The following is a 72,089-nucleotide window of genomic DNA, read 5'->3' as shown; positions in this document are numbered from 1 at the left end:
TTGAGGCTGGACTAGGTCTGCGTCCCTAAGCAGCAAGGCTCAGAGGAGAAACCTCAGGGCGGTGGACCTGCGTCCATCCCACGCTTCTATCCTTCCTTGAGTTTCTCTCACGCTCTATCAACTGCTGAGTGGATTTGGGTTCCAGGCGAGTGAGCGGTGCCATTTCTGTGCAGATACAAAGCAGGCAGCTCCTGTTTTCTGTCACATCAGTGATGGCTGGGCTGGCTTGACACAAGATTAGCAGTGACTTAACCCACTGAGGGAGGGGCAGCTGTACCACCCTCCAACTCCTGGCCAGAAGCTTCGCACAGTCTGGCTGCTATGGTAGGAAGCTCAATTTGAGATCTTTTTGTCCCTGGCAAAAGTAACATCAGCATCCTTTCCTCTCATCCACGAACTTTATATTTAATCATAATAGCTCTAGTGGATCTGATGGTTGTTGAGTACTTGAGATGCTCTGAGCAATTCTCCCGGATGAACCCATTTATGCTCACAGCAACTCTGTGGGGTGGCTCCTGCTGGTACGCCCACTTTCCAGATGAGAAAACAGAGTTAAGACACCTGCCACAACACTGGAGCTAGTAAATGACAAAGCTGGAATTTGCACACAAGCATTTGAGCTCTGGAGCCCACAGCCCAGTCAGTCCCTTCATTGCACTTCCTCCCCAGGCTATAGCTCCTCCCTCCTGGCTCCAGAGCAGCCTCCAATGTTGCCCCTGAGACACCCTCCACACAGCAGCCAGAGGACAATTCCGAAATGCCAGTCTGCCCTGCTTCCGGGTTCTCCACTGCCTGTGCCCCTTCCCACCTTAGCCAGGGCTTTCCTGCTGCCATTGACCAGGCACTCACTGTTTGCTAGGCCTTGTGCTTAGTCCCATATGTGTCTCTGAGTTTTGATGAAATTCAGCTTCGGCTGCCTCCTCCAGGAAGTTTGCCTGGATTAGGCCCCCCCTTTGAGCTCTCACAGCTATCTGTGTGGCTCTACCATACAACTGCCTCTTCCTGAGTCCCCTGTCAGGGCAAACTTTGGAAGTGAAGCGTCCGGAGGTTAGAGTGTGCTGTGTTTGAAGATGACAAGGAGGCCGGGTGGGTGTGGGAGCATCAGGGAGGAGACGGGGAGAAAGCAGAGATGTGGGCACAGGCCAGACGGTGACAACCCTCCTAGGCCAAGGTAGTGTTTGCATTTCATTCTAATGTGATGGGAAAACAAGGGACGTTTGAGTGATGGATGGATGAATGAATGAATGAATGATGTCCCCAGTGGTGAACACAGGGCTAGAATGAGAACAAGAGCTCCACACAAGTGTGTGAGTGAGTAAACAGGCAACCCTGGACCCCTCAGAAACCTGGCTTGAATTTTTCTGACTCACATCTTCGTGTTCCCAGAGAAAGCTCACAGATCTGCAGGCTGTCTAAACCAACACCTGCTAAAGAAATTCAGCAAATGTGAATGAAACCAGGGAGAGGAGTGAGGGGAGGAAAGAGAATAGGGCAGACGGGAGTGGGGACATAGGAGGGAGAGGGGAACTGAGACCAAGAGAGCCCAATAAGGGGGCGGAGGGAGAGGGAGTGGGAGGAAGTGAAAACAGTCCAAAGAGAGAGCAGGGAAGGATGGGGTGGGTAACTAAAATGGAGCGACAGAGAAGAGGGAAAGCATTGGGGCTGGGGGCAGAGAAAAGGAAACGAAGGGGAGTATGAAGGCTGTATTTCAACCATACTCGGGCTGCAGGAGATGGAAAAGAAAAGGCAACAAGGAGTGATAATATACAGCCTGGAACAGAACAGAAACTCAAAAAAAGTGGTTGAATGAATTAACTGCCATGTGTGGAGAGCTTGCTGGGTGCCGGCGGTCTGAGAGCCCGTACTCATGGTCCCATCAGTCCAACATCAGCCCCACTTCTCAAAAGCCTACTCAGGTGAGGGGTATAGCTCAGCGGTAGGGTGCCTGCTCAGCGTGTGTGAAGTCCTGGGTTCAGTCCCCAGGACTTCCACTTAAAAAATAAGTAATTAAATAAGCCTGATTACCTCCCCCCAAATTAAATAAATGTTATTTTACAAAAATAAACTAAATGTTCTAAAAAAAAAAAAAAAGAAACAAAAAGCCTACCCAGTGCCAGGCTGCGCCTTCCCACTTTACACGTTATTCTAATCCTCACAACAACCCAGAGGTGAGTTTTTATACCCACTGTACACAGGACAAGACTGAGGCCTGGAGAGGAGAATTTGCATGCCCAAACTCATTTGGTTTGTAAGCAGATGCATAAGGCTTCCCAAGGGATCTCTCTGGTCTCTAATGGAGACGCATCAGCCCTGAGCTGTCCTAAGACATCCTATTTCCTTCCTTGTACGGGATAAACAAATGATTGAGTAACGTCAGATGTCAGACGAGTCCCGGGGGAGGGACTTTGCTTTGCTGTAGGGATTTGCCCGGAAGCTGTACATTACGGGTAGCCCTGCCTGGTCATCTCCCCTGACTTTGCTGTTCATCTCTATGTAGGACGGGGAAGTGAGCTGCTTGGTGAGCTCCAGGGGCCGTGAGTCAGGCCCAGACCCCCCTGGGAGGGAGAGGGTGGTGGGGTGCGGGTTGGAGTCACCTACGGTGAAGGAGGGGCCTCTTTCACAAACTCAGCTTGGCCAGCCAGGGAGCCTCCTAAGGTCTCCCTTCCCCCTAAAGTAAAACCACTTTTGTAAGTTCAGGAAGCATTTCTTCAGCCACTACCTCGAGGCATGCTGGGCCAGCCCAGTGATGACAGCCTGGGCGGGTGGGGAGGAAGGGGGAGTCTCCGCCTTGGGAAAGGGGATTTTGGACTCACCAGCCTCCACAGTCACGCGACCCAGCCCTTATACCGAACCTCTTTCTATGTGTACATCCTGGCGAACCCTGATTCATACGACAGCCTCCCATTCATTTACATTTGTCTTGGCTGTTTTCACACAACAAAAGCACAGCTGAGTCCAGAAGCCAAAGATATTTACTAGCTGGTCCTTGACAGGAAAAGTTTGCTGACCCTGCTTTCATTAATTTTATAACCATTTTACAATTCTCATTATTCTAGCAGTTCTGAAGCTGATTTTCTTGGGGAAATCAGAGGGGACTTGCTCCTCTGTCCACGCCTCAGTCTTCTTACCTGTCAGTGGGTTTGTGTCACTTCCCCACTGTGTCTCCATAAGGACCCCTAAGACGCTATCATTTAAAGGCCAGCACACAGCAGACCCTTTCTTCACCAAGAGCCCAGAGTTCCTTGAAAGGGAAGGGATCTCCCGCCCTCTTATCTCCTCTTGATATTTCTGTATTGTATTCAGTGGGCTCTGAGGAGCAGCAAGCATTTTTATTTAAAAAGCCAGCATGGAATAATAATGGCTTGATTTAACATCGCAATTATCTCTCTGAGCACTTTATCCGCATATGATTATCCCTATTTGATAGAAGAGGAAATGGGAAAAGGTAGAAATGAAGTCACTTGTTTAAGGTCACATCATGAGTCAGGAGGGAAAGGGAGACAGAACTGGGGCCTCCCACACCCGGGCCCTGACTCGCGTGGAGGCCATGGTGTCGTTGGATAACCTTCTAGCAGTCACTGCGCTGCTGTGGCCCTGTGCCAGGCCTGGGGTGGCCCGTGGACCCTCCTGGGCAGGTGCTACCATTACAGGCTCAGTTTCCAGGTGGGAAGAGTGAGGACTGCGTGACAGCGCCCCCGGGGCCCCAGGCACACGCATGCCAGAGGAGTGGCAGCGACTGGGTCCCTTGCACCCCCTGTTTAGGGCACAGCGACCAGCTTGTATCTCAATTACTGCATCCTCACCTCTAGAGGGTCCAGTAGCCTGGGCTCTATTAGCCCATTTACTGGATGGCGAGACAGAGACTTGGAGAAGCAAAACGACTGGGCCAAGAGGCCAGGCCCCAGCAGAGCAGGCTCAGGGTCGGTTTGAGACTCCACTCCGCAAGCCATCGTGAGCTGTAGGCACAGATGAAACGTCCACAGGGCTCCCCTCATTCCAGCTCATGTTCCTGAAGATAAGACTGTTCTAGGAATTTTACTCCACTCAAAAATATATGAAGTTCACCTTTGTGGGTCTCCAGTGGGCTGGCCAATGGAGACCTCCAAAACCGGAAAAGAGTTTAAGACTTTTCATGCCATTAACAAAGAATGGATTATCAGTTTGGGAGGATGGGGGCTCCAGTTCTGAATGGAAAGTGAGGGCACTGGTTAGTCCACCAAGAAGTCAAAACATAGCAGAGCATGAGGCCCACGCTGAGGGCTGGCCGCCTCTCAGGCTATTTGCTGTGCAGAGACCAGTGAAAGACGGCCCTGTGATCCACATTCATGGCGGGACCATTAAGCACATTTTTAAAAGGCTGTTTTTCAAGAGCAAGATTCCTTTGGAACTCCCACCCTTCATTATTGGATGCAGTTAAGAGATGGGGAGAAAAGCAACGAAAGGGGGACCAGAGAGATGGAGGTGCAGAGATACAGAGAGAGAGAGAGAAAAGAACGAGAGGGAGACAGAGAAGGGCTTAGAAGAGCAGAGGGTGAAATGACAGACATGCGGGAAAAGAAAATACAGGTGAGACGCCGAGATGGGTGGGGAGAGGGCGCAGGAGAAGGTATAACGAAAAGGAGGAAGAGGGGGAGGAGCGGGAACAAGACAAAGATGGAGAGAAGGCAGGGAGGAAGTGGATTTTGATTCAGGAGGTTGACCTACTATGTGAATCACAAACACCAGTTCCCTCCTCCCACAACCCTTTGATCTGCCCTTTGTTCCTAGTGGCCAGTGGGCCCGAGGCCCAATCACATAACTGCTCCGTAAGCCCTTGTCAGGTTAAAGTGAACTGTCCAATGATAGGTCAAGGGGCCAAATGCCGATGCCCGCAACGAGCACGCCTGTTGCCCGCGGTGACCACTCTAGCCAGGCGGATGCTGGAAGGATTCAGGGAGAGGCCTCCTGAGCCAGGGGATGTGCCTCGTGGCCCTGGGCTGTTACCTTCCTGCCAGGAGCATCTGTCTGGGCGCAGGCTGGAGGGATTAATGAGCTCCAGCTTCCTAGGACCCGGGGACACCTCTCCATCTCCAGGGCCTGATCCTGGGTGCCTCCAGCAATGTTTATTGCCTGCCACAAAGGTCAGTTCTGACTCACTGAAATCGTTTTAGCTCTTTGTCAGGCCCAGTGAGATTAACCAACATTTACGGGCTGGGACGCGCAAAAACGGTGAAAGATACCAGCTAGCTGACTGCACTTTCTCAGACATGCGTTGAAATCAAACCACCGGCTATTGATCCCACTTAGAAGATGGAAGACATCTAATAAATACAACAATTGTGCAAGAATGACCCAAGGAGGCGGGCAGTGGGCGGGGGAGTTGGAGAGGATCGATCAATAAGACACGTGGAGATCCCGAGGCACCAGCTGAAGAAATAGTCTTCTGTTGGTGTGGAGAGAAGGGGTGGGGCAGGGAGGGAGTGCCAGCCCCACAGATAGAAATATTAGACATGAGACCATATTTCCTGGACATGGCACAGAGTGCCATGGGAAGATCAAGAATGCTATCCTAGGTTCGGGGAAGGAGAAGGCTCCAACTCTGCCACTTTGGACAGTGAAAATGTGAGCAGTCACACTAGCATTTATTGAGTACTTACTGAATGCCAGGCATGTTACTGTATCCCATGGGAATCTCCCAATAACCTCAGGAGGTGAAGATTGTTATCCCTATTGCTCAGAGAGGGAGAGTTACTGTCCCCAAATCACACAGGAAATGAGTGATGGGATCTGGGACTTGAACCCAGCACTGACTTGGGTGATGTGAGACACACATTTAAACAATATATGGGTAATTCCTGACTCCTAAAGACTCTAATCCCTCTCCACGTGCTTTAAGGGGATTGCAAGTTTCTCAAACAGCCCCAGAGCTGATCCTTTTGCCAGCTCTGGTAAAACATGCTGGGTTCCATTACACAGCCTCAGGAGCCACTGCAACACACCCCTCCCAGCTGCAGCAGCGCCATGGGATTCACCTGGCACCCATCACACCTCTAGCTCATCTGGGGCAAAGCAGTGGGCTTGAGATCCCTTCAGCATCCTCCCCCAGGCAGCACAGCTCACCCGGCTTGGGCTGCTTGCAACAGCTCCCCCACGCAGATCTCAAAGCCTGGAGATAAATGACCTGCAAAAATAGAACAAAAGGCAAGGTGGGGTAGGATGGGGGGAGAAGGTGAGGGGAAAAGAGATGGAAAGAGCAGCAGTGGGAGGGGGAGCAGGGGGGAAATGAAGTGAAGAGGATTGACATTCCGAAATGTTTTGCAGTGGATCTTAACTGGAAAGCCTGTCAAATTAGAAAGATGAGCCTGTGTATTTTCCCAACCCTTGAAAGAAAGATGGTAATGAAGACTTTTGATCTGTGGGAGGGGAATTGAAATCAGATCCAATAATCTGAAGAGCTTGTTTCCCTTGGGAAGCTTGGAGGCTTAAGTAAGGAATGTTTGTAAAGCTTGGAGAGATCTAGATAAAAGATACCCAGGAAAAAGTATGAGGTCTCAGAGTTAACTATTCAACCTTGGAGTCACCAGCAGGCATTTTTCCCTGAAGCTCACTAGCTTTTTTCTTTCTTTTTTCTTTCTTTCTTTTTTTTCACTAGAGTCAAATTTTGAGATTCTAGAATACTTTGTTTGAATGTGGATATCTTTTACCAGTGAGCAAAATGTCTTTCTCATCTGAGTTTCATCCCTGCCTAACTTAACTCCTCCCGCTGCAATTTACATGAAAGCAACAAGTCCTCTCAAAGTAAAATTGACAGGAAAAATCCTGCTAAGCCTGCCTCTCCTGGCATGTTGTCACTCTCTCTTCGTTCCCTCCCAGCAAAACAACCCCAAACTTCATTTCTGTGTGAAATTACTTTAAAGGAAGCCACTAAAGCCAGCACCCTGTCAGCAATTAAACACGATCCAAAAAGAATGAAAGGCTAAACTTGGCTGTACATTGATGTACACGATCCAAGGTAAATGCCAGAGCCCTGATGTCTCATGAATGCCCCCAATGTCTTGTTCTGTAAGTCCAGCGAGAATCACTGACCTTTAGAATTACCCTGATTAGCTGGACCTCTCACTTCTTCCACACAGGGCACCCGATTCTCTCTCACATGGGAACCGATGTGTGGAGCAGCCTGCAAGGGGGAGAAGACCCCCCAGCCAAAACCAAGGTGGGGGTCCTCTTGGGAGGGAGCAACACATCTATTTATATTTCAGCCCGGGCTGTACGGAGAGGGAAATTCCGAAGAGCAGTCTGTCTCAAACTGATTTGGTTTTGTAAACTAGCCTCATAACTCTTTCTACCTTTGCAAGATAATCAGACCCGAACCTGAAATCCCCCAGCCCAAGCTCCAACGCTCTCAGGTCCAGAGAACCAGGAAAAAAGAAATAAAGCCAAAAGAGAGGATTCCAGTGACCCTCTGCATATTACCTGTGCTCTTCTTTGTCCCTGAGCAGCTTCTGGCCGAGCAGGTCAGAGGGAGGTGCCAGGTAGCCGGTCCAGGACCCAGGGATGGCCCTGACTCCCCTCGGAAGGAGGTGTCAAAGAGGAAGCTGTGAGCACAGCCAAAGCCCCTTAGAATGACAGTTCCTAAGCCTCAGCCCCCTTTTATGGGCTGGAGCCTCCCCCTGTCGCTCAGCCCTTGCTGAGCACAGGCTGCTCAGAGCCAATGGGGAAGTAGCTCAGAGCAGTCAGAGGCGCAGACCCCGGGGCCCTCCAACCCCAACTCCCTGGGCCCGACACAATAGGCTTCTCTTCGTGACAGGGGATGTGGAGGAGGAAGGCAGCCGCGCTGGAGGGGGCGGATGCTGGGGGTAGTGCTGTTTGTCACTTGAAATCTGGCCACTTCAGTCTGCGATGCGTTTCCAGGAGAGTGTCATAGAACAAGAGAGAGAGAGGTGGGGAAGGACAAAGCCCAAAAGAGCAGGGACACAGAGTCAGAGAGAGACAGAAAGACAGAGATATAGAGACTGGTGGAGACAGAGAGAGAGTCAGAGAGAGAGACAGAGATATATAGAGACATATGGAGACAGAGAGTCAGATAGACAAACAGATAAGAGACAGAGTCAGACAGATATAGAGACAGATGGAGACAGACAGAGGGAGAAAGGAGCAAAACAGAAAGATTCAGAGAGAATCAGTATCAGAGAGAGGCCCCATCAGAAGACGTGGAGAAATACAGACAAAGCCGGGGAGAAAGAGTCAGAAAATCACAGAGACTCGAAGAGAGCGTCAGGTGTCAGAGACAGGGAAACCCAAAGAGACAGACAGAAGCAGAGAGACAGAGGAAGAGGGAGAAGGAAGCCAGGACAGAAGACAGACTCAGAACCCACACGACACACAGATGCAGAGACGAGGCTGCCAGAGTCCTGTGATGTGGAGGGAAGCCAGCAGGGGTGTACGGGGCCCCGTGTCGTGAGTGGTGGTGGCCCCGCGTGTGGCTGGTGCGCGCGCGTGCTGGAATGTTTCTGTGCGTACGTTTGCCTGCTACCGACAGTCGACTCGGGTACACGCCTGAGCTGGTGCCAGGCACAACCAGCCCTGGCAGAAACACAGCCCTTCCCAGCAGCCAGGAGCTGCGGTTTATTTTTCTCTGGCGGCAACACAAAACGAATATCATGAAATCCTCCTCAAGACAGGAGCTGCGATGCGCCTTTGCACGCACTCTGGGCAAAGGGTGTACCCTCCTCGGTGCACCCTCGGCCCGCGCCAGCAGCAGCTGAAAGGCTGTGCTCTTCATGGCTGCAAATACCTTCCAGAATATAAGGAGTCTCTGAGTTTACAGAAGAATATGCTTCTCCCTTCAGTCAACAGCAGACCAGCAGTTTGTGGTGGGCGGCATGACTGTTTCAGAGGTCAGGCGGGGACTGCCCATTTTAATAGACACCTAAGCTGTGCTGGGCAGTTAGCCAACACTGTCAGGTTTAATCCTCAGGACCTGGCCAGGTCATGAATATTATCCCCATTTTGCAGACAAGGAAAAATAGGCTTTGAGGGCTGAGAAACGTGCACAAAGACACACAGCAGGTAGGTCACCAAGCTAGGATCCAAACCCAGGTTTATCTGACCCTGAGGTTCCTGCTCACTCCCTCATCCTTCCTTAGACATGAAGCCTTGACTCTGCCTGCCCTGGGGGGTGGGGACAGGAACTTCCTCCTCTGGGACTGTCCCTCCACCTGCACAATGTAGGAGAGGGCTGTGCCTAGTACTATTTAGATGCGGACTGGATTCCCAGCTCTCTCTCACCAGGGCAGAGACCTTAGGCAAATTTCCAACCCAAGCCTCAGTTTGCTCATCTGTAAAATGGAGATAATGGTATCCAGATCACTGGGCTCTTGGGAGGGTGAGACGAGAGGATGTGCAAAACAGCATGTAACGAGTGCTCTGTGAGCATCCGTCCTGATGAACAATCACAGTGTTCCCTTTTTGACGCACCAGGGTTCTCTGGGGCATCATCCTCTCTCTGCCCCTGGTTCATTACAAGCAGGAAGACAGAAGGGGCCGTTTGCAGGGCACCTCCTCTGTTTCAGACACTTCTGTATGTTTCACTGTATCTTCACAACAAGCAAGCATGTGGGGTGGCTGTCATGCTGCATCCTCAAACCCATTAGGCAGCTGAAGTTCAAGGAGGCCCCAGGCACACAGGGAGGGAGGAGGCATTGAACCCAGTCCCTCGGCCCCAAAGCTCAGCTCCCACACATCTCCCTTCAGCCCTGAGATGAAGTCTCCCTCCTCCCTTCCACATAGGACTCTTTGCGATCCCAGTCTGGCCTCCCTTTTCCTCCTTGTCCCTTTCCCCAGGCAGTGCCTTGGATCTGACAGGCAGATGCAAAGACTCCAGGTGCCTGGGTAGGAGTCCCACCCCCAGTGTCCCATGGCCGTGGCCTGGGTTCAGCAAGTGTTTGGCCGCACCTCAGCTCCCTGCCTGGCAACCCACAGGGCTTGGCTACAGACTGTTGACTGTCACCTGGTGATCTGGAACCCAGGTAGCTTCTTTATCCCTGAAGCCAAATCCTCACCCCCGTGGCTCTCTGTCCTCCTTACTGTTCACCTCCTCCTCCTGACCTCCACCTCCATGAGCTCTTGGTAATAACCTTGCATAGACAAAGGCCCTGAGAGATGAGCTACCCATTCCTGGAAGCCAGCAGGCACTACAATAGAGGAGTAGGGGCCTTTCTTTACCACAAGGAGAAGTACAGACAGAGAGGGTAGAGATGCTGTGGATAATCCTGCCTTAAGCCATTAATGTTTCATATCCTTCACCCTGGGAGTCTGTTGTCAGCCTCAAGAGCAAATGGTTCATTCATTTGCTTTTCCCTTCTTTGTGCAACATCCTTTACACACACACAGGGCAAAGCCAGAAACAGCTTTTTCCATTAGTCCTGGAGGAGCTTGTCATAAGGCTCACCCCATCCTGGGCCATGCAGTGCTCTGCATCGATGCTCGCGGGCCCCAAGGGCAGCAGCATGTGGGATGGGAGACCACGGAGTCGGTACAAGCTCATTTGGGCTTGAATCAAAATGCTCCTGCTTCCTCCCTGTGTGGTGACCAGTGGATATCTGGCCTCCCTGAGCTCCTGAGTCATCTGAAGACAGGGGGATGGCATTCGCCTCGTGCGGGGTCAAGACTGTCCCCAACTTTGCCACACTCCCTTCCCCGCACGTCCTCAGTGCTCACATCTCTCATTCAGACCTTGAACCAAAAGCGAAGACTGAAGAGCAGGAGGTATTTGAAACCACCAGCACTCAAACCATTCCGGTAGGTGGGAAGAAGGAAGAACTTGGCAGAAGACAGGAGAAGTGAAAAGGAAAGCCAGCATTTCTTAAGGCCGTCCTACCTGGTGGGCCCTGTTGTAAACGGTTCACAGCTATTAATGCGCTTGATTTTTCCCAACAGCCCTGCAATTAATTAGATGCGATTCCCACCCCGCTCTACAGTGAAGACAAGGAACAGAGGCGGTGAGAAGGTTTGTCACTTGCACGAAGTCCTGCAGCTAGAAAACTGCAGAACACGCTGGAAGCCGGGCCACCAGACCCCAGGCTGGTCCCAGCTGCGAGCTGCATCACCTCCCAGCCTCTCCCCGCCCCGGTTCTGTCTCATACACGAAGCTCCGTGCATTCTCTCTACCCACCTGTTGCATCGGGAGGTAGGAGCAGCTGACATGGGTCACTCGGGAAGATTCCAGCAGAATTTAGTCCCCACCCTCAGGTCAGCTTCCGGTCTTCATGCTACACGGGCCCCGTGTGACTCAGGGGACCCACACTGGCTGCTGGTTGCAGGAGCCGCATCTGTGTGTGGCCGCCACAGGGACAGGGAAAGTCAGAAGCTGTACTTGACGGGTAGCAATGCCCAGTCTCTCTCTCTCTCTCTGAGTTTCATTTTGAAATGTCACAATGTGCTTGGCCCTAGCAGTGAAATGTACTGCACACAATTTTGCCCTCTTTGTCCTCATGGTCTGGGGTGGGAGGCAGATGTAGGGACAGGCAGTTCCTAGAGGTATGAGGCGGGCAGGGATAGGAGACCCAGAATAACGTGGAAACACTGAAGAGGGGCTCCTGACCCAGCCCGGTGGAGAGAGTCAGGGAGGGTTTCCTGGCAAAGTGAGAGCCAGGTGAGCTGATGCCCCAGTAGGAGTTGCCCAGGCACAGGCAGGGAAGGGCACCTGGCAGAGGGGACAGCTGAGGCAAAGGCCTGGAGGCAAGGAGAGTTGTGGGGGAGTCACCTTGATGCCCCTGATTCTCTGGCCCCAAATCCAGGTCATCAGATGTCTTCACAGTTTATGGCTCCATTGCCCTGGGCTGGCTGCCATCACTTCTCTCTGGGGTGACCGTCCCTGCTTCCAGCTTTAGCCTGTACCTACCACTGGCTCCTCTGCAGCTAGAGAGATTGTTTCAAAAATGTAACTCAGTTTGAAACACTCCAGTGGTTTTCATCCTACTTGGAATAAGATCCACACTCCTTACTGGCAGGGTCTGTTCTCTGCCGACCTTTTGCTTCCTGCTTCCTGCCTGCTCACTGCTCTGCAGCCGCCCTGCGTCCCGGCTGTTCCCCAGACACACCAAACACACTCCTGCTTCACAGACTTTGCATGTGCTGTGTCTTCCATCTGGAACACCCCTTGCCTTCATCTAGGTTTTGGCTTAAATGTCACTTCCTCATCAGGCCCCTTGCCCACCCTTCACCCCATCGATCCCGACCCCTTGCCCAACTCCATTATATTCACAGCATTTGTCTCTGGCTGAGTGATGTATCAGTTTGTCTGATCACTGCCTGTCCCCGCCAGTGGATATAAACGATGAAGGCAGGCACACTGTTGACTCGCTGTGTCCCTGGCACCTAAAACAGTGCCTGGCACAGAGTAGGTGCTCCGTAAACATTTGTTGAGTCAGTGACTAAAAGAACTACCAGTCGCTTTTGTGGCTGGAACACAGAGCACAAGGCAGGGATGGGGAGAGGAGAGGATGATGGCTGTGGGACCTGAACACAAGGTGAAGTATGTGTAGCACTTTATCTGAAGAGCATTTGGAGGCTGGGAATAGTTCTCCACGAGGATCTAGAGCCCAGTGATCTGGAGAAGTGAGTTATTCAAGCATTTTCATTCTGTTCATGAGCATTTCTTAATGCTCTGATGCTGGTGACCCAGATTCAAATCCAAGTTGATTGCTGTTACAAGTTCAGAGTCCAGTGGGGGGACATATGAAGGACATAAAAAATTATAGGGTAGGTGCAAAAGTAAAGCAATGAAGGATACAGAAGTAGCAGTGATTAAGTTTGAGACTGTAAGGAATGTTTAGGAAGGCCTCTCTGAATGGGTAACATCTGAGGTGGGTTTTAAAGGATGAATAGGAGTTTGTCAAGCAAACAAAGATCTCCAAATGCACCTCAAAGAGCCAATGTCAAGGATGTGGAGAAATAGGAACCCTCCTGCATTGTGGTGGGGATGTACAATGGTACAGCTGCTATGGAAAAAATGTTGGTGGCCCCTCAAAATGTTAAACACAGAATCACCATACGGCCCAACAATTCTGCTCCTAAGTATATACCCAAAAGAATCAAAAATAGGGACTCAGATTCTTGTACAGCAATGTTCATAGCAACATTATTCACAATATCCAAAGGGTTAAAACAAATCTGTGTCTATCAATAGCTAAGTAGGTAAACAAAATGTAGACTATACATACAATAGCATATTGTTCAGCCATAAAAAGGAATGAAGTTCTGACACCTGCTACCACATGGATGAAACTTGAGACATTATGCTAAGTGAAATAGGCCAGTCACAAAAAGGCCAGATATTGTATAATTCCACTTCTATACTTAGAGGTGTTTAGTGTAGACAAATTCATAGTGACAGAAAGTAGAACGGAAGTTACTAAGGGCTGGGAGGGAGGGAAATAGTGACATTGCTTAAACGGCACAGAGTTTTTTTGGGGGATGGATGATGAAAAAGTTCTGGAAATCAATTGCAATGATGGCTGCACAATGTTCTGAATGTCCTCGATGTCACTAAACTGTACCCTTGAAAATGGTTAAAACAGAGAGGGCAGGAAAGACCTGGGGAGGAAGGTGCCTGTTTTCCTGGTGGAGGAAAGCTCTCCAGTAGCAATGAGGCAGCAGAGGGAAAGCAGTGTTTTCTTCTCTCAGCCAAGAGGGCAGACAGATGCCAGCGGCTGAGTCGATGAACCGGAATTGGAGGGAACATCGTTCCCCAAAGGGCCAAACGTCCCCTCCTCTCCCGTGTGCCTCAGCTGGCGGCAGACCTTTCTGGCTCCGGCTGATAGTTGTCCGACATCGGTTTGACGCCCGTCGCCCTGCTGAGTCGTCTCCTTGGGTCACCCCATTTAATCCTCGTGGACCCTGCAGGTGGGTGCTGTTATTCCCTGACTCAGTCGGAGGAAGAACCCGAACTCAGGGAGGCAGTGACTCAGCTAAGAGCACACAGCTCTCAAGAGGAAGAGAACCCAAGCTCGAGTGACTCTGCCCCCAAAGCGCATGCCGAGAACTCCTGCCTCACGGAGGCAAGCGAAGGTGGGAGAGCAGCAAGTGCGTAAACGGCAGCGTTCGCTGCGCGATGCCGGGACGGGTGTGCACGGTCCTTCGTAAGCTCTCAGGAGCCCTGGGAGGGGAGCGCTGTAAGCTACACTCTGCAGATGAAGAAACTGAGGCCCAGAGAGGTGAAATGACCCCCCACAGCGGGTAAGGGGTGGAGCCAGGGCTTGCATCAAGGTCTCACTCCAGAATGCAGTGTTACCTCTCCCGGACGCTCCTCTGTCAGTCCCAGCCACCTGGGAACAGGTCCCCAACCAGAATCCAGCCCGCATGTAGCAAGAAGGGACACCTGTTGACTAAGCCTCTGTTGTGTTTTGAATCTTGAACTATAGACTTCACGTTCACGACCACACACGGGGCCCACATTGACCTCAGCCACAGTTGAACAAGAGGTTAGTGGTGGGAAATGTTTTTAACCAAGTGGAAAAGGGAAAAACCATGTATCAAATCCCTGCTAGGTGGTAGGTACTGCTCCCAAACCACCTCGCTGACCCCTCCCAACACCCCTGGGACGTAGATGTCATTAACTCCACTTTGCAGATGGGGAACCTGAGTCAGGGCAGTGCAGTCCCTTGCCCGATGTTGCACAGCCAGTAAGTGGTAGAGCCAGTCTGTCTGCCTCAAAAGCCTGGGCTGTTTGCACTCACCAAGCTGCTTCTCAAAAGCCATCAGTTCTGAAATTCCTCAGCAGCAGCCTGGGCATCAGCAGGAGGACAGATCCACCGAGGGATCCCAGATACTAGATCTGAAAGGAGACCCTCAATCCGAGAGCCGCCTGCCACCACCCACGAGCTCCACGAGGCACATCGCTCCTAATGACAGCTCTTAATAAGAAGGGAGTTTCTTTTTTGCCACAGGGGGAGATTAAATTGCTTTTTTTCTCAATCTATGAATCTTACAGTTTCTCCTAAATCCTATCGAACTGACAGGTTGCCACCTGTTCTGCATTCATTCCACAAAATGCTCTCAGAGTATCCGCCACAGGCCAGGTTCTCTGCTAAACACTCAGCTGCATGGCCGAGAAGACCCAGTCCCTGCCTTCTGGGGATCACAGTCTGGTGGGGATGGTAGAAAGTAAACAGCTAATTTCAGTGCCATGTAGGAAAGTCGGAGATAGGGGTGACTGTGGAATCACAGAAGAGGGGTACCCAAGTCAGCCTGACTGATGATGGATGTCATCCTGCAGCTGGAGATGGAGGCTGGGTTTTAGAGACTGAGTAGGAGTGTGTCATGGTGACCGGTCAGGGTTCAGTGCAGAAGAAGGAGACACCTCAGGCTTCTATAAGTAAAAAGAGATTTAATATAGAGAACTGGGAAATTTTCAGGGTGTTGGCTGGGGTGGGCAGTGGGGCAGGCACTGCTGGAGGAGTAGACTGGGCCTCCAGGAATGACTCCCAGAGCACTGCATGACTACCGGCCACACAGTCAGAAAGCAGGCCAACAGGATGCCATCCCTGCATGTGGGGACTTCAAGAGCTCAGCACCACATGATGATCCTGGAGTCTAGAAGCTGGGACCACTGGTCTCTGAGATGCTGCTGCAGAAAGCCCACACCCCCGTGACTGCTCTTGCTCGAAGAAGCAGCAGGAAGACGGCCTCCATTTCATTCCATCGTGTCAGCCTCACACAAGTCTAGGTAATTGTCAGGATGTAATTTGCACCCAGAACCCTAGCTGCAAGGGAATCTGGGCAAAATAGTTTTCATCTCTGCAGTCCAGAAAAGGTACATGATCAAAAAGCGGGAGGTCATGGGATTGGGTGCTGAGAGCCAAGCAAACATATCCACTGCATGTGGGAAGGAAATAAAAGAGGTTTCCTCTTCTGCCCCCACACTGAGCCCTTTTACCAGGTCAACACTCACCAGGTGGTGTGGAAGCTGCCCACAAAGTCCCCCGCCCTGTGGCCCACACAGAGCAGGGCAGTTATGAGGAAACCGAGGTCCAGAGAGGCAGAGCTACTGTCTTAAGGCTTCACAACCACTGCATGGCCAGCTGGACCTAGAACTTAGTTGTTCCCATTTTGTCACTCTGTCCTGCCTGCCACCTCAATGCCCTCTGCTTCACCTTCTGGGGCTCACCCTGCCCAGGCTGGGGCTTAGCTAGACTGGGGGTTGTGATGCAGGTGGAAAATGTTCAGCCTCTGGAGTCAGATGGGCTGTCTGTGCTTCTCCTAGCTGCATGGCCCTGGGCAAGTTTCTTGAGTCCAGTGGCCTCCTCTATGAAATGGACATAATGGTGGCACAGAATTGTGATGAGAACCCAGCTAATGTACCTAAAAGGGCATAGAGTAAGTACTTTCTAAATGGAGCTAGTATGACTAGTTCTACAATACTATTATTCACTTTTGTACTGCTATTTTTATTATTAATAGTAGATCATCTACCCCAGTTCAAGATGAAAAATTTGAAAAATTTTATACTGGTTTAACCTGCATTTTTCTTCTCCTACATCATAGCAGCATCAAAAGATGCTCTTTAACTCCTTCCATCATCCTAGCCCACTTATACCTATCAGTTTCTAATGAAACATGTAGATTCCTCCCCTCATAAAGGTCCTCAGAAATATATACCCAGAGACCCACAAGTACCCTCAGGCTCACGTACAGTGTCACACCAAACACACACTGATACACACACACACACACACAGAGCAATCACAGCAGCATGCATGCAAATAAACCCTCCGACAAACAGATCTCACACCCCCAGTTCTGTGGCACATCCAGGAATACTGGAAGCTGTAGGAAGAGTAGCTGAGAAGCCCTGTTCCTGACTTTCCTTTGAATAACTGGTCAGCAACAGCTCACGGCTCTCCATAACTCTTGTTGAATGCCCTTTATCAGTCTAATTCTGAGTCTTCAGCCTGGGTACCATCTCAGATAAAATAATAATTTTCCATTATAGCCTCTCCATCTCTGAGTCATCCTTACAAGTCCCTGGAATAATGGCACTTAAGGAAGGAGCTTTCTGAACACCCCAAATCCCTACAGAAAAGTTCAGCTTCTTTGGTGAAGCATTTACGTGCTAGGAAGGGTGCGTGGAGCGACATAGTTTCCACATTTGAGAAAAGTAAGTGGGAGGGACTATCAGACAACTGTGCAGTGCAGATCGTCATTTAAATAAAATCCCCACGGGGCTGCTTGGCAGCGTTAAATCACTCTGTGCCTCTATGGAGGTGTCTCAGAACAGCTTCTCTCCTTTCTTCTGCTGCACCATCGAGAAAGGCAGCGTGGAGCAGTGGGAACATCCTGGAGTTTGATCCTGAGCTCGTGTCTGATCATCATTTCCAGACTATATATAACTGGGCGAGTAGCGTGCCTCTCTGAGTAACGGCTGCTTTATAAACAGAGAACAATGATTAAGAGTAAAGCCTCTAGAGTCAGAGTGCCTGGTTCTGCCCCTGACTAGCTGTGTGATCTTTGGCAAATTACTTAATATCTCTGGCCTCTAATTTCCTTATCTGTGAAATAGGAATAATAATGACACTTATCTCATAGGGTGGTTGCAAATATAAATTAATATATATATAATGCTTAGGAAAATGCCTACTACACACTCAGTGTTCAATAAGTGCCAGCTATTCTCATCACTACTACCTTCCAACATAGTTGGGGGGATTAGGAGAGATTAAGAATGAGATTGTGCCATGGAAGAAGCAGAGATATTGGGTGCTACCATAATCAAAGTTAGCTTCGCAGGGAATTGCTTTAAAAAAAAAAAAAAAAAAAAAAAAGCCAAACGTGAACTCCATGTTTGAGATCCAAGGAAAAATCATTACTGCAAATGGCTTTGGGGTCAGACAGATTTGGAACTGAGTCCTATTTCTTCTCTTAAGCACTCTGTGACCCTAGATAAGTCGCTTAAACTTTCCAAGCTTCAGTTTCTCATTTGTCAAATAAATAAACATTATTCTGACAAAATCTCAAAGATGCTGATGATACTATGGCAACAAAGCCAGGCGTATAAAATTTCTTTGCCACCTAGGACCAGTGAAGAAAGGGATCTTGTTTGGCAGGATTTTGTTCGGGGACTTGGGAGTCTCCTTATGGGGATGATAAGGAAACTCCAACCACCTCACGGAGCTGACTTGAAGACTGAGTGAAATTCTTAGCAAAGATGCCTGGAATACATGTCCCTTTCCCCATGCTGTCTGGCAGGAAGTAGCCCACATTGCTTTACTCTGTTTACTGAGCCTCAGTGGTGGGGGTGATTCTAAAGCACTTGTTTCTGAGGTGTAGCCTACTCTAGTCCAGTCTTGTTCTTGTCTCTCAAGAGGCTCTACTGGAGAGCAGACAGGAATCAGAGGGAAGTGGCTTTGCCAGGCCTTCTGCTCTCTGGAGCTTCTTACTTGCCTGTAGACAGTCTGGTTCCATCCGGGGACTCACTTCCTCTTCTCCTCAGCTCCTAGACCAAAGACTTACATTAAACAATGATCTTTGGGTAAGCAGTAGGTACCCAGAAAATGTTGGCTGAATAAATATTACATCGCTAACTACCACTAGCCTCCATTAATTAGATCTTTAGACATGGTGAGATCTGTAAAGACGAGGAGTCTAATTATCCTAGTGTCCCTGGTGGCATCCAGAGCGTTGTGGTTTATCCATGGCATGTGCAGTAGTAACTGTCATTTTGTAAGTGTTTCTTCTATTGTGAGCATCTTGCTTTGTCCTCCTCAAGACACAGATCTGGTCTCTGTGTGTTTATCCAACCTTTTCTAATGTCCTCTTTGATAAATCTGCTCCATCCAAACTGGCCTCTTTGCTGTTCCTTGGACATCCATCTTGTTCCCACCTCCCTTTTGCTCTTTTTGTGTCTGCTGCCTAGCACACTGCCCTTCCCCAGTATTTATATGTCTTATTATCTCAATTAGTTCACATCTATACTCAAATGGCACCTCCTCAAAGAGGTCTCCCATGATCATCTTACCTAAAAGAGCATTCCCTGTCATTATCTATCCTCTTGCCTGAAACTATACTACACATTCATTTGTATATTTGTTTATTTCATGTCTTGCCTACTGGAATGTAAGTTCTGGGAAGCCAGAGATCTTATCTTTCGTGTGCCTGATTGTATCTATAACAGTGCCATTCTATAAATATTTATAGAATGAATGAATTAGTGAACAAACATATTGTCACATGAAATACTGGTCAAAATGAATTCTTGCCAGTGTAACACTCACCCAACTCCAGACTGTCAATCTCAGGCCCTACCTCTCTCTGGTTTCCCCATAGCCAGTTCTAACTCAGATCTGGCCACATTCTTAGGGGACAGACATGGATGAGATCAGCTGGGGGAAGCATCTATGACTGATGCCTTTTCCTCACTCAGGAAGAAGCTGGAAAAAGGGTCCACCAATTTTCAACAATATTTTCAAATAGGGCTTTATCAGGCTATGGGCTCCTAGTACCTTCCCTATTGTAGAGATTATCACCCTGGTTATTAAGAACACCTATCTCTGCTGTGTTTCCAGCTAGCAAGAAATGCCAAGTGGGGACAGCTGGGGGAAAAAAAAAACCCCACCAGCTTTGAATTCTAAGATACGGCAAAATGAAGCTGTCACTATTAGCCAGTGAAAAGCTGGCTCATTCTTCCCTTCTCTACTCACTTCCCCTGGGCTCCATTTTCAGCCTCAGCACCTGCGCTGCCTCATGCCGAGAAGCAGGAATTTGCTTTTCAGCACCACGGACAGCAATCTGCTGGCAGCCGGGAAGGCAGAGGAAGCCAGAACTTGGGGCATCTGTGGAGCCAAACAAATATTTACCAACCACATCCTGGAGCCAGGCACACTGGAGAATATAAAGATTTATGTGGTCTTGACCTTCAAATCACTTAAACTTTTCAAGTCATCAACATTCCTAGACTGATACAGCTGGGCCAATGCCCCAAACTTCTTGATATTTGAAAAGTGGGGAGAATCAAAGGGAAAATGTTTTCCAACAGTTGTTGAATTTCTGCTGTGTGTTTGCCATCTAATATGTCATCTAATTTTCTCACTAGATTACCACCCTCAAAGAGAACAGGTACTGCCATGTCCTATGCACTGTTATATTCCAAGTACCCAGCACGGTGCCTGGCACATGGCAGATACTCATTAGTTTTTGAATGGCTGTGTGAAGAAATTCTTACAAAATTCTGTTGTACTCCTTGTCTTGTTACCCTTATTTTACAGATGAGAAATCTGAGGCTCAGAGAACTACCTTCTCATGACAGCTATTAAGTGGTAGAGCTTGGATTCAAAACCAGGACCTCCAGATTTCACACTATGCTGCCAATCAGAGGCACTTACTATGTGCTGGCACTCTTGGGTCCTAGAGAAAAGTTCTAGCCACAGAGAGACTAGTTCTCAACTTAAAATAGACTTTCAGTAAATCACAACCTTGAGTAAATCACACTTTTCTTTCTGGCTTCAGTTTCCCCACGTGTAAAATGAGGAAAAGTGGTTGGTACGGCTAAAGGCTCCCCTCTCCCCACACCTGGCTTGTAAGCCACCCTGCCCCCCAACTGCCACTGTCCCCTGCTCCCCCTAAACTTGATTAGGCATCTGTCACAGTTGGGAAAGGACACCAGCAGGGGGCATTATGAAATGAATATGAAACATTTCTCCCCCTGCCTCAGCAGGACATCAAATGACAAGTACTAAATTGATATCCCAACAGACTTCAGGCTCCTTTTTCATCTTCCTGCTATAACCAGAGCTTGTGCGCAAGCAGTGCAGGCTCTCTTCTTTTTAGAGTGCAACAAATGAACTTCAACCCCTCTTGAGAAGTGAGTAAAGAGGCAGCCCCAGGACACAGAGACAGTGGAATGAGGCTGCGGTGACTTATCACCCAGGAACCCACTGGCTGAGTAACTTTGGACAAAGCCCCAAGCAAAGATAACTGTTTAAATGGCTGCAGCAGCGGAAAAATCAGTTTAGTTGATTGATGTCCTGGGTTTCTAGTTAGTGGGTGGCTTCCAACCATGGCTCTGCCTCAGCTCCCAGAATTACTCCAATAAGTGATCTGCTCATCCCTAACTCTTCCCGGGAGGCAGGGAGGGGGCCGAATCAGCTCTCCAAGCCTGATTGGGATTTAACGGGGGCCAGTGGGTATTTGTGCACTGGGTCGTGCGGGGAAAGGAGGAGCAGATCTGTCAGGCTTGGCAGAAGTATCTGGCTCCTGCCTGGGGGTGTGGAAGAGAAAATAAAATCAGGAAAGAACTGATTGCAGAGTGAATGTCTTTCAATAATTTGAAAAGAATGTGAATCAAATGTTTCATAAAGCCTGTTTTTCTAACCACAACTTAGTCATTGAACTCTAGATTGGCCAAGGAGGGTCTCCAGATTGAAGAACAGGGATGGGAGGCTTGGGAGGTTTTGTCAAGGGGCCTAACTCAGTAGGAGGCATCTAGGATAACTGGAAGAGAACACACTCTTCAATTAGCCAGACCTGGGTGCAGATATTGGCTCCACCATTGACTACCTATGGAACCTGGATCAAGTTGCTTAATCTTTCTGAAACTCAATTTCTTCATCTGTAAAACAGAATGATAGTAACAATACTCATTCTTCCAGCTATCTGCTTCTGCATTAAAAAAAAAAACACATGTTAACACTTTATAACACAGAAAACAACCATTTAATTAAGCTCACAGATTCTTAGATCAGGAATTCAGACAGAACATAAAAGGTATGGCTTATTTCTGCTGCATGAAATCTGGGGCCTCAAATGGGAGAATCTAAATGGCTGGAGGTTAGAATAACCTGGAAGTTATTACTCACTCACATAGTTCTGGCTGGGATGACTCAAGGCTGGGATTATCTAGAACAGTGACTGGATTATTCACTTGAGGAAGGTAGACTTTTGAGGATTGGCCTCTTGGAGAGGTGTTCTTGGTCTCCATCTCAGGTCTTATATTCAGCACCTTCTGAGACAGCAGAGGAGAATTTAAGGAATGTCCAGATAGATTCTATAAGGTACAGGAAGAATGTTTCCATGTAAACTCATCTGAGCTTCTTTTCAGCCAAGTGGTGACAACACCACCATAAGCATTTAACAAGTAACTGAACCATAGAATTGTATACACTTATACACTGTATGCTAGGCACTGTGCCAGGCAATAAAAATATAGGGATAAGAGGGCAGACATGGTCCCTGTTCTCATGAACTTTAAAGTCAAACAGGGGAGAAATATTTCAAAACACATAATTAGAGAAGTGTAAAATTTCTGTAATAGAGGAGTCCCAAGGGCCCGTGAGAGAACAGGGAAGGTGCCAACCCTGCCTGTGTTAGGGATAGTTAGGGATAGCTTTCTTGAGGAGATGATATCCAAACAAAGAATTCATAGGTCTTATTGAAGGGAAGAAGGAGGTGATGAAAAACAGTTTGAAGAATGGGGATAGCATGTAGTGGAAAGGACTAAAAGAAAAAAGTAGTGTGGCTTCTTCAAGAGGTGAAAAAATGTGAGAGAGGAAAGCACAAGATGAGATTAAAGAGCAGGCAGAAGCCCCAGGATTAAGGACAAAAGCTAAGCCATGTCAGGGAACCTGCACTTTGTCCTGAGAGCAATGGAAAGTCACTGAAGGGTGTTGAGCATGGGCCTGATAAGGCTTTAACATAGAGAGCAGATTATATGGAAAGACGCTGGAAGTAGGAAACCAGTTGGGAGACTGGTTATCGTCCAGGTAGGATGTAATGGTGGCCTCTTTGATGCAATGGTAGAATAAGAGCAGTTGACAATTCCCAGGGATACCTGGGAGGAATAATGGTGATTCATAAGCAAAGGGGAGTGGAAGAGACAAGAGTCAAAAAGATTTCCAAGGTTCTGTCCTGAGTACCTGGATGTAAGGGGAGTCAGAATCTCAAGAGTAAAAGCATATTAGTAAAGAGAGGTAATGAGTTCAACTTTTGGTCTCTTGAGTTTGTGGTGCTTGTGATCATGCACATGGAAATGTGGGTCTTGGAATACCCTGGTCCTGGAATCCTGTAAGGATTTGGCTTTATTTGGAGAGTGGATGGAGTCATGAGGAGAGAGTTCCATCTCAGGCAAAAGCTCCTAAAAACTCAAAATCTGGCTTATTATTTTGAGTTCCCCAAATACAGCCAGCTTTTCCAGGGATCAGCTCAGGGTGCATACAATCTCCTACCATGTGTCTGCTCTGTGGTGTAAAGAGAACATGATGTAAGAACTCAGAAATCAAGGGTTCTCATTAGACGTGGGAAGTAATGAGTTCTTTCTCAGTAGTTGTATTTAAGCACAGGCTTCAGAGAGATGTTGTATCAGAGATTTAAGCATTGGATAAGTAATTGGATCATGTGATCTTTAAGAACTCTTAAAGCTCTAATCTCTAAGGACCCTTAAAGCTGTGATCTCTACTTATTGTATCTGCTATTTAAAAAAAAAATCTAAATATCTCATGGCCCCAATTTCCTTATCTTCAGAAAAGGGTATAAAGTGATGATTTCAGAGAATCCTTCTAGCTTGGTAACTACAACTGTTTTGTCAACAGCCTCCTTGTTGATAGATCCAAAGGGCCCTTCTCAGTCCTTATCTTGACTGATCCCCACCCCTGTAAGTATTGTATACTGCTAATTACTCTCTGTTCCTTGACTCACTCACTTTCTGGAGTTTCCAAGACAAAGAACTCTCCTCTGTCTCTCTGAGCACTCCTCTTGTGTTCTTTCATGGGCTCCTTTTCCTTAAACGGGGCTCCCTCTTTTTCTTCTCTCTCTTGACACACTCTCATTTACCACCATAGCTTCCATACCCACTAGATGCTTATGTATCAGTCAGTCACTGGAAAGGTATGGAAAGCCTGATCAAAAGTAATTTAGGAAATAAAGAGAGTACTGGCTCACATGACTGAAAAGTCCAGAGACTGAGCCCAGATTAACTGGGGGCTCAGACAATTTCCCCTGAACACATTCATTCCTGGCATCCCTCAGTTCTGCTTTCTCTCTTGCTGATGTATTTCCAGACAGCTTTCTTCAAGGAAGCAAGAAGGCAGCAGCATCTTCAGATCTTATTTACTAATGGATTAACTCCAATTAGAAACAAAGTGTGTCTCCCCAAGATGATGGGACAGAAATATTGGACCTCCTTCTCATTGGCAAATTCAGTTACAAATCTAACCCTGAATGAATCCTTGTGGCCAGGAGGAATAGGAGGATAGTTAGTTGCATTTACTCAAGGTCCACTTGTAAAGTTGAAAGTAGGTTAGTTCGTCTCATGTGGTCCAGAGTTGGGGATGGCTTGCCAGAGGCAAACAAATGTTGAGTGGCAAAAAAAATAGATGCCAACCACAACTGAAGACTTCCAAACCTATCCTTAAGCCCAGGATCCTTCTCTTAACTTCAGACACATGTGACAAATTGCCTTCTGACATCTCCATATGAATGTTTCACAAGTATCCCAAACTCTACATGTTCCAAACAAAACTCAGTTCCCCAAGATCTGCTGCTCTATTTAAATTCACTCTGGCAGTGAATGAAATCACCTTATACCCAGTTACCTGATCCAGAAACTTCAGTGTTATACTTAACTCCTTCCTTTCCACAGCCCCACATTGAATCAACCACCACATCATCTTGATTCTAGCAAACTGTTAAAAGTAAAGTGCACATGTATATTGTAATCCCTAGAACAACCACTAAAAACTCCATACAGAGAGATATAGTAAAATAAAACTGGAAAAAATGTAAATGGAATACAAAAAAAATTTCAAACTTTAAAAGAAGTCAGTTCAAAATGAAAACAGAACAAAGAAAAATGGAAGTCAAAAACAGAAAAGAATTTTAAAATAGGAGAACTAAATTTAAATTTATTAATAATTACATTAAACAGAAATAATCTGAACACACCAGTTAAAAGGCAGAGGTTGTCAGATTTGGATTAAAAAAACACTAAACTATATGCTGTCTACAAGAATCTGATTTTAAATTAATGACATAGGTAGGTTAAAAGTAAAAGGATGAAAAATTATATACCTTGCAAATACCAATGAAAAGAAAACTGGAGTAGATTTATTAATACTAGACAAAGTATGCATCAGAGAAAAGAAAATTACCAGAGATGAAGAGAGGAACTAAAAAATAATAAAAGAGTCAATTCACGAAAAAGATATAACATTCTAAATATGTATGCATCTGACAACAGAGCTTCAAAATACACTGAGTAAAAACTGCTAGAAATGGAAGGAGAAATGAACAAATCCATATAACATTTGGATATGTGAACACTAGCCTTTCCATGACGGACAGAACAAGTAAGAGAATCAACAAGGACAGAGAAGAACTGAACACACCACCAAGGAACTAGATTGAATTGACATTTGTAGAATATTCCATCCAAGAACAGAAGAATGCACATTCTTTTCATATGTTCAAGGAACAATCACCAAAATAGACCGTATTCTGCATCATGAAATAAACCCTAACAAATTTAAAGAACTGAAATCACCCAAACAATATCTCTGAGTATACTGGGCCTAAATTAGAAATTAATAACAAAAAGTTGTCTGGAAAATCCCGCAAATACTTAGATAAAACGTGTTTGAACTTGCAAACAATCATGGGTCAAAGAGGAAGTCTCAAGAGAAATTAGAATATTTTGAAATGAAGGAAAGTGAAAATACATAACAAAATTTGTGGGAATATAGCTAAAGCGGTGTTCAGGGGGAAACTGCCTATCATTAAACGTATGTATGTGAATAAAAGAAAGGTGTCAAATCAGCACTCTAAGATTCCACCTTAAGAAACTAGGGAAAAATATGTGTAGTTTACTGTACAGGAACCATATCACAATAAAGAAGAAAGAAAAGAAGGAAGGAAGGAAGATAGAAAGAAAGAAAGAAAGATAGAAAGATAGAAAGAAAGAAAGAAAGAAAGAAAGAAAGAAAGAAAGAAAGAAAGAAAGAAAGAAAGAAAGAAAGAAAGAGAAATTAGAGGGGAAATGGGCAAAATAAACCCAAAGCAATCAGAGGGAAGGAAATAATAAAGATGAATATAAAAATAAAGAATAATAAAAAAATAAAGCTAGATATATAATAATAAAGGCCAGAAATCAATTAAATTTAAAACAAAATCAATCAAACCAAAAGTTGCTTCTACAAAATTATCAAATTGTTAAACCTCTAGCCAGACTAACAAAAAATAAGAGACAAATTAACAATGCCCAGAGTGAAACAGAGAATATCACTACAGACCCCACAGACATAAATGGATAATAAGAAAACACTTTGAACAACTCTATACATTTAAATTCAACAACTTAGTTGAAATGGACCAATTTCTTGAAAGCCACAAACTACCAAAACTCACCCAAGAAGAAATAGATGACTAATATTCTTATGTCTAAGATATCAAACAAGTAGTTAAAAACTTTCTGAACAGTATGACTCCAGGCTCATATGGTTTCAACAAAATATTAGCAAATTACATACATGCATCTATATATAATATATGTACACACACACATGAACACATACACGTAATATATCTCCACCAAGTGAGGTTTATCTTGGGAGTGCAATGCTGGTTTAACATTTGAAAATCAATGAAACACACAATACTAACATAGTAAAGAAGAAAACCACATGATCATATTTATTAATGCAGAAAAAGCACTTAAATTATACCCAATATCCATTCGTGATTTTTTTAAATGCTCTTAGCAAACTAAGATCATAAGCGGAATTCTTTACCTGATAAAAGGCATCTACAAAAAATCTACAGCTAACATCAGACTTAATGGTGAAAGATTAAATGCTTTCCCTAAGACTGAGAAAAAGGCATGAAGGTCCACTCTTGCTACTCCTATTCAACATTGTACTGTAAGTCCTAACCATTGCAAAAAGGCAAGTAACAAAAAATAAAAGGCATATAGATTGGAAAAGAAGAAATAAAACTGTCACTATTCATGGACAATGTGATTATCTATACAAAAAATTCCAAAGACTCTACAAAAAGAAAAAGCTTCTAGAATGAATAGGTGAATTTGTCAAGGTCACAAAATATAAGGTCAACATGTAGGTTATTTTTTTAAAATGTAATTATTATTATTACTCATATTTCTATATGCTATTAATAAACACCTAGAAAGAAGTTTTTAAAATAGTACCATTTACAATAAGTCCTTAAAAAGTAAAATATTTAGGTAAGTCTAACAAAACAGGTAGGGGATCTGTATGCTGAAAATTCCAAAACACTGATAAAAGAAGACTTAAATAAATGGAAAGTCATGCCATGCTCACTGATTAAAAGACAACATAGTTAAGGTATCAATTATCCCCAAACTAATTGCAGCAGGAGTTTTTTCGGTAGATATAGACAAGATGATTCTAAAATTTATATGAGTCCCCAAAAGAACTAAAATAGCCAAAACAATTTGGATGAAGAAAACAATGTTGGAGGGCTCACACTACCCAATTTTAACATTTATTACAAAGCTACAGCAACAAAGACATTGCAGTTTTAACAAAAGCACAGACATATAGATCAATAGAACAGAGCAGAGAGCACAGAAAAGAGACCCACATCAATATGGTCAGTTGCTTTTCAGCAAAGTCGCAAAAGCAATTCAATGGAGGAAAAATAGTCTCTTCAACAAATGATGTTGGAATAGTTGGACATTCACATGCCAAAAATAAATAAATAAACAAACTTCAACTTATATCTCATACAAAAATTAACTCAAAATGATCACAGAAGAATGTGAAATATAAAACATTTAAAAGAAAACACAAGAGAAATTTTCATGACTTTTAGTTAGGCAAAGAGTTCATAGGCATGACTCACTAAAAATTATTGATAAATTGGACTTCATGGAAATTTTAAATGTTTGCTCTGCCAAGAGAATGAAAAAACAAGCTACATATGGGGGAGAAAATATTTGCAAATCGTATATTTTGTAAAAGACTGTGTTCAAAATATATAAAGAAATCTCAAAATTTAGCAATAAGACAAAAAAATTGGCCAAATATTTGAACAGCTATTTCCCCAAAAAAGACCTATGAATAGTAAATAAGTGTATGAAAAGACGCCCAATATCATTAGCCCTTACGGAAATGCAAACCAAAACTATACTGAGATACCATTATACATCAGTTAGAATGGCTAAAATTAAGGGAGAAAAATCCTAACACTATCAACTGCTGATGAGGATTCAGAGCAACTGGAACTCTCATACACTGCTGGTGGGAAGGAAAATGGTATGGCCACTCTGTCCAACAGTTGATAAGCAAATTGGACTATCAACTCAATACATTATTACTAAGCAATGAAAAAGAATGACTTATTGATACACATAATAATACGAGTGTCTTTCAGAAACATTATGCTGAGTGAAAAAAGTCAGCATCAAAATACTGTATAATCCCATTTATATGACATCTATATGGCAAAATTATAGGGACAAAGAATAGATCTGTGGTTGTCAGGGGTTGCTGGTTGAGGGAAGGTTTGTCTATAAAGGTGCAGCATGAGGAAATTTGAGGGGATGATGGAACTCTTCTGTTCTCTGATTCTGGTTGTGGTTATTTGAATATTGCATGCATTAAACTTCATAAAACAGTATATCAGAAAAGTCAATGCCCCATATGTAAATTTTTTAAAGCCTCAATGACAGAAAACGGTAGAGCAATGTCTACAAAGTTCCCAACCCAAACCCGATAATTTTATACCCAGCCAAGTCTTCATTTGTATGAATGAAATGGCAACACACAGACATTTTCAAGTGTACACGAGTCCAGGAAATACAGGAGAAATAAGACATTCTTTAAAAAGTACTTATTTATGAAATCCAGCCAACAAAGAGATGAGTCAAAATAAAGAATTCAGGAAACAAAAGGACAAGTGATGAGCACAGAATTATTTAAATACATAATTAAGATTAAACAGCTCCAATCATAATTATGATTGCCAAAAAAGACATCAATGTTCTAAACCTCAACAATATAAAAATAACAAAAACTTGCAAGTTTGGAAAGAGAAAATGAAAAGAATTGTAAGAGTGCTAATGCCATCATGTCTGATAACAGGGAGTGATTCCCATACTCTCTAGAATAAAAATTTACCTAAAAACTACTCTAATCATTTGTATTTTATAACTTTTTCCCTTAACCTTAAAATGATTTTTTAAAATGTTTTATTTTGAAATAATTTTAGAGTTACAGGAGAGTTGAAAACAATAGTAGAGAAAATGTGGTACACTCTTCATTAGTGTCCCCTGATGCTAACATTTTACATGACCATAATACAATGATCAAAATCAGGAAATCAACATTGATATAACACTACATGTGAAACTATACACTTTATTAAAATATCACCAGTTTTCTCACTGAGGTCCTTTTTCCAGTTCAGAATCCAATCCAGGATCCCACACTGCATTTAACTGCTATAATAATTCCCTTGGAGTAATTGTTAAGAAATAATATCCCTTGGGGGAAGAAAAATTACTTGGAAATCAGCAATTACTTCAATTTCACTTCAGTTTTTTTTTCCTTTAAATTCAAGTGAAGTTAAATTACACTTTTATTTAAAACACTATTGCAACAACACCAGTGTCATGTGTCACAAGAGTTGAATGATTAATATCTCAATATTCATCAGGGAAAAAAAAACTGATCAGGGTGCTGAAATGTTCCCTGAAAATCCTTATTAGCCAGAGAGTAATACAATGCCCAGGGCTGTTGTAGGTAACGGGAAACTTGAAAAGTTTTCAGCACAGGAATGATCAGATTTGTCTATTTCACAACAAACCTGTGGCTGTTATGCAGAGGATGAATTTCAGGGCTAAACCTGGAGGACATAAGTTGAGGGGCTGTTATAATAAAACAGGTAGACCATTTAGGAATCCATTTGGCTCTAAGTAACAGGAAACCCAAATAATAGTGGTTTACACAAAAGAGGGGTTTATTCTTCTCACAAGAAAATCAGAGGCCAGCAGTTACTGGTGTTATCAACTGTTTCACCGAGGACCCAGGCAGTTTTTGTTTGTTTGTTTGTTTGTTTGTTTGTTTGTTTTTGTCTTTCTGTTCTATTATATCAGCTTTCATCTTCATGGTTGTAACATGGCTGCCACTGCTCCAAATATCACATCCATGTTCAAAAAAAGAAAAGTTCAAGGCAGATATAAGGCTCTACATCTATTTATTTTACCTCCAGGAGACTTTTCCTTTCATCTCCTTGGTCAGAACCATCACATCTAAGTGCAAAAGAGGCTCAGAAAGTGAGTATTTAACCTGAGATTATGCACATTACAGGCACAGACAAAAATCATGACACTTCTAGAATGGAAGAAGGAGGGAATGTGTATGTTGGGTAAGCAATTAACAATGTCTGTCAGGGATGAGTTTAGGAGCCCCAAACTATGTCGGTGAATGGGGGCTGAAGATGAGCAGATACATTCAAGATATATAGAAGATAGAAAAGGTAGATAGAACTGGGTGACTGACTGGCTATCAGGTATGAGAAAAAAAGAGAAATGAAGGAAGCCTCGCAGGTTTATGAGTTGGTAGAATAGGAGAAAGGGGGTGCTAGGACTGAAGGGGGAAATGCTACCTGCTGTTTCCTTGGGGCTCCCAATATACTGATCAACATTAACAAAGTGTTCCTTGATTAATTTTAAAATAACAAAAACCCCACCATCTAATAAGCACATACAATGGACCAGGCATGGCACCAAATGTTTTATATGCATTATATCATTTAATCTTTGTTTCAATTCAGTGAGTTTGGTCTCTTCTGGTCATTGGAATATCAGCAATATCCAGAAAAGCACCCAGTACATAGTAGGTGCTCTAAAAGTATTACACAAAGGAAGAAAGAAGCAGGATCATCATTATTTTATGGTGAAAAAACCTGAGGTTCAGAGAAGTTAAATGGCTTGCCTAACCTGAGGTCATATATCTGTAGAATGGGAGAGCCAAGAGTTCAGCTTAGCCCTGTGTGCTTCCACCATGGTTTACCATCTTCCTGTTAAACAAAGCTATGATAAACTCCCATTTCTTCAGAGAAAATGGAACCACAGGGAAACTAAAACCTTTTCAGACACCAAGCCCTTCCATAGTTTCCCAAACCCTGCATGATCTGGCCTCTCAATGCCTCCCGCTTCAGTCTCCTGTCACTCTCCCCTCCTGGCTGTGCTCCGGTCACTTTGCTCCTTGCTCACATAGGTCTTCTCTGCCTCAAAGCTGACCTCAAGTTCTTCCCTCTGCCCCGAAGGCTCCGTTCAGCTCCCAGATGGATGGATAGCTCTTTCTCATGCATCATCTCTCAGAGGCTTACCCTGACCCCTAGGTACAGGATCTCTTAGCACCATCTTTTCTATAGCACTTCTTGGAGCCATTAACTAAAAAGATATTGGCATGATTACCTGTTTATTGTCTGAACTCATGCTAAAATACGAGCTCCATGAAGGTAAAATATCTGACTCATTCACTATATTCCCACAGACCAGCACAGTTATCTGGTGCATAGAAGATGCTCAGTACGTATTTTATGCCTGAAGGGATAGATAAATGAATGTGGTAGATGGGTGGATATAATGGATAGATGGATACAATGAATGCATGAATGAATAAACAGATAAATGGATGGATGGATGGATGTTACAGATGAACAGACAGATGCTATGGTTGGTTGGTTGGTTGGTTGGTTGGATGAATAGATGAATGAATGGATGGATGGATGGATGGATGCATACATAGATGTTACAGAAGAACAGACAGATACTATGGTTGGTTGGTTGGATGGATGGATGGGTGGATGGAGAGGCTTGCTCCAGACCACTTATCCCAGAGGCTTCTCATCTCATATTCCTGGGTTTCCTGGCAGGCTGCCCCATGCTGCAACTTTTGATTACTTCCTCTTTCTTCCTTTGCTGGCAAAGACTGCCTGATTGGATCTTACCTGGGCCCACGCTGCTGGGAAAGTAGCCAAGAGACTCTAGATCTGACTTGGGTGTGCGGCAGCAAGAGATTGTGGGCCGATATGAAAATATCTTCCCCCTCGGGAGCAGGTGGGCCCACGGCAATTACACAGTAGAAAGGGCTCTCGAAGTAAATCTGTCTTGCACAAATGGGTTCGAGTTAAATTTGACCTGAGCCATGAATCATGCTGTCAGTCTCCCATTCCACCGCAGCACGAGCCAGCAACCTTTGTGAGCGCTACTATTTATACAGATACAAATATATGTATTTATACAGACAGAGGTATGTGTGCAACTAAAACATTCTGATTAATTGTATCCTTGGTGAGAAAGACTTTTTTTCATCATCCCTCCTTTTGTGTTTAGTCAAAACTGGTTCAAGGATGTGGAGATGGAGGCCTGTGAAGGACCAGGAGTGCCAGCAGTGGGAGGAGGGATCAACAATTCATTCAGCAAACGTTTCCTGATGCTGTCTCAGGAGGAGCACTTGGGAGTGGGAGTCGGGGGTTGGAGGGTATGAAAGTTAATAAGATGTGCTTTTTGCCCCCATGTTATTCAGAGTCTGGTGGGGCTGCTGCCTGACAGGAGGAAGGAGAGTGGGTGGTTAAGGATTTAGTCTCTGAAATCAAATAGATGGAGATTCAAATACCAGCTTCAGCATGTACTTGCTGCGTGACCTTGTTATTTAAAGTCTCTGAGCCCAAGCTCTCACCTCTATGGGTAAATATATATATGTACATATATTCTGAATATATTTATATTCTGTCTTCCGGAGCTTGTGTGAGTCCAGAATGAAACAGTGAGCGTAAAGCCTGGCACAGACTAAATCCTCAAGACTCATCACCATCATCATCATCACATCATCGTAACCAATACTTCTTCAGCGTTCACTACATGCCAGGGACAAAAGGCACTTACGTGTAGGAACTCACTCAATCCTCGGAGATATCATTATCCTCCTTTCTCCTCCCTCCTCCACCCACACCCCATTTTTCAGATGGAAGAAAGTGTTACACAAAGAGCTGAAGTGACTTGCCCAAGGTCGCAGTTCTACTAACTGATGTCTCCAGGCCTCAGAATACAAACCCAGATCCAGAGGGTCACAGATCCACTCCAGGATTTCTTTAGTGCCCTTCTGGCACCCTCTTCTTCCCAGTGCTGATCCCCTGGCCCAGCCTTGAGGGAAATGGCTTCTTTGTTTACTCATTGTCATTAAGTACTAGGTATTTTATATACAGGAGAAACAGTATTGGGTCGTGTTTACGGCTTGAATCCATGCTCTTCTCTCATGTGGAAGAAAAGATCCCTAACAACAGTACTCAGATGGACATCCTACCTTGAATTTATGGGGAGGCAGGGTGTCCTGAGGAGCTGGGTGGTGGTTGGGAACAGCCTGACCCTGGTAGGTGGTCCAGGATGAGGGAGGGAGGGAAGGAAAGAGGGTGGGGGAGGGAGGGAAGGAGGGAAGGAGGGAGGATGCACAAACACACTGGTAGGACCCCACCCCATCACCGTTCTAATTCATCTCAGAACCAGAATGTACTCTTCTTCTTGTCTCAGTTTCACATCACAGCAATCACCTCCTGACACTAAACAATCGTCTGGAGGGTCTCATGTTCCATCCACCCCAAGGAGCTTAACAACTTATTCTTTTAAACAATTTCAGGGCTCTCCAGGTCCCACCTCAGTCCAACAGACATCAAACCTCTGGGGGTAGGACCCAGGCATTGGTATTTTTCTTAATCCATCCCGCAAAACACTACCCATAACCATTTCCACTACCCTTGAGTGCCTAACTCATATTGGCCTTTCCAGTCTCACTTCCTCCAGGAAGCCTTCCTGCTGGCATTCCCCAACCCAAGTTGGGTGCGCCTCCTCTAAACTCCCACAACGTACCGTATGTCTGTGTTCACACTTAGCACCTCAGTGAAATTGTGCATTTACTTTCTCTTCCCCTCTGAACCTTGAGTGTTACATCCATATTGTGTCTTATTTCAGGCATCTGTCCCACGAGTCTAGTACAAAGGTCTCCCCTGTTGTAAAAGAGCTTAGTAACTGTGGAATAAATGAGCAGTTGAACATTAAGGATGCTTCTGGCTTTCTACTTTTATAAATAACAGTAAGCATCTCCATAAATATTTTCTTGTGTTTTAGAATATTTCCCCAGAAGTAGGGCTACTGGGACAAAGACACAAAGATTCATGTGTCTCTTGTTACAGGCACATGTATTTCCTCCATACTTCTCCCTTCCCTCTTCCTAACAAGACCAGGAATGTGTCACTCATAGAGTTTGGATAGGACTGACTCAACCCCTTGAGTAAATCTCTGATTTAATCCAATCAGGACATCTTACCATTTCTCCACACTCACCCACTGCTGCACAGAGTGATGGATTTAGGGATGATTACGTGATCAAAACCAGGCCCATCAGCAGGACCAGCCAGACTCAGATCCGATACTTTTTTTCACTGTTAGGAAAATGTACTCTTCTGACAGGAGTCAGAAAGCATATAGCCCTGGTACTGGTGACACCAGTTTTGTGGCCACAAAAGGAAATCCCATTGCTTGCTAAGGATTAGCACATATCCCTCCTTCCTGTAAGGAAGGAGAGGGGAGAATTTCAGAAAAAGAAACTGATGTGGTCACGCTGCTGCTGGATTACGCCTCACCTGAAACTTGACTTACCGCTCACGTTTTGAGCTATGGGAGTCAATACATTCCCTTTCTTGTCGAAGCCACTTCAAATTGGATTTTTTGCTGTTGTTGTTTTTACTTTCAAACATAAGCATCTTAATTCATGTACTGTGCTGCTGCCAAACTGTTTTTCAGAGTTGTCAACATTTGCTATTAGGCTTAAATTGGTTTTAACTTATTAGATAACACAGCTGCTTCTAAGAATTCAATAATTCAGGATATCAGGGGTCACAAAGACGCTAGAATGTTGATTCAATCACATTGCCCCCCCCCCCCGCCAACCCCAGTGAGCAGAATATAAAGTCAAGTGTCATCTGTCACCCCTGACCTGGAAGAATGAGTAGATGAAAGACAAATTTCTATTCCCAGATGGTGCTGTGAATTTTTTTTTTACATCTGCAAATTTTAAAAGTAACCTTTTCTGTTTTTTAAAATATAAAGCAATGCTTGTTTATCACAGGAAAATCAGAAAATAGCTATATTTCAACTACCTATTGCTGCATAACAAACATTCCAAAGTAGAGCAACTTCAAATAACTTGATTATGCTCCTACATTCTGCGGGTGAAGACTTCAGAAATGGCACAGTGGGGATGGCATGTAATTGTCCTACCAAGGACCCTGAACTGGGAAGACTCATAGCTGAGATTGACTTGATTCTGGGGGCAGAATTTTCGGGAGGGAACTGGACTTACATGTCTGGCCTTTGATGCTGGCTGTTAGCTGGGACCTCAGCTGGGGCTGGACTGTCCATGTGGCCAGGGCTTCCTCATGAAGCATGGCTGCCTCAGACTTCCTACATGGAAGCTCGTCTCCAAGGCTTGTGTCCCAAAAGGACTAGACCAAAACTTCATGACCTGTTATGACCCAGCATCGGAAGTCACACAGCATCACTTCCACCACACTTCAGTGGTCACTCCAGATTCAGTGGGAGAGGACACAGACCCCATCTTTTGCTGGCAAGGGTGTCAAAGAATTTTGGGGCATATTTTTAAATGACCACAATATTCATGTAAAAAGAAGACAATGAGCAACAACACAACTCTGCCCACCCAGAGAAAACCGCAATCAACATCTTGGCGGCTACTTCACAGAAACTTTTTTCTTATTGATTTTATAACACTGGGTTAATTTTAAGCCAAATTTCTTTTCCTTAAAAGTGAGAGAAACCCAATGCAAACTAATGTAAGCAATAAAAGAAATGTATTGGATCATAGAATTGAAAATCCCATAGATCTCACTTCAGGAGAAGGTGGATCCAGAAGCTAGATAAGTGTCACCAGGATCTGTCTTACTACACCTCTCGGTTCTACTTTCTCTTAGCTGGTTTCATCTCAGGCAAGCTCTCCACCATGGTGGCAAAAGGCACACTACAGCTCATGGCACGCCTGGTTCTCAGTCTTTATACCTGTAGAAAGAGAGTTGCTTTTCACCTGAGAGGTCTACCCTCATCCTGGGGATGGCCTCCACTGGCCCAGCGTGAGTCATGAGCTCAGGGCGACCTCTAATGAGTGGCCTGCCCGAGAGTATCCTGGGGAGATGAAAACTCATGTCCACCACAGGGATTATACCACACGTGCAGTTTTGTTCCCTGCTTTTTTTTCTGATTAACTTTACATCCACGTTTATGAATATGCTTCCAATAACACCATTTAGAATGACCCTATGGGTGGATGCACCATTATTTAATTAAGTTCCCTGTTGTCAAACATTTAGATATTTCCAATTCTTTCACTGCAACAATCAGCACAGTATGCCTTTTAACTACATCTTTGCAAACATCCACCAAATATTATTTCTAGATGTGGAATTGCTAAGTCAAAGGACATGCAGGTTTTTAATGCACTTTTTCGTCACACTGTCTTTGCGAAATGTTGTAACACCCTATACTCCCACCTACATGATTTAAGATTGCTGATTCCTCCCCAACCATACCCATCCTGGGTCCTAACACTTTAGTAACAAAACCTTTGGCAAACAGACAAAATGGCATTTTGTGATTTCAATTTGCATTTCTCTTATTGCTAGTGAGGCTCAATGAATTTCAATTCCTCCTGTATAAATGGCATTCCCCGGAAGAGAAGCAAAATGCCTTTAAGAGTGGACTGGCCCAGAGCCCACAGCCCCCAGTCCCTGAGAGACAGTGGGGCACTGATTGTAATGATAATTTAAATAATAATGGCTACTGTCATAAAGCATTTATTACGATCAAGGGTTGTGCCCAACACTCTCCACTCACCATCGTGTTTAGCTTCCGCAGACATCATGTATCACCCCAACCATTAGGGGCTTGTAGAGCTTTACTCACAGGTCCCAGTTTCATGGCAATAAAAATCTCCCTCAAGATTTCTGCAAAGGGATTTGCTTTACTGCGCCCCCTGCAGGAAAGTCTCAGTTTCGTGCCCTCTCTCCTCAGCTTTTTATTTGTCCAAGAGCTCTACTCACACAGAGCATTTTGTAAGTTTTGTCAATTTGAATACAGCCTTGGCAGCTGCAGGAAGCAGGCAACAGGCTTACTGCTCCCTGTCTGGGCAACTTCATCTTTTCTTGTTTTCTCTCTCCGTCTCAGCAGCAAAATACATCCCTCTCCCTGTCTGTTCAGCAGCTTGGGAGTTGCCTTGGGTGGTTTAAACATGCCCTGGTAAGGGTGAGGATGTGTCTGCCACCCTCCACAGACTCACTGAGTCTTATTTTATTTCCATACAAATGACATGGGGGAAAATGGAAAATAAAATGTTCTCTCTGGCTTTTAATATCTATAAGGTAGGGGCTAATGCTGCCCCATTTTATAGGTGGAGAAAACTGAGGCTAAAAGAAATACAACAATTTGTGTGAGGTTCTACAGTCACACCATCTAAGAAACTCTGAAAGATGCTGTCCTGGCAACAGGAACTAACTACTGACCCTGAACTTGCAGCCCATCTTCTTGCTCCCATGCCTTCCCTCCTGCTTCTCACTGACTGTACCACATTCTCCCATCATCCCCATGCCTGCCGCACAAAGAGACCGTATCCCCATCCTTCAACCTGCAGAGCAGAACTCAGCCTGTAAAAGCTGGAGAGCTCTGTTGGACCCACACCAATCTCAGCATGAAAGGTAACAAAACGTGATCTTGAGACCTATTCCTCCAGCACCCCCAGTGCTCAGCCCTGAGAACAAGGCGCCTGGAGCAACTCTCGAGTTGGGCACAGCTCCCCGGCACATGGGCAGAGATCAGCCTGTACCAAGTACCAAGGCTGACGACTGACTCATTTGCCCAGATCCTTCCCGTTTTCTCAGCTCAGGCAGTTCCTGACGCAGAGCTGAAAATTCTCCTCTGCCTCATTGTGTGCCTGTTCATGGGGGCGGGGGCTTTGGGTAGATTTCTGAAAAGCAATTATGCTTATTACTGGTTAGGATTTCAGAAACCTTCTCTGTTTGCTGAATGCATTAATTTGCAGCCCTTTCCATCACTCACTCTTCCTGACAGCCCCATTTTGCAGGTGGAAAAATGTGCAGATGGAGAGCAGCGGAGAAAGGCTGTAACAAAAAACCAAAGATGGAAGAGAGATTCAAAGGTGGAAAGAGACCTTCCTGATGACATTGGTGCCTGTGGCATTCCCAGGGCTTCACCCTGGACATCTCAGTCATGTAAGCCAATAAATCTCCTCTTTAACTTAAACCAGATCGAGCTGGCTTTCTCCTACTTGCCATCACAGTCTTCTATTATGACTCTTATCTGTGGTGTCTTTTTTTAAAAAAAGTGTATCTGTTTATATACATATATACACATATACAAACTAAATGTTAGTATTAAATATACGTAACATTTTAGCTTGTTTTACAAAATAAAGGCTCATTAAAAAAATTGAAACCATACAGAATGATACAAGACACAGATTTGGGGTTAAGCATAACCAGTGAAGCCTGTGGGCTTCCTCTGCCCTCTTCCACATTCCCACTGCAATTAAAGAGATAAAAGAGGTGACCCGCAGGGTGAACAGAACTCACGAGAAGACAACAGCAATGAAACACTGAGGCTCTGTAGCCAATGGGCAAATGGTGACTGATCAGCCGATAAGAAAGCTGAACCCTGCGCAAGGCAGCGGAGACAGCGGAGAAGCAGAAAAGCCACCCCACTTATGCTCTGGGTTCCCCCAAAAGGCTCAGGAGTTGGAGGTGTCATGTGCCTCTTAAAACAAGTAGCACAGGAAATGGCAGGTTTGTTAAAAACCCATAAAAGAAGTGATTAAGGCCTCTGGCAGAGGACCCCTTTCTCAGGCAGAAGATTAGAGAGTGTCTTTCTGGCCTGAAGCAGGACACCCTGGCCTTGGGATGGAGGTGGGGGTTGCAGGGTCGGGGGTTCCAGCCAGAAATCAGGAAGAGGCTGAGTGAAGTGAGAGGCAGAATCTGAAGGCTGAGGCCTCATTCTTCTCTCTACTTTGAGAGCCAGGCTTTTACTCTACCAGGCAGGCAACCAGAAAGTTCTACTCTGGGAAAAATGAGCCTCCCAAGAGAAAAGGCACAGGCAGCTGGGGTTTCCCACAAATAGACAGCCCAGCCAATCAGTCCCTTCCCCACCAACACCTTTCTCCGATGCATTTATTTACATGCGTAATTGCTTACAAAAGAGGGAAGGTTGTGACTACTCACACTGTTCTGCCACTTGCTTTTTTAATTTAATAAGGTCCTATGGACTCAGCCCACGTCTGTGCAATAGACTTAAATCTATGAAGAATAGGACGTTCACGCAGTCTCCCAGTATCACTCACAGGTTACTTATGTACAGGGGGAGGGGGTTGCTTTCCAGTGAGAAATCTGCCGCACAGTGCTTTAACCAAAGGATCAAATTTGATGTCAGGAATAAGTGACACGCTGATACCACATGTCTTTTTATGTGATGCCCTAACAAGGACACAACATTACTTCCAAGACATGCCCACCTCAAACACACACCTTGATTCCAACCAAGAGCAAACAGACAAATCCAGAAAATGACTAGACTCTTCAAAAAAGGTCAATGTTATGGGAGGGGAAAAAAAATCTAGAAATAAACTGTTCTAGATTGAAGGCAACTAAAGAGATTTGACAACTTAAATGGAGAGGAATTCTAGATTGGAAAGAAACTAGCTAAAAAGGACATTTGGGGGACCAATTCGAATAGAGAGCGTAAGTTTGAGTATATAATGCATAGAACTTATTTATGAATGTCTTAACGTCGAATTTCCTAAGTGTAGCGTAAATATGGCAAAATGTTAGCAACTGGTACAGCTAAGTAAAGGATACATGGGCGTTTGCTGTACTTCCCTTGCAAGTCTTCAGTAGGCTTGCAATTTTTCAAAATAAAAAAGCTGAGGGCATGAGGGAGTTGGCACTGGAGTCTGAGCCACAGGATTCATTTAGGAAGGTGACTCAACTTCTTTAAGTGCCTTCTCTGTCAAAGGGTGGTAAGAATAGAACCTACCTCGTGAGCCTGTTAAATTAAATGAGATGATGCCTGCAAGTGCGTATCAGAGTTCCTGACATAGTAAATGTTAACTGTCATTATCTTCTGCCTCGTTCTTTTTTAATGGATACATAATTCCACTGTCTTGAGTTTCTCTTGAGTTAGGCAAGCAAGTCATCACCCAGCTAATGAGGGCTGCTATTTTCTTGTCAGTGCCAGAGAAGGGGGTCACAGTTTGTGCGGGCTGCTAGGGAGTGGAGCACAAAGACGTCTTGCTCTAGCTGATGTATCTGGGTGCCTGACTGGTAGACACCTGTGGTTTCAGAGCCCCTTTCCCCACCTCCTTCGGCTAACAGAAACCCTTTTCAGCTGGGAACCCATTCAGCGTGGTTTGAGTTGGGTTCACTCTGCTTCCTCTATTGCTACCAGGGTAGCCACCCACCCAGGTTCAGATAAAGCTCTCTCCTCCAGGCCACAGCAGTTACTTATAGGATAAGCATCATCCTTTACACAGGGTTCTTCCCGGGAAATCTTGCCACCATGATCTGGAATACCTACGATGAAGCAGAAATGCAGAAGCCGATAAAGCCCAGCCCTGGCCCCAGGCAATCCTTGGGTCTAGGAGGGGAGACTGACAAGATACAGGTCCAGCGGTCTAGAATCCCAACCCCCCCCCCCCAAAGATCAATACTTTTCATTCCTTTGTCATTTCTTCAAATGAGGCCCCTAAATTGAACTTCTCAGGAACGGGCTTTATCTGCAAGGCAGAGGTTTAAGGTTCTCTCCAAAAGACCTGGAAGGAGCAATTTCCTCCCAATTACCACTAGTTTCTCGTCAACACCATTCCCTTGGGAGGCATTAACAGAGGGGAGATGGCACCAGATGATACTGTCAGGGAACCCGCGCACTATTAAATAACTTCTGAAAATTCCCAAGGTTTAATGACAACGCTTTTCCTTTGAACTCCTAACTCCTTTTTTCAAAGAGCACTCTCCAGCTATTTCATTTTATTGTGTTCAGACCATCCTTTGACGCAAATGGGACAAATACAGTCATATCCGTTCCTCTGATGGCAGAGGGGGTGGTGCAGTGTCAAGCAGAAAAGCACCAGTTCCGGAGGCAGAAACTGCCAGCATTCACTCTTGGCTCTGACAGCAGCTTGTAACCTGGGGCCAGTGACTCTGTTTCTTGGAGCCTTGGTTCCCTCATCTGCAAAATGGAGATTTAAAAAAAAGTCCCTACTTCATATCCTTGTGGTAAAGCTCAAATGAAATAATGAATGCAATGGCCAAACTTGGCATGTAGTAAGTGCTCAATAAATTTTAGCTATTATTATTATTGTTATTACAGGCAGTCCAGAGGTGACAGAGATAGACAAGCAATTGGAGAGCTGGCAGAAGCATGGTGTTAGATGTGGAGGTAGATACAGAAGGTCAAGGAAATTGTGCCTGCTCTCTAACATCTCACCACTAGATTGGGGAAATGGGAAAAATGCAGTGACAAATGAAACAATAATGCTAGTAATGAAGAAGGAGCCCCCTATAAAAGATGTTCCCAGGTCACACTGACACTCATACATGCAGTTCAGGCATTGGCATGAGCTCCACAGAGTAAGGATGGGAACTAATTCATCTCTGGCTGGGAATCAGCATAGCATCAACCCCAAGAAGATGCTCAGGTGCACACGCAGACATTTGTTACAGACAAATGTGGTTTGAGAAGTGTCTTGATAAACTCTTGCAGCAAAGTCATGGCAGGGGTCATGGAGTTGGTCTGGTCTAGAATTCAGGTCTACGTGATGCCCAAGCCCCTGATCTTTCTATGACAACCCACTGTCTTCACTGATTTTTCTCTACATCTTCACAAACTCTGAAGCAGAAGAGGTGCTCATTCCGCACTGGTGGAGGGGATGGAAGGGTGGGTGGATGGCGGGTTGCAGAGCAATGAATGGATGATATATGAATGGAAAGTAGAGGGTAGAGGGACAGTAGACAGATGAATGGATGGATTACGGCTTGATAGCTGCATAGCGGATGGATGGGTGGACAGGGGCTGGAAAAATGGTGTGGATGAATAGTTGGATAGTTGAAAGATGAAAGGATGATGAAGAGAAGGATGAGGGTGGATAAATGGACAGAGGTTCAGACTTGCTTTTACTTAAAATCTCACGAGATATAACCTATAGTTTGGGCAGTAGCCCAGGGTGAAGTGCAATCAAGTACAGTTAGGTACTTAACAGCTCAGTACTTCTTGTTAAATGACAGCTACTTCACAATAGCTAAGTACTGTTGCTCAGTACTTACTATTTGCCAGAGCCTGTGCCAAGCCCTTTACAGGGATCATCTTACAAAAGTCCCAAAGTCATTATTATTATACCCATAAGGAGCTAGAGCTTAGAGAGACATGTCTCCAAGGTGCACAGCATGTAACTGGCAGAATCAGGACTCAGACTCAGGCTGCTGAGAACTCCAAGCTCCTGTCTTAACCTCAGCGGTCAATTTCTGTGATTGACATTTTTCTTCACAGAAGAGGCTCATAACACCAACTAGGCATCAGGAAATATTTCCCCAGGGAAGGAGACACCTGAACTGAGTCTTAAAGGCCAGGAGACCAAAGGGCTTTCGGGGCAGAAAGGAGATGTACAAGCTCTTCCCACATGTGAGAGGGAAGCAGGAAAAAATACAAGACTGTAAAGACAGGCGAGGACAAAATCACAGAGGGTCTTGAATACCATAGATGGAATAATTAACAGTAATATTAGAAGTAATGAATACTATGAGTCAAGCATTCCACCAAGCACTTTTACTTGTATTAGCTCATCCATCCTCTCAAATATGTGAGATTAGTTGCCACTGTTACCCTGATTTGAGAACGCTGAGCCTGTGATTTAGTAACTTACTGAAGGTTTTACCACTAATAAGTGGCAGTCAAGACTTGAACCCGGGTCTCTCTGACTCCAAAGTCCGTGTTCTTAAGCACCATGCTGTACTGCCCTGAGTTTAACTTTATCCATTTCACTAGGGTTTGGACTTCACCCTGTCCAATGGGATGCCATTGAAGCTTTTAAACAGGGAAACAGCCTGAAAAATGTACATATGAGAAATATCCCCTCTGATGACTATGCAGGTTAGACAGAGGAAGACAAAACTGGGCTCTCCCATAAGTCCACCTTGGGAATTTTCCATGTGCCTACCTTTGCCTAGACAGCCCGCCCTCACCTCCCAGATCCCTGAGCCCATTTACTGGATGGGAGACAAGATAACTGATTCTCTGTGTGACCTTATGAGGCCCTGACCTCACCGCACCTCGGATTCTGCATGGCATGTGAAGGCGCAGGCTCACAGATGCCTGGCACTCTCTCCAGCTCTGCCACTCTGCTTCCCTTTGATCTTTTCTGGGACTGAGTGGCTAAGTGTGCCACTTCCAGCCACTCATAGCAACCTCAGGAAAGTTGACATCTGCATTTTTTTTTCACACTATCATGAAGTTGCAAAGGCTCCTCCTCCCAATATAAAAGAGTTATTTTTGGCCACTGTTCAAAGCTTTGTTCTCCTAGCTAGCCCTCCGGTGTCATCGCCAGCTTGTCTCTACAGAATCCTCTTCAAGACACCTTTGCCTTCCAGACCCACTAACTCCAAGGGAAGCTATTTATAAGCCCCTGACAGTGTTTAATTGCTGATTGAGTCTAGCTGAGGAGTTGTCAACAAGTAGCTTTATACCGGAGATTGGTTCCCAAAATGGCCCGCAGACGTGTCAACTGTCACTCGCTTGAGAACTGGGGAAAGTTTGTATTCCATTTAAATGCAGTCTGGGAACTAAAGTTGGGGGTTGGGGGGGGGAGTCGTAAACCAAATGGTGAACATGGCCTCTGGCTTGTGCCCTGGAGAGAACTTGGGTAGGACCAGCCCTTTCCGTCTTAGTGGAAAGGCAGGTATTAATGAGCGTGGGGACTAGAGTGTGGTGCTTATGGGTGTGGGCTTTGGAACCAGACTGCCTGGGTTCAAGCCCCACTCCTTTATGGGTGATACAACCTTAAGCAAGTCACATAACATCTCTGTGCCTCAGTTTCCCCACATGGAAAACGTATCACGGGTTTAAGTGAGTCGCTGTGCGTGACGTCATAAGAACAGTAATCAAGAACAAAGTAATTGCTCAACAAAATGTTGTATATTATTATTATTAGGATTCCAGGGACTGTGAGAGACCCAACTATCCTGAAATAAATATACTGTAAGGCTGTGGTCCTCAAATTGTTCTCCCAGCTTACCAGGCAAACTTGTTAGAAATGCAAATTCTCCGACCCCACCCAGGCCCACTGAATCAGCCTCTCTGGGGGTGGGGACTGTCATAAATCCGGGCTTTAACAGACCCTCTGGGTGACACTGATGCACAGTGAAGTCTGAGAACCATAAGCGTCCCTCCTTCCTCCTAAAACACCCCTAGCGACCCTTCCTTTAAGCTGGATAAAGATGGCAGCAGTGACTGCGACTCGGGGCAGGTCTGCCCCTTTGCCTGAGCCACAGTGTTCCCTGTTGTGAAATGGGTGAAAATACAGGATTGTTGTGAGGAACCAGTGAAATTAGGGAAATGACAAGCCTGACTGGCCCATCCTACCTCGGTTTTGTCTTCCCGGAAGATACTAGGAAAACGTCCCTGGGACGAAAAGTTGGCCACCACTGATTTAAGTTTGGTTCCCTGGCTTTGGAAACATACATACCTTTGCAGTAAAGAGAAACCCAAATGAGAGGTGAGGCTCCGGGTGACTTTCAGCAGGTGGCCCCCTCCTCTCTAGGTTCCATTTGTAAACCTGGGAGCAGAGGGCCTCCAGACCAAGTGACTAGGGGGAGAGGAACGGCTTCAGAATGACCAGGACTCAAATCCTGGCTCCAGCTGAGTGACATGGGCGATTTATTACACCTTTTGGAGCCATTGAAAAGGAAAATAATCATCTCCCCTCTTCAAGGCTGTTGAGACAACTAAATAAGATCTCTTACCCAGGAGACTCTTATTAAACACCTATTATATACAGCTCTGTTCTTGTCCTGCAGATACAATGGTCACCAAGACAGATGTACTCCTGCCCTCGTGAAGCGAACATTTTAAAGAGGGAGACAGACATTCCATATCTAGTTACAAAGTTACTTATCTTATTACCATTGCGATAAATACACGGTGACATAAAAGGGACCCAGTCTGATGTGTGGGGCTAAGGGCAGGTGAGGAAGTAATACTTGGTTTGAGAGCAGGTCTGGACTCAGTGGGCAAAACTTCAGCAAAACTGCAGAATCTTGAAGGCCACCTTGAGAATTTTGAGCAATAAGAAGAAACAGAGAACTTTCAGCAGGGACATGAAGTGATCAAATCTGAATGACAGACCTGTTTTCTATCTTGATGACAGTGTTGGTTAACTGACTCTGAGTGTTTGTCCAGATTCACAGAACTGCATCGTTTTTTAGTGTTCAGTGAATTTTACTCATATTGTTTATGAATAATACCTTTTAAAAAAACAACAGATTTAAAGGGCAGAAGACCTAAATAGGACATTTCTCCAAAGAAGACATCCAGATGGCTAACAGGCACATGAAAAGATGCTCAATATTGCTATTTATTGGAGAAATAGAAATCAAAACTACAATGAGGTATCACCTCCCAACAGTCAGAATGGGCATTACAAATAATAAATGCTGGAGAAGGTGTGGAGAAAAAGGGACCCTCCTACACTGTTGGTGGGAATGTAAATTGGTACAGCTACTATAGAGGACAGTATGGAGGTTCCTTAAAAAACTAAAAATGGACTTACCATCTGATTCAGCAATCCCACTCCTGGAAATACACCCAGAGAAAACTGTAATTTGAAAAGACATGCACCCAATGTTTATAGCAGCACTATTTACAACAGCCAAGATATGGAAACAACCTAAATGTCCATCAACAGATGACTGGATAAAGAAGATGTGGTATATTTATATAACGAAATATTACTTAGCCATAAAAAGAATGAAATAATGCCATTTGCAGCAACATGGATGGATTTACAGATGATCATTCTGAGTGAAGTAAGTCAGACATAGAAAAGAGAAAGACAGATATGATATGATATCACTTATATGTGGAATTTAAAAAAATGATATAAAAAAACCCCAACAGATTTGCTACAGAGAGGGAATAGATTGGGCTGGAGAACAATTAGAAGGTCTTTACAGGTGAGAGATAAGAGATGACTGTGCCTGTACTGGCGAGTGGTGGTGAGGATAGCGAAGGGGGTGGATTCAAGAGCTAGTTAGGAGGGAAGTATATACACAAAATACCACACAGCATGAGGCTGGCATCTTGTAGGCTCACTCTCAAAGCTCTCTCATATCATCTATATGAGCCTTAAGAACACATAGACAACTTTCAAGTGTGTATCTGCAGTTCCTGCCAATTAGAGCACGCTATGGCCTTGTAGGTTCATAAGAGAAAGGAACCAGGGACAGAGATGAGTGGGCAAAGGCATCTTTGGAGACCCAGTGGAACAGAAATTCACATATGATCTCATCTACATGTGGAATCTAAATGGTGATCATTTCACAATACACACAAGTAATGAATGTTGTGTACCTGATGTACAACATAATGTTGTATGTCAATAATTAAATAGTTATTTTTAGAAGAAAACACTTAGGATGTGAACAGGGTCTTGAGTGATGGCTGCAGAGGGACAACTGGCTGCTGTCCATAAGGAGACCAAGAACAGTGAACTGTAACACCATGGTAAGCAAATTCATTGACACAGATGAACTTAATAGAGACTCCAGATTTAATGTGTTATCTCACACCCCTGGAGATGTCTCTAACTGCTTACTTGGTGATCAACTAAAACTTGAACCTAATGGTGAGTTTAATTTAATGAGTTTGGGATGCTGGAGCCTGGATTTATATGCCTGGAATTAGACAGAGGAGATAATTCAAAGGCGTAGGGACATCAAAAGGCTTGACTGGATTTGTGATGTGCAATCTTCACAAACTCTATTCCCCAAGAAGACCCAGAAGACACTGCCTTGACCAAGGCATCAAGTGGGGACACTTGTGTCTCTGAAAGCTCGGTGGTTGCTCTTTTTGAATGATAGGTTCAACTACAGGGAAAGTCACCGTTGATATGGGTCCCTGATTTCAGTGAAAATGATGGGATCCTGAAGTAGCAGAAGACAAATGGCAGCACTTGACTTTCAGACCAGGTGGGCACATGTATATAAAAGGCAATAGGGATGTCCCAGTAATTAGAATGTCTTAGTCCACAGAGGTCTTTGATGATGGCTAATTGATCACAGAGTCCTGGGAACGAAATAGATGGGCACCCTATTGGAGAACTGCTTGACTTCTGTAACAGGAAACATTTTAGATCTGGTAGCCAAAAATCTGACTGTCTCCACAGTGAAGAGTCATGGCTTTACTCAGTTTCAAAGTCTAAGTCAATTCACACATGAAGAGCCCTTTGATTGTAGGGGAGGTGGGTTATTCTTGAAAAATAGCTCTATACCATTGTCTCAAGTACACACAGTAAATCTTCCTCTAAGAATTTCTGTAGCCACTTGCTAGAGTGACTCTGTTAAGAGGAAAAAAGAAATGTTCAGAGATTACTGTCCACTGGCTCTGAACTGACGCTAATTCCTGGGGACCCAAAATGCCCCTGCGGCCCAAAGTGGGTATTGTAGTGTCAGGTGATGGAGTCTCAGCTCAAGTCAGACTCATGGCAGACCCAGTCTGTCCCCAAACCCCCACCATGGGTTATGTTCTCAGTTTCTAAATTTTCCATTTAAATAGATATACTTGACAACTTGCAGAGTCCCCACACTGGCCCTTTGAGCAATGGGATGAGGACCGTTTTGGTAGGAAAGACGGAGTGGGAGCCCTTGGAACTTCCCCTCTTATTGCAGTGGTAAAACTGAAGCAATACCACATCACTGGGGAAACTGCAAAGATTAATGCTTTTGAAGTCGTGGAAAATAGTAGGAATATTATATCTCCCACTTAACTCTCCAGTTTCACCCATGCAGAAGTCAGATGGCTCTTGAAAAATGAGTGTGAACGATTATAAACTTAATCAGGTGGTGATTTTCATTGAAGTTGCTGTTCCAGAAGCGGTATCTTTACTGGAACAAACCAGCATGGCCCCTGGCACTTAGTATGAAGCTACTAAATTGCCTAATACCTTCCCCCACCCCACACCAATTTATAAGAGCAATCAGAAGCAGCTTGCTTTTACCTAGCCGGGACAACAATCTAAATTCCCAGCCATGCCTCAAGAATACATCAGTTCTCCTGTTCTCTGCCATAATATAATCCACAGAGACCCTGACTGTCTTGACTTTGCACAAAACATCACACGGGGCTATTACATTGATGAGATTTTGCTCACAAGAGCTGATGAGCAGAAAGTAGCAAGTAACTTTAGATGCCTTAGAAAGATGTGTATGAGTAAAGGATAGAAGACATATGTGAGTGAAGTGTTGGGGATTCAATGGTCTGAAGCATGTCAAGATATCTCCTCTAAGGTGAAAAGCAGGTGGCTCTACCTTGCACCATCTACAATGAAAATGGATACAATATTTAGTAGGCCTTTTTTGGATTTGGGAGGCACACCACATTTAAGTGTGAAATCTGACCCACCTCAGAGTTATCTGTAAGTCAGTTTCAAGTGAAAACCAAGCAAGAGAAGGCTCTACAGCAAGTCTGGGCTCCAATGCAAGCCACTCTCCCACTTTGGCTGTATGATCTAGCATACCCAATGATGTTTGAAATGTCTGTGGCAAATAGAGATGCTCTGCAGAGCCTCTGCAAAGCACCGATAGGAGAACTGCAGCATAGACCCTTAAGATTTTGGAGCAAATCTATCACCTCTTCCACAGATAACTATTCTCCTTTTTAGAAACAGATTCTGACTTGCCACACAGCCTTAGGAGAGACTGAACACCTAATCATGGAACATGTGGCCTGAGCTTCTCATCATGACTTGGGTGTTGTCCGACCCATCTAAACATAAGACTGTGCATGTGCAATCCAAGTCTACCATGAAATGGAGATGGTGTATAAGAGGCCAAGCTTGGACAGGCTCTGGGCAGGTCCAGAAAGCATAAGGAGGGTGCATGGGCAGATGACTCCGACTCCTCGGATATCAACTCCTTTCAAATCACCTCCCCTCCCCTCTCTTAATCAGTGCCTTTGGCTTCCCAGGGTGTTCCTTAGAACCAGTTGACTAAGGAAGAAAAAACTCAAATCTGTTTTACAGGTGAGTATGCAAATTTCTGGTACCACCTGAACACAGACAACTGCAGCACTGCAGCCCTACTCCTGGGTTATCCTGAAGGGCAACAGTAAAGTCAAGTCTTCCCAGCAGTCAACTTCAAGTAGTACATCTGGTTGTCCACTATGTTAGAGTGAGAGGAGGCCAGAGGGTTCTCTAGTAATCCATGGGCAGTTGCTAATGGTTTGGCTATACGGTCATGAACTTGGAAAGAACATAATTGGAAGACTGGTAACAAAGAAGTCTGGAGAAGATGCATATGAATGGCCCCCTCAAAATGGACACACACTAGGAGGATATTTGTGCCCATATGAATGCCTCCACAGAGGGTATCCACTGCAGAGGACGGTCTTCATAATCAGGTAGACTGAATGATGCACTCAGCGAATGTCAGCCACCCCAGTGCATACTTAATAGATCCCTTAACAAAGTTGCCATGGTGACAGAAATGAAGGCTATGCATGGAATCAACAACATGAATTTCCTTGCAAGGTCAACTTGGCTAAAGCTACTGATCAGTGCCTAATCTGTCAAGAGAAGAGATGAACACTGAGCTCCCAAAAGACTCTATTCCCTGGGGAAACTAGCCAAACACCTGGTAGCAGGCTGACTACATTTGATCTCTTCCATCTTGGAGACGGCAGAGATTCATCCTCCCTGGAAAAGACACATATTCTGGATACAGATTTGCCCTGTCTGCCCATAACGCATCTGTCAGAACCATCATCTCTGGACTTACCAAATGCTTTATCTACCATCTTAGCATTCCCTGTAGTATTAATTCTGATCAAGGACCTAATTTCACAGCAAAGAAAGTGCAGAAATGGAATCATGCCCATGGAATTAATTGTTCTTGCCACACACCCCATTATCTAGAAGTGGCTGGACTAATTGAAAGGTGGAATAGCTGATTGAAGACTCAGTTACTGCACCAGTTGTGAGAGAACATCTTGAAAGGACTGAGTTCTGTCTTGTAGGATACTATATGTACTTTGAATCAGAGACCACTGATTTTGGTTATGAGAAACCCTATCCAGACTAAATCCATAGGTCTAGAAATAAAAGGATAGAAGTAGAAGTGTCTCCTCTCACTATTATTTCCAATAGCCTATTTTCCATCTCAAGAACCTTGAACTCTGCTGGTTTGGAGGTCTTAGTCCCCAAGGTAGGAATAATTCAACCAGAGGATACAAGAATGGTTCGACTGAATTGGAAGATGAGATTGTCACATGGCCACTGAAGCACTCAGCAGAAAAGGGGTTATTTACAGGATGGAATAATTGATCTGGATTACCAAGAGGAAATTCGATTGCTGCTAACAAATGGGGACAAGAAGAACTATGCCTGGAATGCAGTGGGTTTTCTGGGTCATCTCTGAGTGTGTCCATGCCCTACAGCCAATGTTAAAGTAAAACTATAGCAAATGAACAAATGAAAAAGTAGAAGAATCAGGGACTCAGACCCTTCGAGAAGGATGGTTTGGGTCACTCCATCAAGTAAAGAATCTTAAGTAGCTGAGGTGTTGTCTGAGAGAGAGGAAGGTACAGAATGGGTAGTGAATAAGGAAGCCACAGACATCAACTATGAGCTCATGACTGATTATGGAGTCAATGACTGTAGCGGCTTTGTGTACGTTCTCTTTGCTTGTTATATGTATGGGCCTGTTTTTATACGCCACTTTCTTCTTATTTTTGTTTCATACACATTTTTAATGTTAATTTTACAATTTGGTCTTTAGGTAACAGACTCTTCAGGGGGCTTGTGACAGAGCCAAAAAACAATGAACACAAGTAGCAATGGATACAATGACCGTGGGGATGGTGCTTCTCCTTTTCTGGGGAGAGGGCGAGAACTTCACTTGTAATAAGGACGACCACATCTTACTAGATGGAAAGCTGAATCCCACTGGGGATTTCTTGGACACCCTGCAGAACCCACACCCCAGGGTTATCCCCGCAAGGGTCAAGGGAGACAGGCTATTTCTGCACATCAGTCAGTGGCTGAAAGCTGCTGCGGAGGGGATTGTTAAAGCTCCAGCACTCCCAGCCTGCCAGCCTGACAGCAACAGGAAACCCCTGGGCAAAGACCTGCAGGTGCCAGCTGTCGGAAGTCACTGAGGTGGGGAGGGCAAAAGGATATGGGTGAGGCCTTGAAAGTGTCTGCTACACCAAAGTTTCCTTCTCTACAAAATGGGGATAAGAATTCTCACCTTACAGGGCTGCCACCATGCTGCTGAGTAGCTATGAAAATGAAAAGAGATGGTATAGAAAAAGCACCTGCCACGCAGAAGGCCCTCAGTTTGAGTCCATTCCCTTCTCTTTCATTTTAATAATTGTTTCACCATATCAAGGACTTGGTGCCAGGCACTATACCCAGTGTTCCCCACACCTGCGATATACGTACTAACCACCTTATACAGAAGAGGAAACAAAGGCTCAGTAGGGCTTAAGTCACTTTGTCCACAACCCCAAGCATGTAAGCACCGTGTCTGCCTGACTCCTGAGCCCTTGCTCTTAACCTCTGTGTTGTTCGGAGCGGCCAGTGGCTGATTCTGACACGCTGCCCAGCTGTGCTCATGTCAGAGCTCGGGTGCCACATGCCTCAGTCAGCATCTTCCCTTGTCAGACATCACCCAGATTAGTTTCGGGAGAAGCTGCTGCCAGGAACTGGCATGTCTTCTACTGCTTCTCTTCCTTCTTAATTGGTGGCCCACCAAGACAGCTCAGGTGGGTGGGAAGAAGTCTTCTTTCTCCCTGCCTCAGGCTCTGGCCTCTGCAGCCCACACATGTACCAGAGGTGTCGTGAAGCATCACCTTCTGAGCACCTCCTGGGGGGGGGGGGAATTCATTTTGAATCGAGGCCCCGAGGCTTGCAGAGACAAGCGATGTGGCAAGGCTCTTGTTCTGTCAAACTAGCTCATCCGAGCACAGAAGAAATGGACACACTGCCCACTTTCTGTCTCTCTGTCTTGGGAGACCCAAGCTCCAGCTGCTCACCTTTTCCTCATCGGGTTCTTAGTCTGGTGGGGACAGATCAAGCATGTGCTTAGGGTACCAGCAAAGCAGGGCACCAAAAGTGACAGTAAGTAAGTGTGAAGCAATGCGGTAAGCAGGAAAAGTGATTCCTGTATTTAGGGTGTATTTCTGACATCACAGGTCAACTCACCGAACTCCATTTGGGCAGGCTTTCCTGCAGGCTAGACGCTGGCAAACCCACGTCTACAGATTGGTCCTTGAGACACCTCTCTTCCAAAAACGGATGCACTATTCGGAAGGCAGAAGTGAGGTGGAGAATGTATTTCCGCTCTTTGCACTGGCAAGCATCTGCTGGGAGCATTTGTTTTTTCCTGCAGCAGTGAAAGTAGAGATCCAGTGACTAAGTGCCTTGCTCTGTATTACTGAGAGGAAGGTCATGGATATCCGTTTTCTTGCCATCAATCAAGGGAGAGGCAGTGTGGTCCTGGGACCAACAGTGGCAGCGCAGTTTCCTGATCTGTGCATCTCAGCTGAGGCAATGTTGTCCTGGAGCCAGCAGTCAGGACAGGGACTTCCTGAAGCTCCAGCTTCCTGATCATAGAGGATTTAGAAGCTCCCTTGGTGCACCAACCTTGTAGATATATCCTGGGGGACACTGCTGGAAGTTCTACCTAGAACCTGTTCCCCCAGCACATCGGACAATCCTGCAAGCACCCAATATCCCCTGTATGAAGTCTCTTTTGGCTTAACCTGGTCTAAGTATTTCCGTTATATGCAGCAGAACCTGACTAATACAGAGTGCTTCTGATGTCCTGGGATCTGTGTGGAGTTCTTTACATTTAATCTTCACAATGGCCTTCTGAGTTCAGTATAGTCAGGTACGTGGTGGCAAGCAACAGAACTGATCTTGACTAATTTCTGCAGAAAATGAACTTACTGGAAAGATATTTGTTAACCCAGTGAATCACTGGGAGAGGGAAGCCTAGGGAACTAAGCTTGGAAATTCCACAACTAAGAACACAGCCTGAAAGCGGGGGAGGGTATAGTTCAGTAGTAGACTGAATGCTTAGCATGCATGATATCCTGGGTTCAATCCCCAGTACCTCTATTAAAGTAAATAAATAAATCCACTCTGGCACAACCATGTCTCATGCAAATTTGTCCCAAATTACATGTGACATACTAAATAAATTTTTAATCCCATTTTACAGGTAAGTAAGTAGAGGTTCAGATAAGTTAAATAAGTGCCCTAGGTCACAAGTCTGTGTGACAGTAGAGCTCCTATTCACTTCCTCTCATCCCTGACATCCTGCCCTGCTCACCCCCATCCCTCATGTGCAAAGCAGACAGGGAAGAAGGAGCAGGAGCCGGCAGAGACCAGCAGGAAGGGCGAGAGGTCTGGAGCCAGGCAGTGCTCCAAGCACAGACTATCCTTGGAATGTTGGAAAGTTCTGTTAGAAAGTCCTTCTGAGCCTGGGGCATATTCTTCTAAAGAACTTTCTTGATTGGAAAAATCCTGTGCTTTGAGGATGGAATTGAACAAGCGGGAACAGCCAAAGGTCACTGGGTACCACAGCTGCAGAATCAGGAAGGACATCAAGCTAGGGGATACCACTGGAGATTGGGAGCCGGCCACAGCTCACACAGAGACAAGCTTAAAAGGGCAGTCAGTGGTGGGAGGGCCGTGGTGGCTTCGATAGAGGAACCCAGAGGATCAGTGGTCCAAAGTCACTCATTAGTTATCCAACCTTGAGGCAGTCACTTCCCCTCTCTGAGACTCAGTCTTCTCAACCCTCTGCTGAGAGGCAGAAAACTATAGTGGTTAGGAATGCTGGCTTTCCAATCAGACAGTTGAGTCCTCCTGCATGATTTGGGGCAGGTTCTCCAATTTCTCTGTGCCTTTTTCCATATCCATAGAGTGTTTTTGTTTTTTTTAATGGAGGTGCTGGGGATTGAACCTAGGACCTCCTGCATGCTAAGCAGATGCTCTACCACTGAGCTATATGCACCCCCCCAACCAGTATCCATAAAATGAAGCTAAGAGGCTGTGAAACAGGGCCATCGGAACGATTAAATGAATTGGCATAGGAAAAGGATTTTGAACCGCAGTAGGCATATAGCAAGCACTCGGGAAATGTTAGCTACTATTTTTCTCACCTTGGAGGGAAGTATGAGTATTAAAGGAGACAACCTGCATGAAGGGTTTCACAGATTATTTGGCTTATTAGCTCAGCTCAGAAAACAGTGGTTTTCTGGTTACCTAATACTGCCTAATAAACTATTCTAAAACATAGTGACTTAAAATGACAGCCCATTACTTTGCTCACAGATCTGCAGTTTGGGAAGGGATGAGCAGATTTGGCTCATCTCTGCTCGCTGAAGCATAGGGCTGGAGGACTCATTCCGAGATGGCTCACTCCCATGGGTAGCAGGTTGATGCCAGCTGATGGCTAAGAGTTCAGCTGGGCCTCTGGGCCAGTAGCCTACATTATCTCTACCTGGGCCTCTCCACAGGGCTGCCTGGGCTTCCTCACAGCATGGCAGCTAAGACACGTGAAAAGACTGAATGTGGAGCTTCCAGTCTCTTAAGGTCTCTGCCTGCAAATGGGCACAATTTCACTTCCACAATGTTCTCTTAGTCAAGCAATCGCGGAACCTGCCCGGACTCAAGGGGAGGCACATAGATCCCTCCTCTTGAATGCAAAGACTGTCAGAGGATTTGCAACCATCTTCAATCCACTACAGGCAGTTGTGTTTTCAATCTAAGTACCAGCCCCAGGCACACATACACAGACATGGGTGAGCCATGCCCCAACCAAGAAGTAGATGATCAAAGGAGGAAAGAGGAACCCTCTCCAAATTGGATAAATCCTACTTGTTGTTTAAGATTCCACAGAAGAGTCTGTGAGTCTCCTATCTCCCACGGTCCCCAGGTGAAGTGCTTACCCTGCATCCCCAGTATCCCTGCCTCCCTCTTCCTGGAGCTGGTCAGGGAGCTGACTGCTGTACTGGAGGCTGTAAGTCCAGGCTATATAAGCACACAGGCTGTGGAATCTTTGGGTGGCTTCCTATGCTCCCTCAGCCTTGGGCATCTCATCTGGAAAGTGGGCATGATAAGCTCTACATCCTAAAGTCATTCTGAGGATTAACTGAAGTCACGAGTAGGTAGGGTGAAGAAATTAATGAATCACCTATTAGGCCCATTTTTTTAAAAAAATGTGGCCTATTTTTCATTCCAGAAACAGATCTCTTCTTGCTCTTCAGTTCCCCACCTTTCAAGGTTGTGGCTAGTGGACAGGGGTCAGGAGATTTAAATAACCAACTCAAAGTACAGCTTTCTAAGGTAGGAAACTGTATACATATATGCAGAGTATGATCTCAACTATCTAAAAAGATGGAGACTAGAAGGAAATAAGCCAGAGTGTTCACAGGGGTTGATCTTGGAGGTTGAGTTTGGTGCTTTTTTTCCTACTGTTTCTTTGTAACTTGTGTGTGTGTGTGTGTGCCCACATTTTATCAGTTTATGGGGGACTTTATAATAAAGACATATATATAAAATGAGTAAATTTAGGCTAGCATCCCCCGCTGCCACATACACTCCCACACACACGTGTCTTTCTATGGAGCAGGCTCTCCAAGATGATATGGGCAGAGCTCTGGGCCAGACAATTCTTCCCTGGGCTGAAGTGAACCCCACACTGCCCTTCGCCCACATAATTGCCAGAAGCTTTCCCCACTGTCGACCAAGAACACCCTCGCATGATGCAGAAAAATGTTCTTAATTTTTCAGAGATGCATTTGGGGTGAAATGTCAGAATGTTTGTAATTTACTTTAAACTACTTCAGAAAAACAATAGATAAAACAATTATGGCCAAAAATAAAAAAATCCCCAAACTCCATAACAACTGCCAGATCTAGGGGATGGATATATGTGTATTTTGTTCAATTACTCTTGTTAACTTTTCTGTTTGAAAATTTTCAGGAAAAAAAAGAGGGGGGAAAAGTCCCACCCATTTCCAAATGTCCCCTGTCGGTGTGGTACCACCTCTGGTTGAAAAACTTCTATCTTCATCTTGTATCAGCTGCATTTTCATAAATGTGTCTACGGGGCTGCCTGTTTTTCTTCAAACGTTTCCTCCTTGGCTTCCTTCTCTTGCAGATGACATCTGGATGTAGGGGAAATGCCCTCATGGCAAAGGGAAGAGAAGGCCCTCCTACTGCCCCTTTGAGTCCTTGCTGGTTTCTTGAGGTGCCCCTCGCTCTGCCTGGTCGGTCAGTGGGGGCCTGATGGCATAAGTTGCTGACGTCCAGAGCCACTGAAAGTCTGTTCCCTCTGGCACTGACCCAACGCCACCACCACTCTCCTGGGCACCTGAGCCCCTCTGAGTCTCAGCTGCGATCTCCATCCAGCCTGCCTCGCTGGTCACCCAACTGCTCCTCACGCTCACTGTTTTCCATGCCTCTCAGCAAACTCTTACCGTGAGCACATAAGGACCCCGGATCGATCTCTTCCATGCCACATGCATCCTAAGATGATCCCTAACACAGGTGACAAAAGTAGGGTGGGCTAGGATGCAGTAATGGGGGGAGTCCAACCATCCATCCTTACTGTACATGTGTATGGCATTTCATAGATTTCATGTTCACTCTCTTTTCAATTACAAACTCTTTCTGAGTGCCTGCTCTGTGCCAGGCACTGTCCTAAGGGTCTGGGCCCCCCACCCCACTACTTAGACACACTAGGCACCTGTTGATATGTGAAACGGCAAACAAGTCATGATGCAGCTATACAAATGAATATCAAGCCGATGTTAAAAAGAATGAACTTAATTGACATGTTCTGGTAAGGAATGATATCTAAGATATGCTGTTCAATGAAAAGGGGAGTTTCAATAAAATAGCTAGCATAGACTATGAGCCCTATTCCACAAAAAATTATAATAATGAGACCTGACAATGACACACTTTTCTGTCCCCGTGTTAAATAACACTGGGACCAAGCAATAGCTTAGGGGCTTGCTCCAGGAACTACCTGTTCTTTGAAGGTAAGACCCGATAAAAATGAAACACCTTACTTATTAAAACATGCTCATTTAGACTCACTTCAAGGCCTTTGCCCCTCTGCATTCACCAATCCAAAGCTCTTACAAAATCTGCCCAATCCCAACCAGTTACCTGCCTTATATGACCCACCTTAAAACCACTCAGTGCAGCCTTTAAAACTGTAAGTATCCCTCCCTAATGCCTTCTCTTAGAGATACCACTAAGACTTTATCCAAGTGTTTTTCTCCCTTTGTGTGGTAAGTTTTAATATACTTAGTTTCAGGGGATGAGCATAGCTCAGTGGGAGAGCATATGCTTAACATGCACAAGGTCCTGGGTTCAGTTCCCAGTACCTCCATTTAAAAAATGAAATAATAAACTCAGCTTTATTTGATCACCAAGTTTCCTGGTGGTCTTTGAGGGAATCCATGATCAATAATGATAATAATTAGGTACATGCTGAGAACTAAGCTAATTGTCTTAGTCACTTATCCCCACCAAGCCCACCTGGTGAGATTTTTTTGTGTCCTTATTCCCATTTTACAGAGGAAGAAATTGAGGAATCAAATTTGAGCACCTTGCCAAATATTACACAGGGAGTAAGTGAGAGATCACACTGAAACCAAGAAGTCTGCTTCCACAGTCTGAGATCGTAACCCCCTACATTGCTTCTGTTCTAGTTCTTAGGTGCATATAAAAATTACTCAAAATCCCAGTGGCTGAAAATCAACATTTCTTTTGCCCACGAATCTTCGATCTGGGGAGGGCTCAGTGAGGGTAAGTACCTTGGCTCCACATGGTGACGGCTGAGGTGGCTCCAACCCCGGAAGCTGGAATCACCTGGAGGCTTATTCTTTCCCTTATCCGGCAAGTCACGCTGACCGTCCCCTGGGACCTCAGCTGGCCATCAGCCAGAACACGTGCCCATGGCCTCTTCACATGTCCTGGGCTTCCTCACAACCTGGTGGCTGGGTTCCCACGGTAAGCATCCCCTCAAAAGAGATTTCTAGGTGAATCCATTTTGCCTTTTATGACCTGACCTTGGAAGTCATACAGCACCAGTTCTGCCACATTCCATCTGTCAAGGCAATCACAACGCCCTCCCCAGGTTCAAAGTCAGCAGAAATCGATTTACCTCATGGGGACTGGCAATATCAGAAAGTCCATGTGAGACCAGAAACATTGCTGTGGTCATTTTTGGAAAGACGATCTTCCACAGACCCACATATTCAACGTGTATGTCCATAAAATCTGCAATATTATGTAACAAATAGTTAGCTCTGGTTATTTCTGGGGATCATAGAGGGTCTTTTATTTTCTATGATGTTTGGATTTTTGTAACAGGTGTATAAAAACCTATGGTAACTTTTTTTCAGAGACTTGGTGTCCATTCTCAAGAAGCTTATGCTGAAGGTGAGTATCCTGACCATTACCTAATTCTTCTATATCCGTGTTCTGCCTCTTGCTGCTGGACTTTGTGCCCCAGGAGGCTGGCTGCTACAGACCGTACCACCTGGTCCCCTTTGCCTTCTGTCTTCTGGTTGGGTTGTTCCAAATGGGAGCTGAAGGAAATCAGAGGGTGGGAGAGGGGGTGGGGTATTCTCGCCTTCACCTGAGCATGGTTCTCCTGGTGGCCATGTTCCCCTACAGCATATAGCATCTGCTGGACAGCCTCTCCTCCACAGCGATCGGTCTCACTGTGTTCCAGTAACACTTCCTTCATCTCCATCCTTCAGACCCAAGACGGGTACTGGCTTGCCTCCGTGGCCAGTTCCTGGGGTGTCTCATCCCACCTTATGGATTTCCCTAATCCTGTCTATCCTCTATAATTGTCTCTTCATTAAACTCTCTTAATTAAACACTCTAAGTTCACCCTCTGTTCCCTGATTAGTACAGGACTGATGGAGACAAACATGCAAACAATGACATTACGGTGTACTGATTGCTTCGAAAGGCAGGTATAAAAAAAGAATATCTAGGTTTTACTGGAAGAATCAGAGAAGACTTCCCCAAGAAAATAATACTTCAACTGAGACCAAAAAAAGAATCCATGTTCACTAGTTTGTAAAAAGGAGAAGAACTTTCCAACCCTATGAGGTTTCCATAGATAAAGAAATAGGCCCAGAGAGGTTAAGCAACTTACCATGGTCACACAGGGAATAGCATAGATTCAAGCTTTCCACTTAATCCATCACACTACAGGGCAAATTTGTTACAGTAGTTCAGGTGCTTTTAGCTGCAAATAATCAGGAAAAAAAAATGGCATAGGCCATTATATATATATTATATATATATTATATATATATAATACATTTATATAATCTTGTTATATATTAACAAAAAGATCAGGTAACTCCAGGATTGATTAAATAAAATCAGATGTTCAACAAAGCTATCAAGAAAATCTAAATAAATAGATTGGAAGACTCAATATTGTGAAGTCAATCCTCCTTACATGTACCTATAGACTTAACACAATCACAGTCAAATTCCTATGAAGTTTATGTGTAGAAATTACCAAGCCAATTCTAAAACGTGTATGGAAATACAAAGGACCTAGAGCAGCTTAGACGATCTTGAAGAAGAACATATGCTGTGAGGTGTCAATGCTTAATACCAAGCTATAGTAATTATGCCAGGGTGGTACTGACACAAGGACAGACAAAGAGACAAATGGAACAGAACTGGGAGTCCAGAAATGGACCCAAACATGTATGTCCTTTTGATTTACAACAAGGGTGCCGCTGCAATCCAGTGGTGCTGGAGAAATTAGATATCCACACAGAAAATAGTATGTATGGGGAAAAAATTAATCTCTACCTCACACCATACATAAAAATTAATGTGGGGTGGATCACAGACGTAAATGTAAAAGTTAAATAGAATCAGGCTTCTAAAGGAAAAGGGTGTGTTAGTTTCTGGTGCACAGCATAGTGATTCAGTTACACCCACACACACACATATATATATTCTTTTTCATTCTAAATTATTACAAGATATTGAATGTAGTTCTCTCTGCTATAAATTAGGACCTTGCTGTTTATCTATTTGATAAATAGTAGTTTGTATCTGCTAATCCTAAACTCCTAATTTATCCCTCTACCCTCTTTCCCTTTTGGTAACTATAAATTTGTTTCTTATGTCTGTGAGTCTGTTTCTGTTTTGTAAACAAGGTCATTTGTGTCATTTCTTTAGATTCCATGTGTAAGTGATATCATATGATATTTGTCTTTCTCTTTCTGATTTACTTCACTTAGTATGATAATCTCTAGGTCCATCCATGTTACTGCAAATGGGATTATTTCATTCTTTTTCATGGCTGAGTAGTATTCCATTGTGTGTATATGTGTGTGTGTGTGTCTGTGTGTATACACACATATGTATATATATATACATATATACACCACATCTTCTTTATCCAGTCATCTGTAGATGAACATTTAGGTTGCTGCCATGTCTTGGCCATTGTAAATAGTGCTGCTATGAACATTGGGATGCATGCATATTTTTGAGTTAGAGTTTTCTCCAGATATATACCCAGGAGTGGGATTGCTGGACCATACAGTAAATCTATTTTTAGTTTTTTATGAAATCTTCATACTGTTTTCCATAGTGGCTGCCCCAAATTACATTCCCACCAACAGTCTGGGAGAGTTCCCTTTTCTCCACACCCTCTCCAGCATTTATCATTTGTGGAATTTTTAATGATGGTCATTCTGAGCAGGTGTGAGGTGATACCTCATTATAGTTTTGATTTGCATTTCTCTGATAATTAGTGATATTGAGCATGTTTTCATGCACCTATATAACCTGCTTTTTAACTTAGTTGTTTTTTTTTAACTTTCACTGTAGTTGTACATTTCTTGCTTATTTGCTCCCACCCCCAATTCTGGTTGCTGAGGGGGATCAACCGTCAGAAGGAAGGACTCAGAACAGGTGAGGCATTGTGGGGCTCTGGCTGGGAATCTGGGAAGTAGCTACTCTCCCCAGATTGGGGAGATCCTAGAAGGGGGAAGGCCCAGCTCAGCTGTAGGAGCAAGGGGTCCAGGGCTGTGCCAGATGTGGTCAGGTCTGGAGCCCCTGCAAGGGTCTGAAGGTAGGCAGATCCTAGGCCCTAGGGGAGGGAAAGGGTGAAACTGGAACTGGGGACCAGAGAGCCCACTAGAGGATATGGCTTTGGGGCAGCAGGGTTCCCTCCTAGTCCTGGCATATCCCACTTAATATCAGTAATCAGGTCCTAAAAAACATACATTCTTAATGAAAATGCCAAAAGGAAACCTATTCCTATTAAATAAGAAAAATTATATACACATAAACTCAAAACCCTCAACTAATTTCCTGAAATTTTACTAAAATTCAGTAAAATGTATATATACATATATATTTTAAACTATCATGTTAGGATGTAAGATGCTTAGCATCACTTCTAGATCATGCACAATTAAATTGGGTGTTAAACATTTGCTTAGGGTCTGGTAACACAGCCTCTCTCTCAGCTACCAACAGCCAAGGTGCAAAAACTCTTTGTTATCCCTCAGTTGATTTTTTAAAATTGTATCTTCTACTATTAGATCCATCCGGGTATGTTTATTAGTACATAATTTTTATTTCATTTGCTTTTAGAAAGAGAAAGAGGGAACATGAAAACAACTGTATCAGGAAGCATATGGTAGAAGATATGAGAAAAGAGGCACGAACAACTAAAAGGCTTACATGTCTCATGTAACAAGAAGCCCTGGGCATGCCCCTTCTTTGTCAGACTACAAAGACTTTCATCTTCAGGCTTTGTAGCCTCAGCGTTGCTTGATGTGTGCTGAATTTCTAGGCAATACAGCAATGTTCCAGGCAGGAAGAATGGAGAAGGGGCAAAAAGGCCAAAGGAGTCAAGAAAATGGGGTCTGTTCCTCTATAAAAGCCTTCCTGGGAGTCTCACCCAGCGACTTCTACTGCACTCATCAACCAGAAGCACTTGGTCCCAGAAGGTCTGGGTCACTTGGTTCTCAACACGTCTACATGCAACTCTGATTTATCAATTCTTTTGGGATAAAATATAAAATGGGAAACTTTTTTTTTCTTCCAGGTAATTTGGTTTGAAATGTTCTACTGAGTTTTAGGGATGTAAGTATAAATGCTTTCCAATATAAACATTTGCCAACAAAAATAATTGCTATTAAGATATATGTAAACATTATCAAGTTTGGGTATTATAAATCAACAGTCATTCTACTGGGGAAACATTCACCAGAGAGTATCTGAAGGATATGCTTTAAAACTGTGGAGGCTCCCCCCAACACACACACACACCTCTACCTCATCTTTGGCAACAGTTACATGGTGAATATGACATTGTGGATGCCATCATTGATGTAAACTGTCCTTTATTGTTGGACATTTAGAATGTTTCCAACTTCTCACAGTTATAAACAAAGCTGCATTGAACATCTTTGTACAAACATCCTTACCCATTTGTCCAGTTACTTCTTTGAGATAAATTAAATCCTTGAAAATGGCTGGCTTGAAGTTTCTACAAATTAAAATTTTTGATACATACTGCTGAACTGCCCTCCAGAAAGGTTGTACCAACTGCACTACGTCTCCATTGCTGGAGCAATAGACATGCATCACAGGGCACACTGGCCCACCTGGATGAAGAAGAGGATAAATGGCTCTGTTAACATGGCCTTTGGAAGCAGAGTGCTCAGTAATTCAGGCACCAATTACGTTTAGAAATGAGATTAGAACATGGAATCTTCCCATTTTTCTCTCTGGGAGTTTCAAAGTTCCATTCCTGGGCAGATGAAACAATAAAACAACACTGGTGAAATGAAGTCAGTGAGAACCCAGGACAGTTACACTGATCAATGTTTCCATTTAGGACAGACTTTCAGGGCAACTTGCTCAGCTCTGACTTGAAGGAAAACAAACATCACACTCAGCACTCAGTTTTTCCCAATTACTGACTCTTCCTTCCTAAAACACACACATTGATCCCATAGGCTCCCTTCTTAAAAATGCTATGATGCTCCAGCCCAAACACGTTCCTAAAAAATGATGCCTAACATCCTAGTAGAACAACTGAAATTGTTCACTATGAAATAATAAGAGCAGCATCAACAGTAACATAAAAGTTAGCACCTACATGATGGGGAGTTATTGTTTCATAAAAACAGAGTTTCAGTTTGGGATGATAAGAAAGTTCTGCAGATGGATGATGGTGATGGTTGCACCACAATGTGAAGGTACGTAATGCCTCTGAATTGGACACTTAAGGATGGTTAAATGATCAATTTCATGTTATGTATATTTTATACAATTAAAAAAATCTAAAAAAACCCATTGACTTCCAGTTTCCAATCCAGCATGTAAGGGACTAAGAAGAGTTGTCACTCTGTCCTAACAACAAAGTAAAAAGGCATACTAAAAGGCAAAAACACAGTTTGATGAGACAGAGAAAACATCAGAATCAGACTCAGATAGAACAGAGGTGTTGGCACGACCAGACTGGAAACATAAAATGACATTGATTAATATGCTAAAGGCTCTAATGGAAAAAGTCGGCAACATGCAAGAACAGATGGGCAAGGAAAGCAGAGAGAGGGAAATTCTAAGAAAGAATGAAAAAGAAATGTTTGAGATGGAAAACCCTGTAACAGAAATGAAAGTGGTCTCTGCCTTCCATGAAGACTCATAATGTGAGAAATTCTCCAAATATATAGCAAAAGGGTTCAGATGCAGGCTGCCCCCACCCCCCAAAAGTATCTATTCCACATATCATGTAGGTTAGGGCTGGACACTTCATGCCTTTCTCCTGACAGCTGCTAGCATCTGGTGCTGAATTAGAGGGCGGAGGTAATACCTTGACCTTGACTTCCCTTCACCAAGTTTAAATTTAAGTTCACAGTATTCAGAAGAGCCTCAGTAAGCCCAGCCTGATTAGGTAACCTGAGGACAGAGACAAAAAGCGTTTTAATAATTGCCCTATCTTTCCCTGTTTCTTTCTCCAGCCAGCTCACTCTGCCTTCTGCTGAGCTTTGAAGAGTAACTCAAAGGTCTGAGCTGATTTACTCCTGAGCACCTATCCAGTTCAGCTCTCAGCCCAATTAACAAGTATTTTATCCTGGGACTGGGCAAGCGGGTGCTGCCAGGATATTATTACTCAGCTCTCCAGCCAAGCTGTTGGGAGAAGAAGGGCTTTTGCATCCAGAGGCAGCAGACATATCCCTCTAAAAGAGATGAAGGCAGTGCACAGAGGTCTGGGGAAGCACCAAGTGATCATCCAACCCCGAAGGGAGGTTGGGGATCAGGAGAGACTTCCGGGAAAACCTGATATTTCAGATGAGGCTGGAAGGAAGAGCAGGAATTAACTCCACTATAAAGGAAAAGTGTTCGAAAAAAAGTACCTGTGTATGCAGAGTTCTGGAGGTGTGAGAGGGCAAAATATATGGGGAAACAAACCCAGGGAGAGAGCTTAGAAATCCAACCAATAAGCAGTTCATCACTTCTTAGTGTATCTTAGACCCCCCAAAAATCTGATGGGTTCTACCCTAGACCTGAGCCTATACACACACACGCAGAAACTGGCACCTGCTGTCCAGGGACCCCTGGTTAAGAATCCTTTACACAAGTCAATCTTTCATTCACAGATGCCCAAACAGGCCAAGAGAAGTCCAAAGTGGCCATCATGGCAAAGCACTGCCACTGCAGCAGTATTGACTCGGGGCTCTCTTGTTCAGACTGGAAACATACCTCAAGTGACTAATGATCTTTATTTCAAAGTGAAGCAAGTGAAAGCTGACCGAAAGCTTCACAAGCTTGGAGAGGGCTTGACAAGTGATGTGCTTCACTGTCAGGCAACTAAGTGCCCAGACAGATTTTCCCCCGGAAGCCTGTAAATGTCACAATACCTGGTCTCTTGTCTGGGGCAGTTGGGTTTCTCTATAAAGGAAGCTCCAATCTACTGCTTGGGGTAGGGAGATGCTTTAATGAGCCTAGATGTAAATATTCTGGAACGTGGCTGGGAACGGACTGGGGGTGTCAGCATTCAGGGTGCAGCTTTTTAGTCAACCCCTAAGTCTAGTTCAGCCCCCACCAGGCCTCTGTCTTTTCCCTCTGCTGGACTGTGGCCACTAAATCTGGAACCTCTCAGGTTCAAATACTTTAGAGATTAGATCCCCAGTATCCTCTGAACGAAGTGCCTGACTGCAAGGGGTCAAAAGGCCCCGCAACAGAGACTTTAGGTCAGTCCTCCTCCTTCACCTCCACCTCCCTCACTACCTGGTTCTGCCAACTCCTGGCCTCCCAGGATTCCAGGATGATGGGCTCTTCCTCGAAATACGCCCCTCCTTAAGCAGGATGGTGGCCCCGCCACCATTTTGCCAAATCGTTTGTCACTCCCCAAACCAGTTCCTGTCTTCATTTATTGTGCTTCAGGGTTGGAGATGTCTCCTGGTGTCATCAAAGATAGAGAGGCTGTTTGCATGTTGTCCTTGCTGTCTGGAAAGGTTTTAAGGAGAAGAGAACAGGATAGAAACAAAACTCAGGTACCCTTGAATATGCTTAACAATACCAAACTGTACACTTAAGAATGGTGAAGATACTGAATCTAATGGTATGTATGTGTTTTTTTGTTTGTTTGTTTTGTTGCCAAAATTAAAAACAAAGCAAAACTCAGCCATCTTAAAACCAGAAGTCTCCCCATTGAGTTTTCTGTGAATTTTGAAAACAAACACAACAGGGGATTTCCTTGAAAATCCATTTGCACACAGAACGTGGATGTTTTGATTCCTTCTACACAGTTTATAGAGGCAATGACTGGGAATACCTATAACAGTGGTTCTCGAACTGTGGTCCCGAGACCAGCAGCATCAGCAGCACCTGAGACTTGTTAGAAATGCAAATTCTCGGGTCCTACCCCAGACCTACTAATCAGAAGTTCTGCTATCTGTTTTTAAGAGGTCCTACATGACTAAATATTGAGTATCAGCCTTGTGATGGTTGATACATGGTTAAAGAGCCACTCATCTAGAGTACTATCCTGATGGGGGAGAATAAAACCAAGTACAGGCAAAACATCGAAGGAAGGATCTCACTCCAGCACACGGAGGAAAGGTAAAGGGAATCATGAAAGGGGGAGAGGAGGTAATTCACTGGGTGGTAACCATGTGTCAGGTACCAAGCTGGAAAGCTTACACACATCTCATTTATCCTCACAGTTTCTTTGAAAAGAAAGAATTATTTCCCCACCTTTACAGGTAAGAAAACAGAAGCTTAGGGAGGGTGACTTTGCTAGCTAAGAAGGATTTCAATTAAAGTCTGCCTGATTCCTTAGGTCCCCTTTATTTCCACACCTCCCTCTTTCAAAATTAACCTCATCACTGAGAATATCTGGCTATAGGAGAAAAGCAACAAGATTTCTCCTCTGCTTGGTAAAAATCCTATCCATCCCCCAAAGCAGAACTCCAATGTCAGCTCCTCTGGGAAGTCTTCCAGAGCTGCCTTGATCAAAGTTGACCTTCCCACAGCGCTTTGCACATACCTGTCTTAAAGAACCTCATACACCTTACTGTAATGTTCCAATCTTTAGTCCCAGGATCTCTTAGAAATTATTGATATTCACAAGCAAACAAACCTTGACCTAAACCTCACAACTAGTGCAAAAATAACTCAAAATGGATTAAAGATTAGATGTAAAAATGTAACACCACAAGACTTTTAGAGAAAAAAAATAGAGGAAAATCTTTGGGACCCAGGGCTGGGTGAAGAGTTCTTAGACTGAACACCAAAAGCATGATCTGTAAAGGGAAAAAAAGATGAACTGGATCATTCAAACTGAAAATCTTTTGCTCTAAGAGCCTGTGAAGAGGACAAAAACACTGGGAGAAAACATATGCAGACCACCTATCTGACAAAAGCCTGACATCTAGAATGCATAAAGAACTCTCGATAAAAAAAAAAAAAAAGAAAAAAAAAAAAGAACTCTCAAAATTCATGAGTTCAAAAATGGGCAAAAGACTTGAACAGATATTGCACTGAGACAGAGAAACATTTGGCAAATAAGCACATGCAAATATTTTCAACATCATTACCGTCAGGAAATGCAAATTAAAATCACAGTGAGATAGCAAGCACTACACAACTATCAGAATGGCTCAAATAAAAAATAGTGACAACACCAAGTGCTAGTGAAGATGCAGAGAGATTAGACTACATTCTGGTAGGAATATAAAACGGTACAGCCACTCAGGAAATGATGTGGTGACTCCTTACAAAATCGAGCATGTGCTTACCATACTACCCAGCAACTGTACTTTGGGGCATTTATTCCAGAGAAGTGGAAATGGATGATCACACAAGAACCTGTACATGAATGTTCATAGCAACTTTATTCATAATAGCAGAAGGCAGAAACAATCTGAATGCCCTTCCATCTTACCTGGGATACTACTCAGCCACAGCAGGGAAACGCCATTGATACAGGCAACAACTTGGATGGATCTCAAGGGAATTATGCTGAGTGGGAAAGCCACCTGCAAAAAGCTACATAATGTATTATTCCATTTATACAATATTCTTGAAATGACAAAATTATAGAGAGGGAGAACCAGGGTTAGGGAGAGGAGAGGGAAGGAGGTGGCTGGGGCTACAAAAGGGAAGCACATGTTCTGTACCTTGACTGTGGTGGTGGCTACGCAAAGCTACATGTCATACAGTTGCATAGAATTAAACACCCACACACACAAATCCATGTAAAACTGGTGAAATCTGGATAAGATGGGTGGATTGTACCACTGCCAATTTCCTTGTTGTGATGTTGTACTAAAGTTACGCAAAATACTACCACTGGGGAAAGCTGAGTGAAAGGTACACGGATCTCTCTGTATTGTTTCTTAAAATGTGTGAACCTACAAATGGTCTCAAAATAAGAAGTTTGAAAAAGAATTGAGGACCTCAAAGAGATTTTGTTCATGTGGGCTATGTCAATTGGTATTTACTATATTCAAAATTAAAATGGAGATATTTTAAAAGTGTTTATTTTAGAACAATAATAAACCCATTATTCATTAAAAGAAACAAAGCATGTTTAGGAACAATGTTTTCAAAAACTAGTGAGAAGGGTGATAATGTTTTGAAAATGTACAAATGTCTTTAATGTCTGGCCTCATAGACAACAGGATTCTCATATCTGCTTTTACATTAATATGATGTGATGTCACACATCATGCAGCCTCTGGAAAATTCCACGGTACACATGAAAAATTGGGAATGAAAGAGGCAAAGAATGTCTTAGTATTCTTATGAAAATAATACAGCTCCCCTAAAAGGAACCCAGGGACCACCCCCAGGAGTCCCAGGACCACACTTTGGAAACTCCTGCACTTTTGTGATCATTGGTCCACACTGAGCAAGGACAGAGAGAGCATGTTTTTTTTTTCTTTTTTTCCTTTTTGGTGCTTACTGTCAGAAGCTTTTATTGTCATTTTTAAGGCTTATTAATCAAGGGTATGAAATCTTGGCCCTAGTATCACTGTTCTTCTCATTTTGTCTTTTTTAACACCTTTATTGTGGTATGATTCCTGTACAGTACACTACACATATTTCAGATGTACAATATGATGAATTTTGATAGATGCAGAGCATCTTTTTCATTGTTGTATTACACGTGCCTTGTACACGGCCTGGGCTAAAGGTGATACTGAATAAATATTTGATGAACCAATGGGACAGTAACAATTTGTTAGCCCTCGGTGGAGGAGAGAGAGAGAGGAGGGGGATGAGAAAGGAAAGGGAAGGAGAAGGGGAGGAAGGGACAGAGGGAGAGGGAGAAGGTATGCGGGGTGGGGAGATATCACCAATCTGGTTGACAATATATTACTTTAGACTTCTAGTTGAGTCCGAGTAAAGGTCAGAGTGTTCTGGGAGCGCTTAGTCTCCTGGAAAAACATTGTTTTGAGAAACCCAGTGGCTCCCAGAGCAGGAGACATGAGTCTGCAATGACTGAGTGGCCTTTTGATAAAGGTCTCGCTGTGTTACGGTTTTCACAAGTCTCAACCTGGAGGCCTCTCCACCCCATTCAGTCTAAGCACAGGGAGGTGGGGGCTTTGTGGGCTGTGCAGACACACAACAAATTCTTCCCTCCTGACTTCTTACCTTTGTACCCCTTACTTCCTAGGTCAGCCCCAAAGCCCTCCTTAGTGGCAGGCTCAGTCCACTCGGTCCACAGCTGCTCTGGAAAGAGGAAAAGAGTTTCTCATTGTTAGCAAATGGAAGATCGGCCAGACAGACACATCAGAGTTTGGAGCAGAGAAAGGTTTATTGCTGGGCTGAGCAAGAAATACAGGTGGCTTATGCTCCCCCAAACCCCCACTTCCCTAAGGGATTTCAGCTGAGCCTTTTTAAAGGACAGCTGAGGCAGGGGCATCCCAGAGTCTGTGATCAGCTGTGCATAACCTGATTGACTGATAGTGATCAATCTTTAGGTGCCAGAAGGTCTGGGGGCCACTTGCTCATGATCATCAAGTAGTTAATTTCTTCCATTGGGTGGTGGTTTTTAGCATCCAAGAAACTCAGGAAATATGCATGAGATACTATGATCTGGGTACTTCAGAGGAGCTACAGCAGAGGATACAGGGGAGGGGTCTGTCCCAGGAAGGCCCATAGGGTCCTGCTCAGTTACATAGTCACCATTCCAGACAACGAATTTCTCAGTTCTCATCCAAGGTATTCATCAAAGCACAATTTAGCAGGAAGCACAGAAAAACGCAGAAGCTGGCTTAGAAATGCTACTGGAAAATGTCTGCTGGTATCCACTTTGCATCAGACACCGAAGCAGACTGTGGAATATTCCGTAAGGAGCTCCTGCTCTCGTGGGGAAATGGCGTGACTCCACGCTGGCCGGAAACAGGGATTCTGAAGTGAAATGAGCCTGGTGGGGAGAAATCGCCTCTCCTGGATCAGAGAAAGGAGGTGCACTTGATTCTGTCCTTCAAAGAAAAGAGAAGGCTGTTGCCAGGCAGGTAGAGGAAGAGCACACCCAAAGGTATTGTGTTAGGGAAGACAGTCAGCTGTGATCATGCAGACTCAGGTAACAGTGGGCTGAACAAAATGCAAGTGTATCTCTTTCTATTATCACAGTCCAGGTTTAAGTGGTCTTCTGGCTCCTATGGTCCCATAATATCAGAGACCCAGACCCACCCCTCCTGAGGCTCCACCACACTTGAGGCCCCGCCCTCATCCATTGGCGTGGTCCAGAACTATCCCCTCTGCCTTCCAGCCAGTGGGAGTGGGCAAGCAGAAGGCCAGGCCTGCCCCTTTCTTCTGAGGGCACAAATCAGAAGTTGCGCACTTCACTTCCGTTCACATCCCATTTGCCAGAACACAGCTGCAAGGGAGGCTGGGAAATGCCCTTTTCAAATGCAAGCTTCTATTGCTCTATAAGAAAGTGGGGGACACCTAGAGGTTTCTGCCCCCAGCACAGAGGTGAGAAAGTGGAGGGAGGTTTGAGCAGTCAGTAGCTAGGTGTGTTTCGAAGTTGTACGAAGGGGAAGGAAATACAGCAGGAAAGGTGGGTTGGAGCCACGTGGTGAGGTGCCACTTCGCTCTGTAAGTCAGTGGCTGCAAACCTGAGGGCACAGCCGCATTACCCCAGGGCTGGCTGAAGGCCCCGAGAGCTGAGCCCTGCCTGAGTGTCTGATTCAGTAGGTCTGCGGAGGGGCCTGAAAGGTACATTTCCAACCAGCTCGAAGGGATGCTGGCACTGCTGGTCCAGGAATCTTGAGAAATGTGAGCCATAGAAAGTTTTACAGAGAAGAGCAAGAGGACAGGTGTGTATTTCAGACAGCTGATTCTGTTACAGCGACAGCGAACAAGCTGTACCAGAGCTGCCCGGAGCACTGGAGTTTCTCACCCTCTTGATCCTTAATGTTCCTGAGAAATTTCACTCAAGAATAACTGGGATGATAAAGAGCATGCAAAGCAGCGTTCACGGAGCTTCAGTGCCCAAGGGCCACTCCCACACCTGAGTGTTTCCATCAACGATAATAATGAGGACCATTCACCTATTCAGGGTGCCAAGGACTAGGAGATGGCACAGATCAAAAAGTGGGACAATGTCCCCAGGCCGTGGGGACTCATGCACTCTCTTATACTGTGGGTTGGAGAGAAAATTGGTACAACCCCTGGAAGGCAATTTGACAACTGAATCAGAATTTTAAATGCCAATGCCCATGCCCTTTGACCCAATGGTTCCATTTCCAAGAACTGAGCCTACAGATATACTTGTGTTTACGAGCAAAAGGCAGGTTATTCAATGCCCATTGTTTGTACTGGCAAGAGATGGGAAATAACCTATCACCCACAGAGGGTGGATTAAATAAACCATGGTGCATCTGAAAATGGAATAAAGGGTAGCTTTTAAAAATAACAAGTTAGATCTATATAAGCCAGTTTAGAATAATCATAGATAGATAAGTATATGTCTTTCTTTCTCTCATACTTGTGTGTGTGTCAAGGGGCAGAACACACATACTGTGGTGATATACTGTCATGTAAAAATACACATGTGCAGACATATATATATATATATATGCTCATATATGCAGAGCACATCTCTGGAAGGATTCAGAGAAACAGTCTGCCCTCTGGGATAGGAACTGGAGTGGAGGTCCAGGTTGAGAAGGAAATTTACTTTTCACT

At 44.6% G+C, this 72,089-nt stretch overlaps 1 protein-coding gene and 1 long non-coding RNA gene across 7 annotated transcripts in view; both read right to left on the bottom strand.

Moving 5' to 3' along the window:
* The window catches only part of PDYN (prodynorphin), a 14,146-nt gene extending 6,387 nt beyond the window's left edge, over positions 1 to 7,759 (bottom strand). For 2 of the 4 annotated variants that reach the window (XM_014561281.2, XM_032461983.1), the window contains exons 1-2: positions 7,453 to 7,759; positions 6,100 to 6,160 (exon numbers count right to left, since the gene is read on the bottom strand). The gene's annotated coding sequence lies outside the window, so the exon portion shown is untranslated. The remainder of the gene's footprint in view (positions 1 to 6,099; positions 6,161 to 7,452) is intronic. The other 2 variants (XM_006187125.3, XM_032461984.1) reach the window with 1 other exon arrangement.
* A 13,991-nt stretch (positions 7,760 to 21,750) lies between these two features.
* On the bottom strand, positions 21,751 to 70,109 carry LOC116657973. Of its 3 annotated transcripts, XR_004313177.1 has the most exons (6): positions 69,546 to 70,109; positions 67,831 to 67,934; positions 59,542 to 59,634; positions 58,534 to 58,649; positions 52,545 to 52,725; positions 21,751 to 21,976 (listed from the first exon to the last, which is right to left on the bottom strand). It is a non-coding gene; the product is annotated as an uncharacterized LOC116657973 (long non-coding RNA). The 3 variants fall into 3 exon arrangements; XR_004313175.1 differs by lacking the exons at positions 21,751 to 21,976; positions 52,545 to 52,725 and having other exon boundaries at positions 58,124 to 58,649; XR_004313176.1 differs by lacking the exons at positions 21,751 to 21,976; positions 52,545 to 52,725; positions 67,831 to 67,934 and having other exon boundaries at positions 58,124 to 58,649.
* Between the last annotated feature and the right edge of the window lie 1,980 nt (positions 70,110 to 72,089).

This window comes from Camelus ferus, chromosome 19, assembly GCF_009834535.1.
Source record: "Camelus ferus isolate YT-003-E chromosome 19, BCGSAC_Cfer_1.0, whole genome shotgun sequence".
Lineage (NCBI taxonomy): Eukaryota > Metazoa > Chordata > Mammalia > Artiodactyla > Camelidae > Camelus > Camelus ferus.
Note: the sequence above shows the minus strand (reverse complement) of the source record. Positions and strands in the feature narration are given on the sequence as shown.